The sequence below is a fragment of the Parus major genome, chromosome 1A, assembly GCF_001522545.3.
Source record: "Parus major isolate Abel chromosome 1A, Parus_major1.1, whole genome shotgun sequence".
Taxonomy (NCBI): domain Eukaryota; kingdom Metazoa; phylum Chordata; class Aves; order Passeriformes; family Paridae; genus Parus; species Parus major.
In genome coordinates, this window is record NC_031773.1 from 60,249,542 (window position 1) to 60,321,063 (window position 71,522).

The 71,522-nt window shown below is 45.4% G+C and overlaps 1 protein-coding gene across 1 annotated transcript; it reads left to right on the top strand.

The window, feature by feature from the left end:
• Positions 1-8,420: 8,420 nt before the first annotated feature.
• On the top strand, positions 8,421-34,446 carry KCNA6 (potassium voltage-gated channel subfamily A member 6). The gene is made up of 5 exons (XM_015627014.1): positions 8,421-8,614; positions 9,228-15,455; positions 15,764-15,850; positions 17,328-17,510; positions 31,987-34,446. The coding sequence occupies exons 1-2, from the start codon at positions 8,421-8,423 to the stop codon at positions 10,852-10,854; spliced, it is 1,821 nt and encodes a 606-aa protein (XP_015482500.1). The 3' UTR covers positions 10,855-15,455; positions 15,764-15,850; positions 17,328-17,510; positions 31,987-34,446.
• Positions 34,447-71,522: the final 37,076 nt, after the last annotated feature.

Genomic DNA, 71,522 nt, shown 5'->3' on the forward strand with positions numbered 1-71,522 from the left:
TGGATAGGCTTACATGTAATTGAAGGAATGCTGGAAGTAGATCCATTAAGTGGGTTTTCAGTAGCACTGATGTCCTTCCAACAATACAGGCAGAGGAATGACTCTCAGGTCAGTGTTGCCTCTACACAGAGGTTGGAGTTCCTTTTTCAGAACACGCTCTTGCACTACCTTTACAGAAACATCTGCCAAAGGGGTCCACTGGAGTGTAAAACAGCCTGATTCTTCCAGTGTTCCTGGGGGATGTGCTTAGGAGAGAGCACTGATTGATTGCAGAGAAAGAAATTTGTGCAAGAGCCTGGCTTGGCAAACATTTTTCTTGTGTAACTTCCCTTGTATGTTTATTGGGAGCACACAGGGAGTGTTTTGCTGGGCTGCAATGTCTCCACAGCCTGTGCATCAGGTGCTGCAAAGAGCTCAGCATTTCCAGAATTATTGGAATAATCTCAGCATTTGCAAAATTATTGGTCATTTTGGGCTTACAAAAATAGATGTGATCTTTAAGGCTCCATTCCAATAGCTGGCTCTGATGACAGCTCAGAATGCCTCACAAAATGAAGTGCAGTTAATGCTATTTCTGTCCTGAGCTGATCTATGGGGATTTTTTAAATTATTATTCTTAAATATTAATAGCAATGTTTCCACAAATGATCTGAAGTTCAGAAATCCACATTTCCTGATCATTTAGTCAATCCATTCCTCAAGCTAGGTGCTAGTTATGCTGAAATGGCTGAAAGAGCACTTCTCAGCAGGGTAAAAAACTGCAGGATTGGGTTCACTGTCCTTAGATGAAATGGTTCCCTTGGGAAAAATCCTAGAGAAGCTGCTCCTGAGAACCTACTGGGAAATAAGAAGGGTTCTGTTTGCTTTTTAAAAGTCCGGAATACTTAATTTATTTTTAGATGTCTGGCAGTGAATCTGGCTGCTTTAGGGATGCTTAAGCACTTCCTAAATTCAAGTGAGGTTCCTTGTTTTTCCTCCAACACCAAGATGCCAGCAATAGTTTTGATTCCACAGACCTGTCAGCTTAGTTATATTTGCTTAATTGACAGTCTGATAAAGCCTTGTTTGCAAATATCTTGGTTCCAAGGGTTTGACTGGCCTCACACAGGCAGAGATATGTAACAGGAAAAGGTTAGGAGATGATGTATGTTGTAAAGAAAGCTTTCCCTAAAAATCAGGGGCTACTCAAAGCAGAGTTCTAAAAAGGGTTAGTATGTGATGATGTGTACAAACAGGAACTGAAATTTCTGGGTTTTCAGGGCTGTGGAACTAAAACATGATAGTAGCTTTATGGCTGACATTCAGAAACAGCTTCCACGAGAAATGTAAGGCTCCTCTTCATCTTTTAACAAATAATTTAGGTATTCTCCCACAGGGGATTATTGACTTCAGTGAGAGCAAAATGAGAAAAGAATTCCAGTCTGAAGCAACTGGAGTTTGAAACCTTGCTATGGGAAAGGCATTATGCATTTTTCATAGAGAGCAATAAAATATTAATTCCTTTTAGTGAATTAGATGAGCACTATAAAAAAAAAAAATATTAGAACCGGGGCAAAAGAATTGCATTATTCAACCACATCCTCTTCATTACATTGTTATTAAAGAGACGTTCAATATATTTTGAGAGGAAAAAGCCTTTTATAGTACTGGTTATTACAGCAAAAAGTTAAAATTTTGTCAGTCTTGGGAAAGAGAACTGAGGCTGAGGGAGATGCTCCCACTCCTTTCTTTCTAAAGAAGTGAGCATCAACATTATAATTAAGGAATTTTGTTTGACCCTTGTGCTGGAACAGCATTTTACAGAAGTGTTCATCAGAAAAGCCCTCAGCAGTGTGAGAGCCTGGCTCCACTGACATCCTAGGCTCACAGTGATTCCAAAAGAGGTCAGAGGGATTCCACCAGCTGAGGAAAACTGCTCCCATGCTTGTCCCTCCAACAGTACCTAAGTTACTATAAAAGGCTTCTCCTGAGTCCAACATTGTGTAGTATTTGTTCCTTACAGTCACGGTCCATTGGGTGCTGACATCTTCACAGTAAGCCTTAACCTGGTAATGCTATAAAAAGTTAATTTTATGGATTTCTTGTTAAACTCCAAAGGGTGGTTTAGGAAGATTTGTTTTACAGGCAGACTGTGCCTGTTCAGGGTGGATTTAAAAAAAACCAAAAACAAACAAAAACCAACAAAACAAACAAAACAAAACAAAAAAATCCCGAAAGTGGTGGTGGTGCTGCTGTTTTTCCTCTTCCCAAGAGCTGAGGCCTGGTTTGGCAGCTATTAGGAAACTCTTGGATATAAGTGGATAAGACAGATCTAATAGGAGAGATGTCATGGAAAGAGCGTGATTCACTGCTTTGGGCTGTGCAAAGAGCTCAGATCCCTGGTTTAATCTGGTGTTAGGTGCCAGCTACACGTCCATAGTTTGACACCAGCACTAGGACAGAGCGCTTTTTCCCTTGGCTCCTGGTGATCCTGAAACTTTCTTCCCCTCTTGAGGAGCCTTTCCCGCATGCCTCAGGTTGATCAGATCACAGTGATAATTATATATTGGTGCTGTAGATTATGATCTGCAAGCAGCAGCTGGGGCTTGGAGAAAACCCTTTCCTTGTAAACCCTCTCTCTCAAAGAGGTTTTACAGCAAAGTTCTCCCAGATCTGCTTTCAAGATTAACACAGAAGGCTTTAAAATGCATCTAGTGCTTAAAACTGTGACTCTGCCAAGCTCCAAATCTTGAAAAAGCTTAAAATTGGAGTTCTCATATAAATTTGCAGTATAGCTCTCCTCCATTGCATTTTAACACATTGTTCAGGTTCCACTAAGCTGTAGCACAGGACATAGCCAGGGAAGTGCAGTGGCTTTTGTTTCCTAGATAGTGGACATTTAAGGATGAGACCCCAGTGTATTCCTGATAAAACAAGAGAGGCAACATTGCTGGGAAAACTGAAGAAAAAAACCCCAAAAAGCAGTGAGCGCCTCAGATTTTCTTGTCTTTTTTCTCTACCTTGCCTACCTCACTGAGCAATGGGGTCATTTATGTATTAGCTTTCATTTTTTTTGCCTGTTTACTTATGGAGCCAGTTCCTCTTGCCCTGAAATCTGATTCAGATTGAAAGAATCAGAAATTGTGGTTCTCCAGTGGTTTTCAGAAAGTCCAGGAACAGACAGAGATGATTCTTGCCTGGGTGATTTTCTGTCAGATATTTTTCATCCTTACCTTATCTGTGATTCTTATGCTTTTTATTCAGCTTTTCTGCAATGCCCCACTGCTTTTCAGCAATTTTTGCTCAGGGGAAGAGATGACTTTTGTTACAGAGCTGATCTTACATCTGGTTTTTATTGCTGTCTATTTGAAGACTGACTTCATGTTCCAGTGGCCAAGAAGAGGGGAAGTTTTTATAGCCTTTATAGCCAAGAAGGTGGGAAGTTTGTGTGAATGGATTTAGTCTGATTCTGACTTTCGTACATCAGGTTGAGCTTTAATTTAATTTGGTGTCTATTTGGTTTATATTCGGTAATAATAATCCCAAAATAATAAGTTCAATATTATATTTGAGCAGTCTGGTAAAGCCTTTTCTGCCCTAGCTGGAAGGTTTCTTGTTGATCTTAAGACTGCTTGAATGAGATTTTTTCATGTCGCTCTCTACCTCTGAGCTAATTTTCTTGTTTGTTTTTATTTGGAAAGCCTCTGCTAAAACAAACCAGGAGGGGGAAAAAGGATTTGGATGTCTCTGAAACAAAGTTGGTGGAAAATCTTTTGCTCTGCCTGTCAGAAGTTATACTAATTCTGCTACAAAGCTCTCCTACTTTTTGTGCAGAGCCAGAAAATTTGGCAGGGAGGCTATTCTGACATTATGGTGCTTTCTGCCACCCTTGAAGAAATTTGCTCAACGCATTTTTTAAAATGCATTTCTTCAGAGACTTGTCAGGGCTTTTCCATGGAAATCTCTGAGGATTTATTTGCTCTGGAAAGACCAGATGTTCCTGTACCAGTGGGAGGGACTGTTCTGGCTGGCCAAGACCTGCTGCTCCTGGCAGGGAGGGATGGGATAACAGGTGGCAGGCTGAGAGCTGTGGCTCCAGGGATTTCCATGCCTGCAGGCAGGACACTGGGAAGCCACTGGAATGGGATGAAGGGAGAGGCAGCCTGAGGTGAGAGAAGGAACACAGTGCTACCAGCTGTGTCCTCACAAGTGGGGACATGACCCTATTTTAGCCAGATGACCTCTGGCAGTCTCATCACTTCCATTCCAGGGGTGAACAGAAATCCCTGTGAAGGGCAATTCGAATTTACAGGAAGGCCAAATCCTTTCCCTCCCCTCTGTGGCTGGGACTGTTGGCAGGCAGAAGGGCAGGATGTTCCCAGTGTCTTTCTGGGAAGGGGCATCTGAAAAAACATCCAATGTATTTACATGGGAAATACTAAAGGGATTTAAAAATAAAGGTTTAAAAGTTACTCATCTGTAGATAGGATTTTGGGGGAAAACCCAAGACAAACACAGTATTAAAGGCAATTTAGATTGGCAGAAGTACTTGAAAGCTAAGAAATGTTTGTGTGAAAGTTTCTGCTGCAGCCTGTTTTGTCTTCCTGTCCTCCATTTATCCCAGTATTGTGACAAAATCTTCAGTTATACCATTATATGTTTTTGCCAGTACAAGAGCCTGTCCTCATTCAACACACAGAAAGGACAGTGTTCCAGGAACAGTCCGGGATGATCCAGGGAATGGGACTGTCACCTTCACTTCATGGAAGTGCAATTCTTCTTCCTTCAGTCAGCAATGGCACAAGCACCCTTTTCCAAGGCTGGGACAGAGAGTGCTCAAGGCCTGGCTGCATGGGGCTCTGAGCAGCCTGGGCAAGGGGAAGATGTCCCCTCTGCCAATGGGAGGGGTTTGGAATAGGATGGTCTTTAAGATCCCTTCCAACCCCGGCCATTTTATGATTCTAGGACTGGGATAGATGGTTTCCCATCAGGGAATATTCAGGGTTACTTCTGTTTTGAGAAAACTGGGACTTTTTAATCCAGATGCCCCAACCCTCCTCACCTTGCTGTGGTCTGGTGCTTTGAGATCTGCAGTTACACAAATTGAGAATTGTTTTTGCATTTTTTTCCCTCTTGGAGTGTAAAACAAATAGGAAAGCCAAGGTTTCATTGCCCATATGCAGTGAAATTGCTGCTCTTTCCTATCCTAAGTGAGTCTGGCATTCTTTGAGATGCAGAGCAATGTTGCAAACCCAGGACTTCACTTGGACTAGAATAAAGAGGCTGAAGGCACTCAGGGATCTGACCATAAACATTTGATGCCACAGCAGTTGATTCTCTAATGCCTGGAAGTATGTTAATAAATATCCTTCATGTTTCTCCTGCTTTCCGGTGAGAGAACAAACCAGGAGAGCTCCTGTTTCCGAGTGGTATGCCTAACAGCTCCAGGGCTCAAGCTAATTTTGCTTCCCTCCCCTGTTCAGCACTCTCGTTTATAGATTTATGACTCTGAGTAAGAAGGGAAGTATGAAGTTGGCTGTAATTGGTACTGTGCATAAGTGTAAATTACCATTTCAAATGGGGATGCTCTGCCAGCTATTGCATTTTTTCTTCCCTGTCTATTGCTCTTTTTAGACAGTGGGGATTTGTTTGATATGTGGAATATTTTGGCTCCTGGGAAATGAATCCTACCCCAGGGATTCCAGCCTGTGGGAGGTTCTGTTGTGCCTTCCAGGCTGCACATTAAGGTGTTGCTGGATGATTTTAGAGGTGCACTGATCACCAAAATATACTGCAGGTATGGAAGGTATTCTTCTTGTTTCTTCAATTGATGAGGTGAGTGTTACCAATGTCACATGAGCAAAGAATGTCAAGTTCTGCTGAAGGCCCAGTGGTCAGCCAGCATCTCCAGCACTTACTGGGCAGCCTTCAGCCCCAAAAGGAGTTTCAGAAAAGGGATATGAAAAGTATTTTGCTACTAGGCTGCAAGCAAGTGAAGAAACTGTAGTAGGGTTATAGAAATGAGAAGCTCCATAATTAGGAAAAGTACCTGAATGTGGGAAGCAGAAGATAAGGGTAGCACAGGAGCTGTGGAGGAGGGAATTGGAAAATTCAGGAGATGATAGGGTAACTGGGAAATGCAGGAAGACAAGAAAGTGGTTAAGAAGTTTTGCATGCCCTAGCTTCGAACCTGGATTGCTACTTGGGATACCTTAGTTTTGGAGCAAGAGTCTCTGAGTTTGGCTTTCCTGAGAAAATGCTACACAGACACAACTTTTTGGCAGCTGCAGTGCTGATCACATCAAATCCTGCAAAAGGGAGCTAAAGGAAATCCAAAATTACACAAAATGTTACCCAAAATGCTGAGACACGTTTGGGGGTGCATCCAAGGGAATGGTTGAAACTGAACTCCTGTGCTGCAGATTGACAGTGCCTGCACAGACCAAGCCTGGAAAAACAATGTCCCTCCAGTTTTTGCAGCAGGATGAGATCCCAGAACTGGGTGTCCTGTGCTAGTCAGAATGATTTTCCCCATGAATTCCGAAGGGATTTTTTTGCACCTTGGCATTAATGACCAACACAGCCTGCAGGAGGATGTTGTCATCATAAACTCTTGAACCACAGTGAGGTGCCAGACCTGAGCTTGGAGATGTGATCACAGCCACTGCCTCAAAGAGGAGCTTAGTGGCACCCTGAGGTGGCACTGGCCTCGTGGTGTTGGGTTCAGAGTCAGCACCCAAATATCTCTCTAGGGAGCGTTAGGGTGCAGCAGTGTGGCTTTTGGGAACACTGTTCTTGTCCGCCCCGGCAACTCTGGGTCTCCCTTGCCTCCAGCTCTGCAAACTGTGTGCCATCAGGAGCTCCTGGCCCAGCAGGATCTGCACGAAGGCTGAATTGTGGCAGCTGGCATTGCCTCTTAATATAGAAGTGCGGGGTGTGGCTGCACAGGCACCGTGCTGCAGGCTGCACGCTGAAAAGAGTTGTGCTGCACAACGCAAGGGCTTCTGGCTTTAATACCGAGCCTGAGGTGATCCGTGAGCGCATCAAAGGAAAGACAGAGGCTTCTGAAGGGCTGTCAGGAGCCAGCCCAGGTGGTGCAGAGCAGCCTGAGTGCTTGCTCGGAGCTGGACTGTGGCAGGAGGGTGGGAAGGGATGGGATGCAGGGAGGGAGCACCTCGGTTGTCTGCAGCAGCTTCCCAGGTAACGGGAAGCCCAGAGCTGTGCAGTAGGGAATGCCTGTGTGGGCTGGAAAATGGTCCTGCAAGCCGTGCTGGAGCTGCACGCTGTCTTTGCTCTGTTGACTAAAGCTTGCTCCTTCAAAACCAGCACAGGCTGAGCTCTGTCATGTACATGTGCCCTGTGTGTCTTCTTAGAAACCTTGGGAGCTTTCCCATCCCTCCCAAAAGCTTTTTTGAAAGGACTTCTCAACAGTTAACCCTGCAAATGAATAAATCATAATTATGATTCAAATAATCCCAGGAATGAATCATTCATTGTAATAATTGAAAAGAAATTTCTGCAAGAAGCATTTTACTATTACAAAGGCAAACATCGATTCTTTTTTTTTTTTTTTTAATAATAAGTATATTCTACAGCAAAGTCTTTTTCATCTGGCTGCCATACCCCAATTATGTATAATATGAAACAAAAATATGCTTCCTCGTGTGACAGCCATCTCTCCATAAAGGAAAAAAAATATGCTTTCTTTTGCAACAGCCGTCTTCAATGCTAATGAGTAAGAAGGGAAAGGGGATTAAGTGACATTTAAATCATATTCACCTCCTTCCTGAGAACAGAGCCAAAGAAAGCAGGGACAGTCAGCTGGTCAAAATGTCCAGAGCCTGAACCGGGAATTGCCAACTAGTTAGGAGGGATGGGTAAAAAGGGGAATGTTTTCCTCTAGATCCATGCTGCTAAGAAATGGTGTAGGCTAAGCCATGGCTTGCAGCCAGCAAAGGCATCAGATGCTGCGATGATAAAAGCTTGGTTAATAACATTTAGAACCGACAAAGGGCTTTCAAGGGAAAGACAGACTTTTGCCTGGGAAGGATGGAAGCAGAGTCACCTGTTAACCCCATTTTCGGGTTGTTTCAGGAGAAAGTACAGTGCTGTGAGTTTCTCTGAGCTTTCAAATGCGGAGCGTGACAGGGACAGGGCAAGCCACAGGTTTCTAAAAGCCAAAAGAGGTGGTAGTCTGTTTGCTTGTGAAATGCAGATTCTGATTTTGGGGAGACGTAGTGCTGACTGTGCAGTGGTGGACAAAAAAAAATAAATATATATATATATAAAAAAATAGCAAGCTCACGTGATTGGTATGTGGGAAAAGAGGCAAACTCGATCCGCCCCAAATGAGGAGAGAAACTGCATTTACCTGTGTCTTTCCCCTTCAAACATGTTGCACTGTTTACTGCGACAGGTTGTCTCCATCTGTGGATGGTCCAATGCCACCGTCGTGCTTGCATCATGGCAGTGACATTTATAAATGGAGGTCCGCGAGGCACAGGCATGGACTGACTGGCTCAAGGTCAACTCCAGCCTACGGCGGGGACGGGAACAACACCGAGGTCAGCCCGATCCCACGGCTGAGCTCTGAGCCCTGCCCGGAGCCGGCGGTGTTGGACAGCCCCCAGCAGGGGTTTGCCTGAAGGGACAAGGGCAGGATTCCAGGGCGGAAAGGTGGGCTAAAGAAGGGCGGCGGCGGTGCCGCCCTTCTGACCAGCTGTTGAGAAGCTCCTGACCGGAGAGCTGATCCGCCAGCGCCTTCCCCTCGGGGGTCTTCGCCCAAAAGCCGGCGCCCTTGGGCTGGGGCAGCTGCGTCCTCCGCGGCGGGGGGAGAGGTGGGGCGAGCATCCCCCGTCGGCGGGTGCGCGCGTCCGTCTGGAGCTGAGCGTGTCGGCGCTGCCGCGGCGTGTGTGTCTGTGTCTCTCTGTCTCCGTGCGGGTGCTTGCGTGTGTCTGCGTGTGCCCCTCTCCCCGTGTGTGACACCGTGCGTGTGTGCTCGTACAGCTCCCTCTCCCGCTCTCTCTGTCGCGTGTCTCGGTGTCTGTGCGCCTCTGTCTGTGCGCGGGGAGCGCAGCGCGGAGCCGGGCGCGGCAGCAACGGCAGCAGTAGCGGCAGCAGGAGCAGCGCGGTGCCCCGAGCCCCGCGGCCGGAGGAGGAGCCGCTCCGGGAGCCCCGCGGAGCCGCCGGGCGAGCGCGGCCGCACCGAGGCGCAACAGGCGGATGGCGGCGGGCGGCGGGCGCTGAAGGCGAGCGGGGCGAGGCCGAGGGGCAGCGAAGGGCAGGCGAGGAAGGGCAGCGCCGGGCAGAGCGGGCGGGATGCGGGCGGAGGAGCCGCTGGCGCTGGCGGCCCCGCGGGCGGGCGGCGAGGCGGAGGCGGAGGCGCCGGGCGAGGAGCGGAGCGGCGGCAGCTGCTGCAGCAGCGAGCGCCTGGTGATCAACATCTCGGGGCTGCGCTTCGAGACGCAGCTGCGGACCCTCTCCATCTTCCCCGACACGCTGCTGGGCGACCCCAGCCGCCGGGTGCGCTATTTCGACCCACTCCGCAACGAGTACTTCTTCGACCGCAACCGGCCCAGCTTCGACGCCATCCTCTACTATTACCAGTCCGGGGGGCGGCTGCGCCGGCCGGTCCATGTGCCCCTCGACATCTTCCTGGAGGAGATCCGCTTCTACCAGCTGGGCCAGGAGGCTATCGAGACCTTCCGGGAGGACGAGGGCTTCATCCAAGAGGAGGAGAAGCCCCTGCCCCAGCACCACTTCCAGCGCCAGGTCTGGCTGCTCTTTGAGTACCCCGAGAGCTCCGGGCCGGCCCGGGCCATCGCCATCGTCTCCGTGCTGGTCATCCTCATCTCCATCGTCATCTTCTGCCTGGAGACCCTGCCCGAATTCCGCCAGGAGCCCAAGGCCCCCCAGCCTGGCTTTGGGGAGGTTGTGCCTCTCGGGGATGAGGCGCTGCTCCTGCCGCCGCTGCCACCGCCGAGCGGGACCCCCCCACCCCTGCGTCCCGTCGCCGGCTCCGGCCCGTTTTTCACAGACCCCTTCTTCCTCATCGAGACCCTGTGCATCATCTGGTTCTCCTTCGAGCTCCTTGTGCGCTTCTTTGCCTGCCCCAGCAAGCCCGAGTTCTCCCGCAACATCATGAACATCATCGACATCGTGGCTATCATCCCCTACTTCATCACCCTGGGCACCGAGCTGGCTCAGCAGCAGCAGCAAAAGCAGCAGCCTGGGAGCAGCAGCAACAATGGGGGCCAGCAGCAAGCCATGTCCCTGGCCATCCTCAGAGTCATCCGCCTGGTCAGAGTCTTCAGGATCTTCAAGCTCTCCAGGCACTCCAAGGGGCTGCAGATCTTAGGGAAGACTCTCCAGGCCAGTATGAGGGAGCTGGGCCTCCTCATCTTCTTCCTCTTCATTGGGGTGATTCTCTTCTCCAGTGCTGTCTACTTTGCAGAGACTGATGACCCTGACTCGCTGTTCACCAGCATCCCTGATGCGTTCTGGTGGGCAGTGGTGTCCATGACCACTGTGGGCTATGGGGACATGTATCCCATGACCATTGGTGGCAAGATTGTGGGCTCCTTGTGTGCCATTGCTGGTGTGCTCACCATTGCCCTGCCTGTACCTGTCATCGTGTCCAACTTCAACTACTTCTACCACCGAGAAACTGACCACGAAGAGCAGTGCCAGTACACCCATGTCACCTGTGGCCAGCAACAGTCACCCTTCTCTGAGCCCAAGAAGGGGGACAGTAATCAGTCCCTCAGCAAATCTGAATTCCTGGAAGCAGAAGACCTGGAGTCCATGAAATATTCCAACTTCATTCCTCCTAATAACCAGGGATATAAAGAGAAGAAAATGCTGACAGAGGTGTGATGGGTTTTGTTGTCCTGGGTCCAGACATGGAGCTGCAAGCTGCTTTTACAGTTGTCTTCCTACAAGCAGCTGGATCTATTCAGCATTTACATGCCAGACTGTGAATTGTGATACCGTAAACAGAATGATTGTGATAATGGGCTCTTCTGGCCTGATTTGCTGTTTCTCATTACTGTGTGCAGCCAGAAATGTTCTTGCTTTATTCTGTGGAGTGTTAGCTGTCATCCCCACTCCCTTGTGCATTTCTCTCTCTGCTTTTGATGGCTGCTTTAGTCCATCGTTTGCTCCGAAACCAAGTCTTGTTGCTCCACTAGCAGAGAAGCCCTTACCACTACTTCATCAGAAGCATTCAGCAGCCTAAACAGTTAAAGGGGCTACAAACATCTGGCTCGAGCTGTGCTTTCAGTCCTTGTGCCAGCGCAATGCCCTTGGCTGTGGGATCAGTCACGCCTGCCATGCCATTGCCTTTGAATAATGGAAACGCTGCAGCCAGGATCACAGGGAGCTCTGCAGCTGTAGGGGAAAGCCAGCAAGAAGATGCCTGCCTTTTTTGCAACCCTTGGCATGCTAAAAGATCCTCCTGGTTTGTGTTTTAAAAAAAAAAAAAGGGTGCATAAGTCAAAAATCTCTTTGCTACTTGTGACCATACATCATGCATGCATCAAAAACAAGCTTAAAGCAGTCAACAGGCTGGGTGAGGATTCTCTGGGTGTTTTGAGCTTATCTCAGCCTTATTTATGCCAGTGCCCTAATGTTAATTGGCTTTTATAGTATCAACTCAATCTTCATAGTGGTAAGTGCCTTCTGATGCAAGGCGTGTTTGAGTAAATTCATTTGTTTTCTGCAGAGTTAATCTTCACACAATAGCGTTTAATGAGATGTGCTTTGTGCTTCAGATACCCAGCTCTGTATTCAGGCATGTGAGAGCAGTTGACTCCGCTGCTTTTTTAACTGAGCATTTGTGTTGCTGAGGGAAGTTTGCATGTTGGCGTTTTGTTGATGTGGCAGGAAAATCCTGACCACAGACAGCTCTGCACCTGTGCTGTGTGAGGATTGCGCTGGTTTAGCAAGTCACAGGCATAAAATGCCCCAGGGCGAGTGTGCCAACATTTGAAACTGAGACTGGCAGGGAAACAAACTTCCCTAAGCTGTCTGCACAAAGCCAGCAGCATCCTCCAGACCCTTTGAATAAGGGGAGAAATGGTGAGCCCTGAAGAGATGCTTTTGCTGTATTGCTGGCATAGCCAGTTCCTGGTATTTCGTGGATAGGAGGGACAGCAGTGTTTTTGCACTTGGTTTTATGAGAGCAATTTGTGCCAGACATGCAAAATATGCATAGTTGGGCCCGCACTGCCAGGTTTGCCAAGGGACCAGAGATTTCGGTCTTCAAATACATGTATTGCTTCCCAGATAATTTCATTAGTTTCAGCAGCTATTCCTTACACCTAACTTTAAAAATGTTTTGAGCTCTGCCAGCAGGTGAGAAAGGGAAATAGATGCTTTCAGATTCCACTGGCAGATTTTCCTGCAAGGAAAGTCCTTATTTTAATTCTGAGTGTTTATTCTGCATTCATACATCTGCATGTGTATGAAAGCAAAAGCAGCCATTAATGCCTTGCATCACACTGTATAAAATGCATATTGGAATGTACTACGTATTGCATGGGACATGTGTGATACAGAAATAATGCCAAGGTGCAAAAATACAGAGAATAGATTTTATACATATATTGTGCTTTTCAGCCATAAGACTAAGAATGCTAAATGCATATCATAGAATCATAGAATGACCTGGGTTGGAAGGGATCTTAAAGGTCATCTCTTCCCAAAGAGGGACACCTTCCACTAGACCAGGTTGCTCAGAGCCTCATCCTTTTATGTAGTCAAAACTGGCTATAGAACTGTTTGTGAGGTGGGATCTGTTTGCATCTTCATTACCCTGCCTATTTTCAGTTGTCTTGAGATATGGCTCCATGCCTAGAGTGCTTTTATTGTGCCCTCTCTCCCTCCTGGCCCTGCTCATATGGTAGAAGTTGTTTGTGCAAATCCTAACGACTCCATTTCTCCAGAGTCACGTTGCCTTGTCAATTATGTTTAGTGTGCAGGGATCTCTCTTTGGATCAGCACACAATTATTGTAGTAAAACCTCTGCTCTCTCTCTTTCTGAACTCAGCAGGGAAATGCCACTTGTCTCTGTCTGGGAGAAGCAAGTTTGATATGGTGAGGGCTCCTAGCTCAGAGGGGTTTGCCTGAATAAAGCCTAATTTCTCTTTGCTTCATGGGACTGAGGCAAAGGTTTGTGAAGGTCTGAGACTTTGGGACTAATTCTGCATCCCTTGATGTGTGTAATCAGCTAGTGGGTAAATTGTCTGGGTGAATAAGTGGGACTGAGGGGCATGGTGGCATCTCTGTTGATTTTGTGCAAAACTTGTCCAGTTCTTGGTGTGTCTTAGTCTTGGTGGTGTTCTTAGTTGTGTTTTGAGGTCACCTTAATGAAATCTTTTCTGTGAGGCCAAGAGAGGAACTCTTCTTCAAATTTTGTTTTGCTAGAAACTAGCTAGAAACTAGCAAAAGATGCTGCTATTTAAGAAGGATGTTTCAAGGCTGCTGCCCTCTCCCAGCAGAATGCCCATGTTTGGGAATATTTTATGCCTGAGTCTATCAGCTGATAAAAGTTCCCCCAAAGTAAGATATAAAAAATTCAGGTTGAACCCAAGTTCAGGAGAAGTCATGAGACATGCTGAGCATACGTCAGAAAATTCCTGTGCTCATTTCTCCCCCTGGGCCCAGCCCTGTTGGCCCTGCCGGGCAGGAGCCCTCCCTGCCCAGAACAGATTTTCTGTGCCCAGAACCAGCACAACAGACGGCTGGGCACCGAGACTCCAGCAAGAAAAAAAGATGTGAGGCAGATCACTGATAGCACAATCCCAGCGTGTCTGCCGCAGATCCTCTTGGAAAGAGGTGTCCTGCCCTTGGGTGGGAACCAGAAGTGAGTTTCCAGGTGGAATCCAGCAGTGAGTTTCTAGTGGGTTTTGGAATCTCCCGCCTGCAGATTGCACTGAAGGTGCAAAGGAATTCTGTGGTGAACAAGGCAGCTCTGTGCAGTTTTTGTGAGCCACGTTTGTCAGTTCCGTAAAGAAAGTGCACATGAAAATGTGTAAAGCAGGGGTGGTGTTTGCTCCCTGTGCTTTCTGTGTTGGCTCTAAGAGAAATATAGAACACCAGCAGAAGCATGGAACTGTAACCTCGGGAATCATTTGGGAATGATGCTGAAGAAATCCTTCTCTAAGCACCTCCTGAAAAGCAGTGAAATCCCAGAGTCATCAGTAATGCCACATGTTACAGAACTTGTGGAATTTGACCTTTTTTAAGGAGGCTTCAGTTTGGTTTTTTTTTCACATGACTGAAATGACACAGTGGCACCCGTGCCATTGACTTTACCAGAGGTCTCATGCCACCAAATCACAGAGATGCTTTCAGAAACCTTAATTCAAATTCTCAGCCCTTAGCACTACCCCTGGCTGCTCAAAATGCAAATCTGTTTCCTTCTGAAGGTGAAGCCAAGTAGGCACCTCCAGGGACTTGTTTCCATAACAACCTCCCGGACTGTTTCTCTCTGTGCTGTGACTGTGGCTACAAGCGAAAGCACTCCACGAATATTTTGTGTTCAGATATCAGCACCTTATCTTTACAGATGTTTTCTTTGCTTATTGGAGCTGATCCCATCACCTTATATCATGTACAACTGCCCTGTCCAACTTCAGGTGGGCAGTCTCCAGCCTTTGAAAGCAGGGAGTGCAAACCTGGAGATGGGAAGAGATTTTATTTGTGTGTCCTTGCAGACACAGTGCTGGAGAGTGTGTGAAGGACAATCTGAGCACTCAGCCAGGAAACTGAGGGGCAATCAGCCTGTGAATGTAGAGTCATCTGGGTGCCTGGTGACAAGGAATACAAGAATACAAGCTAAAGCATTACATTAAAGACCCAGAAATTCCTCTTGCAGCAATCTCACTAGAAAATAGTTTTGCAGTGGAAGAGACTATTGCTCCTTCCAGATCCTGTGGCTGGTTTGTGATTGTTGGTTCTCCTGATATTTTTCCCATGGCACTTGCACCAAAGCAGGACAGGGCAAAAAATCATCTCCTTGGAGGTGGGGAAGGAAGGAAAGGAAGAATTTTACTGAGGACACCATTTTTTTTTTATCCACACAAAGGACTGGAAGCATGAAAAGCATGAAGATCTGTTCTGTGGTGTTTTGCTGGTGGATTCCTGCTCTTACCTCCAAGGTGAAACTCCTGTTCTGCTTCTTCTAGGAAAATGTTGGAATTTGGGATTTTTGAGTAATTTTTGATTTGGGCCTTTTTGATCCAGCTTTCATGGATAAAAATTTACTGTACAGCAGCCATGCAGGTGAAGGTGACTGCACTTGGTCTTGTCCCCTGGGTCCTCTCATTCAAAGGTTCCCTATGAGATAAAGAAGAATGAGTGTAAAGAAAATTCAGGGCAGCAAGAAACAGAGTAAGGACTGAAGTGTCTTCCATATGGTGATGGAAAGGAACAAACAGCTCCAGCTCCAGCATCTGCTGCTATAGCAGAAATAGGTAAGGTTTCTTTTTGTTCTGGGAAATTAATGACCAAGTGTTTCTTGAAATTAATGAGGAAGTATTTCCTAATTAAGATTTGCAGCCTAAAGGGAGAATTTGGTTCTAGGTGAAGAAAGAAAGATAATTATAAACTACAGAAATGTAGTATGAGCCAGAACCTCACCATCTGCTAATTCAAGCTGGCAAAACTCCTTTAAGTACAACTACCTTGGATTATATCAGGCTCCAACTTCAATCTTCTGCATCAAATCCAAGCATATATACTGTTTGTTCAACTGCTTTTTTTATTTTGTTCTTTTCTTGAGGTCCTGTTTACATCAGGGAAAGATCTGCAGATTGCAGCAGGAGTCAACCACAGCTTTCCCAAAAGCTCTCATCTGACTCAAGTCCAAGTAAGTCCTACCAAACTCGGCAGAGCTAAGCTTAACTTGACCTTTATATTGGCAAAAATTAAGAGCAGCAGCATTTTATGCATTTATTTCTCAGTGGTGGAAAGATGTGGACAGATTCATGGGGAATTGGAAGATACTGCCCTCCATGGCAGTCCTGTGAGCACAAGATAGCTCTGTTTGTGCTGCTGTAACCAAAAGTACAGTCTTGAGCCCTTCATCGCTGCTCTTTGAAGCTTGCACTGGAGACAGATCCCCCTCTGAAGACATTTGCAGCCGTGTTATCAGCAGGTTCACAGGAGAAAACCTGAATTGCAGGCACCTGCTTTAGGCATAAGGAGGGGAGCAGGTGTTGGCAGGATGAAAAGACTTAATCCCCTGATGAAAGGAACCAGGGGATGCTGGGTGTCCTTAGCTGCCACCAAGGACTGTGGCTGAGGAAACTGCCTGCCAATTTCAAGGAGCTCTTCTTGTCCAGCCTGGAGTCCTACATAATACAAGACCCTACCCAGGGAGATAAATCCAGAAAAACCTTTTTGGGGAAAGCAGACAAGGACTGTGCTAATTAACAGTGCAGCATATGCTATCAGTTCATGTTAATTCCATGTCCTTTTGCCTCTTTGGGTGAGTTTTCCCTTGCTCCAGGGAAGTCTGGGGCTTGTTGGCTGGCACAAGGAATTTGAATATTTGGAAAACTCATAGCTGAGGTCAGTGTGAGTTTTATGGTCCTACAACATTGACTGATCAACCCTCACCACTGGAAATATCCAGGTTGTCTGTAGTGCCAATTAATAAGAGGGGGCCCAAGAAAATAATTGAGCTTCGCTCTGTAAGACTTCTTAGTGAAAGAAAAGATAGGATTTGCAGGACGGAATGTGCTCATTGATTTCTGTGGTAACCATAAATACTGAAGCTGTGTTGACTATTCATTGGAGACAAGAATTAGGGGAAACTTTTGTCCTTACACAAAATATAATCAAAAATTCAGCAAGTCCTTCTTTGGCTTAATTTTCACCAAATTAATATAAAAATGTTTATTCAGAGGTGTAAGATTTTGGAATACCCTTTATCCAAAAGTGACATAAATGACAAGTTTATTGATTTAATTATGAAATCTAGCCATTGCTTGTTTGAAAAAATGTGGGGTCTCTATTCTGCTCTCTACCCAAGATTAGATAAATGTATCCTGAGGATAGTGGATGGTATGACTCCTGATTTAAATGAGTGTGTGAGAAGAATCAGGCCCAAAGAAGAGGGCTGTAAGTGCACATGACTAGGCTCTCTTCAGGGTGTTGTAGGTGCACATTGGTCCATTCACCTAAAAGATTGCATACAACTTACACCAACAAAAAGTTTAGCTTTTAGAGTACATATCAGTTTGTTCTCCTACATTCTCTGGAGGGAAATTAAATGGTATTTTACAAGAAAACTGGAACATTACTTCTTGCTGCTCCTTGATGCATCTGTTGTTTTCAATTAGCTTGATGGCATCCATTTTCAGAAAGCAGATGCTGCCCTCTTTTATACTGGTGCAATTCAGGAATAACTCCACTGACGTCAGTGAAGTGACTCCAAATTTATCCCTGGCGAAAGCAGAATTGGACCACAGTCTCTTTGTCTGCTCTGGAGCTCTGGGGAAGATGTGCCACTGCCACACCATAAGGTAAGGGCAAGTGCCTGTCTGCTGTGCTGTGCTTGGCATTTTTGTGTCCTTGACACCCCCACTCACCTGCCTGGCTGGAGCAGGAGCCAGGCTGGCCTGGGGCGTGCATGGACACCAAATTCCTCATGCTGAATGGAGAACTTGCTGGCTCTGGATTCCTGACCACGCTCCATCTTAGCTTCCCCTTGCCCTGGATATGTTTCTCACAAGGAGAGATTTTTAAGTTGAAGAAATGTAGTTGCAATTCTTAAGTAATAGAAGAACAGAAGGATGGCAGAGTAGATGTGGAGACAACCTCTGTGCCTCCTACATTTCTTTTGCTGTTAGGGCAATGTGAAAATCATTGCAGTCCTGGTAGGTTGGCTCTACATCTGCTGGTTACAAAGTTTCCATTTACAGGGAGTACTAGGTTCAGAAAAAATGGGGCTTTCCTTCTAACTTCTGATCTCAGTCCTGCCTTCCCTGAAACTGCACAGAAAACTTTGTGTAAAATCATCAGTTTGTTGTAATGGAAAATACCACTGGAGATGGGATGGATGAGGGTGAATAGAAGGAATGGTTGTGGAATCATGGAATGGCCAGGGTTAGAAGAGACCTTAAAGACCATCTCATTCCAACCCCCTGCCATGGACGGGGACACCTTGATTGCTCAGAGCCCCATCCGTTCTCATCTTGAATATCTCCAGGGATGGGGCAGCCACAGCTTCTCTGGGAAACCTGTTCCAAGGCCTCAGCAGCCTCACAGGGAAGAATTTCTTCCTGATATCCAATCTAACACTTCTCTCTGTCAGTGTGAAGCCATTGCCCCTTGTCCTGTCACTCCAGACCCTTGTCAAGAGTCTCTCTCCATCTTTCCTGTGGGTTCCCTTCAGGCACTGCAAGGCCACAGTGAGGTCACCCCAAAGCCTTCTCTTCCCCAGGCTGAACAATCCCAATTGTTCCCTCAGCCTTTCCTCCCAGCAGAGCTGCTCCATCCCTCTGATGTCCTTGGTGTCCCTGCTCTGGCCTGGCTGCAGCAGCTCCCTGTCCTTCATTCAGCCTGAGTGCCAGTGCCAGTAACTGAGCCACCAGAATATGGCAGTCATAAAAAATCTACATGCAAGTCTTGGTGAATCTCAGGACAAGCACGTTCAGTAATACCTGGGAAATGTTAACTCTGCAAAGCCTCATCTGGAATGCTGTGTGCATTGTTGGTGACCTAAATTTGGTCAGGCAGGATGCACAGAAGAACAGCAAGAATGATCAGGTAGATGCAAAGTGCTTTGCCAGTGGAAGCTGGAAGAGCCTGACTTTTTTAGGCCAGCAAAAGACTGATAAGACCTGTAGTTAGGAAAGTACTGGGGGCAAAATAACCAAAAGAAAAGAAAAACATGAAAAATTGTAAAATCTTCCCACTTTTCTTGTGTCCTCAGATTGTTTGCCGTACCATATGTTTACCTACAAAACATGAAGTCCTGGTGATTTTATTGTCAAATACTTGAAGTTTGTGGGTAGAAGGGAGAGCTAGGAGAGAAACTGTGAGTCTTGGGAGATTTTTTTCTCAGTGGGACTGTGGAGAAGGAACGTGGGGTAGAATGGTGTGGGAAATTCCATATCCCTCAAGGAGCTGGTCTGGAGGCAGAGAGCAAATTCACACCCTTTAAAAAAACCCACCAAAATCTGTTCACTGCTATTCCCCTCAACCTGAAATGGCTGCTCACCTTGTCCACTCCTTTCTCCCAATCCAGAACTCTCCAGCTCTTTGCTGACCTTCCTCCTTCCTGGAATCTGCGGTCATTCCTCACTCGCATGAGCTCCCTGGAATCACTGGAATGGTGCATTGCATCTAATGGGGAAATCCTTGAACCAGCTCTGCTGCAGCTCAGTTGGATTATCTGATTTGAGCAAGCAGCTCTGGTGGAAGGTGTTTCTGCCCCTCTGGCAGGAGGGTTGGAATGAGGTGATCTTTAAGGTCCTTTTCAACCCAAACCAGTCTGTGATTCTATGCTTTGTTGCAGAAATAAGCAGTGATGCATGGTCTTCAAGAACTACTCACAGAATCATGAAAGTTGGAAAATACCTCCAAGATTATCAAGTCCAGCCCTCAGTGGAATATCACAATGCCCAATAAACCATATAATGAAGTGCTATGTCCACTCATTCTTTGAATAGTTCCAGGTCTGGTGACTCCAGCACTTCCTTGGGCAGTCTATGCTAATGCTTAACTGCACTTTCATTATTTTTTTTTTCCTAATATCCAACCTGAACCTTCCCTGATGTGATTACAGGCCCTTTCCTGTTGTCCTGTGCCTTGTTCCCTTGGAGAAGAGGCTGACCCCGACCTGGCCACACTCTCCTGTCAGGGAGTTGTGGGGAGCAGCATTGTTGGGTAGGAGGTCAGAGCAGTTGATCCCAGTGGCCACTCTGGACTGAAGAGATGAGCAGAATAATTTCCTGTTGCATGCACTGTTCTGACATACACAGAATGAAATTGCACATTTCCTCTCTTACCTCTTTCAAATTATTTCCTCTTATAGAGGTGAAGATCCTCTTAAGCTCAGGAGGCAGAAAACATATTGACTGAGGTGGGAGCTTCATCCATTCAGCCAGCTCTGTGTCACAGAAGTGCCAGGAAGCAGCTGTCCTTAGACTTTGTCCCTGAGCTTTCCTGCTTGTTGATGCTCTTTGTTCACTTCAGTGAGGAAACCATTGTCTTGTCATTTCCATCTCTATTTTGGCCAACCAGTTCTGCTCTTTATCTTTAGCTTTTCTCCTGTGAGTAGAAAGATGGTGAAGGACCTGGAGGTGAAGCCACATGAGAGATGGCTGATGTCACTTGGTCTGTTCAGCTGGAGAAGAGCAGATGGAGGCCTGAGTTCACAGCAGTTCTGCAGCTTTCTCACATGGAGGAGGGACAGGCCCTGATCTCTGCTGTGTGACCAGGGACAGGATCCAGGGAGTGGCAGGAGCTGCGTCAGGGGAGGGTTGGGGTGGATTTTAGGTAAAGTCCTTCACTCAGAGGGTGCTGGGGCACTGAACAGGCTCCCCAGGAATGGTCACAGCCCCAAGGCTGCCAGAGCTCTGGGAGTGTTTAGACAATACTCTCTGGCATAGGGTGGGATTGTTGAGGTGTTTGTGCAGGGCCAGGAACTGGACTCAATGATCCTTTTGATTCTGTGATTCAAAGAAGAAAAAAAGCAAAGCTAAGCAATGGAAATGTTATAAATATCCTTGTACATCACAGAAGCCTGTGAATGTGGACACCAGTTGTGCTCTATCAGTGGTATAGGCAGGATGGTGCACACAAATCTGGTGGCCCTAAGATGTCTTAAGAACCTGTTTTAAGCACTTGGCATCATTTGAGTTATGGCAACAAGACACATTCGAAAGGAGTTGTAAGAAATATAGAATAAGCCAAGGAGTTTGATTTGAACCATGAACATAGTGTTGCAATTTTTTCTGATCTCAGTTTTCTCACAGAATTATAGAATAGCCCAAGGTGGAAGGGACTATTAGCAGTGTGTAGTTCTCAAGCTCTGTATTATTCTCACATTTTAGCATGTCAGAAATAGCACTGTCTGGCACATTCCTTTGAGAGCTGTAGACTAAGGCCTTTCATGCTTGTGACAAAGCAATTGATCTTTGTAGTATGTCCTTGGAAATTTGAAGTTTTGGAGAGTATTCACTGCCACATTAATCTGGTATTTGATAATCTGCTACAGTTTTCAGCAGTGAACTGAATAAATCTTAGATATATTTCCCTCAAGAGGTGCCCCTTCCTCAAAATCAGCAATATTTGTGAGAGAAGTTTCATTTCAGTTCATTTTGGTACTCTTTACAAAAGGCATGTTTGGAAAATTTTGTAATGTGTAAGATCCCTTCCTTAATATTCTAAATATTTTTTTGCCTTTTTTTTTTTTTTTAAGAAAATGCACGTAAACAAAGTAAAATACAAAATTTTACCCTGTTTTTCTTGGGTTTGTTTTTTGTTTGTTTTTTGTTTGGAGTATTTTGTTGTTTTTTTCTAACTTTGATCTGGAATGAAATAGGGGGTTGTGGTGTTGTTTTTTTTTTTTTGTTTTGTAAGGGAGGAGGTTATCCTTGGTTTAGGGGAGTTTATTTTTAATAAATTTTTTTTTAAAGCAGTGTAGTGGTAGGCATTGGTTATTCCTGTTCATTACCAGTGTCAGCTCCAATACTTCCTTGAATTCAGTTAGGTGATATTCAAATGCTCCAGAAGAGATGCAATGATAGCCGAAACCTCATGGATATTACAGCATATATTCCCAGCGACAGAAGTGATGTTCCAGTGCTTTGGCTATTGCTGAGCCAAGCCAGTTGTTCTTTTCTGCAGCTGCAACACCTGCCCGGGTGAGAAAGTGGGGTTTTTTTTATGAGACCAAGCTGCTTTTCCAGTGCTGACTTGTTAGAACATGTCATTCTGAATTATGAACTCCTCCTGTTCCCACTCAGCTGATCAGCTTTTAGGATCTTTTTACTCTGAGATTATGTAATAACAAAAAAAAAAATCAAAACAAAAAAACTACAAAAAACTTGTTACTGAAATCTTCTGGGTGAATTGAGAATGGAAGGAAAAGGTGCTATCTGCAGAGGACTGTAGTTCCCACCTTGCTTATTTTTTTCTTGGCTCTTTGAAAACCAAACCTGTGCAGATCAGTGAGCTGCCACAGCAGCAGCAGCATTTAGCTAAGGGTATTTCAGAGAAGATGAATTGGGAGGTCCTTGCATAGTAACCACTAATCAGCATCCCCATAGAAGATGTCTGAATACGTATTGATCAAGCCAGCTGCAGCTGGGAGGGGTTCTGGAGGCTAATGCAGCTTTCCTTTCCTTCCTCCATCCCCAATCATGGAAACTGTGTAGAAAAACCACCCACAGGTATTTCTGGCCCTGGCATTTCTACTTGTTGTAATTGCATCAAAAGGCTGTGTGGGGTTTTTTGATAGTTAAGAGACTACTTAGGAAGGAGGGTGATTAAATGCTGGGCTTGGAGTGAAGGGGGCAGTTCCCAGAACTGTCACGTAACCTTTGGATGTCCCTCATATCTCAGCTCCTCAGCAATAAGATGGTACAGTATAAAGCCATTGGTTTCCTTCTTTTCCCTAAACCTTTTAGACAGGGAGATCTTTCTGAGTATTCTTCATCTCCTCCCTGACACCTGGATAATATCATGCAGAGCTGGGAACCTCTCCTCCCTCAGGACATGGTGCTGTGCCACTGTCACAGCAGCAGTAACAAACAGATGGGCAGTGAGAATGAAAAAAAAAACACAGGAAAATTCTTGTCCCTGTGCACAGTACTTATGGAATACCCAAATGCTGACAAGTCCTGCTGTTACTTGGCTCTGTGTTGGGCGTGGCTGATCTGATCCATGTTTTCCAGACCCAGGCACAAAACACTCAGAGCAGGCCTCTCATTTGTGACTCTCCCTTCCCTTGCAGGCTGCCTGATAATTAAAAGTGTTAAATAATTAGATAATTAAAATATTTCTATCTGACAAAGTCAAGAGCTGACTTAACTGCAAGGTAAATTGAAAGCTCCTGGAATGCTCGCTCCATGGAGATAAGAGGCTGATATCACTTTCTGCAGGTAGTCCAGAAGAAGGGAATTGAAGCAAGTTCTTCTCTTCTATCTCTGAGTTCCCCTCAGGGATCAAGGTGTTAAAACAGCAGAAGAAAAATAAGCTGGAGGTGGAAGGAGTTCGCCATCTTTTTCAGAGATTTGTGTCAACTCTCCAAGCATGAAGGACTGGTACTGAGCAGTCAAATCTGCACTTTGAATCTGGCAAGATTGGGGTTTTTTTGGTGCAGATTTTCACTGGTATTGTAAGGAACTAATCCTCCTAAGTGATTTGGTAGTTTTTCTTCCTTTATGGTATTTCAGAGGGATGTGAGGATACGTAGAATAGCAATTACAGCTCTTCATGTTTTATATTTAGTCATATATTGATGATTCAGAAGCAAGCATATGTAAAAAGGCCCAGATGAATCCTCTTGTAAATTCCTTCCTGCCCTTCAGTGCATTTAGGTGCATGAATCTTACAAAAACGTTATGTTTTTGGAGAGGGAATCTTGCCATTTCTTTGTGTCTACCATGATGCATGAAATATATTGTTTTTGATGGCTGAAATGTTTTAACAGCTATTCTGATTCAGAGAGTTGGATTCAGGAAAATGGAGTCAAATTCTCAGCTGGTGTTCATGGATCAGCACGTTTTTCTTCTGATGCCAACTAGGCAGTGTGGTACAGGGTGCTTTAGAAGCTTTCTTTTTTTATCGTTTAGGGTTTTTTTTGGGTCTATTTACCATATCATTGGGAAGGAATACTTGTTTATCTTGAAAATTCAATGTTTTGAAGTGTAACTAAGTTTTCCATTTGAATGTATTTTGAGTTCTGACTGTTGGATGTGCCACAGCACCATGCCAGTCTGTGGACAGACTGATGCTCACAGGCACATTCTGGGTTGGGATCTGGGATGGAGCTAAAATTTCATTTTTCCTGTACCTCAATTCCTCTGACTCTGAAAGAGAAATAACATTTTTCTTTCCTCAGGATCCAGCTGGGTGTTTATCAGTGGTAAAGTTCTAGGTACACACATTTGTCTTCAGATAATGCAAATGGCCATTTTTTTCCTGCAGGGAATCACAAGCAGATGATGTGAGGCAGGCCATGGGCAGGGACACTTTCCACTAGACCAGGATTTTCAGAGCCCTGTCCAGCCTGGCCTTGGACACTTCCAGGCATGAGGATTGAACCTAGACATGAAGCTGGGGCAGCTGCTTACTCTGAGATCTTCAAGGAACTTCTCTGATCTGTTCCTGATTTCATATGGTTGTAACTTTTGTAAAGGGTATTGTTATTTTCACAGCTGGAAACAGGATAAATGGGATGTTGACTCTCCTTTACTTGCTTCAGTAATGTTGCTGCTGTTAATATTTTATTTTTTTTTTTTTATGAAGAAATTCCTCCCTCTTAGGGGGTGAGGCCCTGGCACAGGTTTTCCGGAGCAGCTGTGGCTGCCCCATCCCTGGAAGTGTTCCAGGCCAGGCTGGATGGGGCTCTGAGCAACCTGGGATAGTGGAAAGTGTCCCTGCCTGTGGCAGGGTTTCATACCAAATGATCTTTAGGATGCCCCTACATCCCTTCCCATGCTTTCTGTCCATAATTGGAAACCTCCTTCCTGTGTCTTCAGGTGACTATATTGGGAGTATAAATACTTAACTAAGCAGCCAGGCCCTCAGGAGTTACCATAAATTCACAGTTCCAGAACTTTGATAGAAGGTGGCATTTAAAAAAATGATTAAACACACCATGGCCATTGGGAACTTTTCCTAGTGACTTTAGTGGAACAGACTTGGAGCAATATCAAGTCTATTTGAAAATCTTGTATGTTGCTCCGAGCAGCAGCTCAGGGAGTGATGCTGCCCCTCTGCCCAGCCCTGTGAGGCACATCTGGAGAGCTGTGTCCAGCCCTGGGCTCCTCAGCACAGGAGGGACAGGGAGCTCCTGGAGCGGGGCCAGCAGAGGCTGCAGAGATGATTTAGGGCCTGGAGCATCTCTGACAGGGAAAGGCTGAGGGAGCTGGGGCTGTCCAGCCTCAAGAGGAGCCCCAGCTGAGAGGAGCCCTCAGCCCTGGGTGTCCCTGTGAGCAGGGAGGGCTCAGAGCAGGGCCCAGGCTCTGCTCCAGGGGGCTCAGCAATGGCACCAGAGGAATGGGCAGGGACTGATCCCAGGAAGTTCCACCTGGACATGAGGCAGAACTTCTGTCCTGGGCAGTGACTGGGTCTGCTTCACAGGACACATGAACTTGCTGCTTGTATTCCTATTGTATTCCCATTTTGATCACAGAGGACACCTAGAGACCCTTGGGATGAGGGGAGAGGTAAGGATGACTATGGCCACTGCCACAGTCATGGCAGGAATTTCCTTGTCCCTAAGTCCCTTTCCCATATTTCTCAGCAGGAGCTGTCATCCTGGCTTGCCAGGTGGAAGCAGAGCAGGCAGCAGGACCTGTCCCCAGCAGGTTGTTGTCCTTAGCAACTGTTGTCTTTGCCTCTGCTGCAGAGAGATATTCAGAACTTGTGGCTCAGTGTAAAAAGTGGGGGAAGAAGGAAGAGAAAGGTATGTTTGGGGTTTGTTTTGGTGGGATTTTGTGTGCTGGTTCCCTTGGGATATTTCAAAAAGGCATTTAAAACAGCAGTGAACAGAAGAGAGATGGGGCTTTAATGAGGGCTAGCAATGAGGCTAAAGCTGATAAGGAAGGTTGGATTCAAACTGAGTAAAACTCTGGTTGCTTCATCTTCTCAGCCACTTTAAACTTAAATCATTGACCTTTGTGGTCCTTTCCAAAAATTTTAATAAGGACAAGCAGATCTTGTTGAATTTTAATTTAAAGTCATTGACTCTGCAGTTCTCCCAGAATATTGCTCTTGAAGGGATACTCTGTGAGCTAAGGGAAAATCTAAGCCCTGTGTCATAGGCTCCTCCAGCACTGATGAGAAAGCTTTGAAATCTGCACATCCCAAATTTTAACATCTGTGATTTGGCTGCATCTTTGATCAGTGGGTGCTGTACCAGTTGAACAAGAGCTTATGTGCCAGGTGTATCTATGCATGTGAAGGTGTGGTGGACATCAGTGCTGGAAAGCTGTAGGCTCCCCAGACTGCAAGGTTTTTGCTGCATTCTTAAGAAAAATGCAAATGGTGGTGTGGTAAATAGAAAGATTGCAAAGTGAATTTGGTTTTGTACAGCACTTTGAAATGTGTTGGAAGCAATAGCTGGTCATAGAATCAAAGAGTAATTATAGTTGGGAAAGACCCCCAAGATCATCATGTCCAGCTATCTGATCCCCACTTTGTCATGCCACTGAGTGCCACATCCAGTCATTCCCTGGGCACCTCCACCACCTCCCTGAACAGCCTTTTCCAATGCTTGACCAGTCTTTCCATGAAGAAATTCCTCCTGATGTCCAAACTGAGCCTCCCCTGGCACAGCTTGAGGCCGTTTCCTCTTGTCCTGTCCCTTGTTCCCTGGGAGCAGAGCCCTCCCCCAGCTGTCCCCTCCTGTCAGGGAGTTGTGCAGAGCCAGAAGGTTCCCTCTGAGCCTCCTTTTCTCCAGGCCGAGCCCCTTTCCCAGCTCCCTCAGCTGCTCCTCACAAGACTGGCTCTTCAGACACTTCCTTGTTATTCATTAATCTCAGGGTTTACTGAATACAATTTCACAGCAGCATAAAAAAGTATTTTTTTCTGGAGGATTGGTGTGTAGCTACCAATGGACCCTTTTCTGGGGGGAAGCTCACTATGTTTATTCCAGCAAAATGCCCACAGAAAGACAAGGGATCTTTCTGGGCAAAGATGTACACCGGCATGAGAGATTCAGTGGAATTCTACTGAATTCCGACAAGCCTGAAAATTCAAAGGAAATTTGAATTGCAGTGGGAATAAGTCTGAGTGTGGTGAAAATACTGGCTGTTGCTGTCAGGAGGCGGACCCGAGAGCCCGGGAGGTGTTTGAGGGGTGTCGCAGTGCCATCCTGTGGGCCAGGGAGGTATGAGACAAGGGACACCTGCACGGGTGCCAGGTGGCTGCTCCCTCACTCCCCTCCAGCAAGATAAGGGAGAGAAAGAGAAGGGTAAAACCTGGAAAATCCCTGGGTTGGGCTAAAGGCAGTTTTATAAGGAAAGGAAAAGCAGTGCACACAAGCAAAGCAAAACAAGGAATTAATTCCCTGCTTGCCATGGACAGGCAGGTGCTCGGCCATCCCAGGAGACCAGGTCTCCATCACACTTAAGGGTGACATGGGAAGACAAATGCCATCACCCTGAGCGTCCTTCCCTTTCCATCTTCTTCCTCCCACATTATACACTGATGGTGATGCCATAAGGTCTGGAATGTCCCTTTGGTCACTTGGTTACCTGTCCCAGCTGTGTCTCCTGCCATGCACCCCCAGCCCCCTTACCAGCATGGCAGGAGGAAAACTTATTGGGTCTGTGTCAGCACAACCAAACCCATCCCTGTATTATCAAGCCCCTGTTCACTACAGACCCAAAATACAGCCCTGTCAAGGAAATTAACTCTACCCCAGCCAGAACCAGCCCAGCCATGAAGGTTCCGCTCACATAAGCATCACTGTCTGTCTCAGCATTTATTAATCCATTTCCTTTTATGTAGAGAAATCCAATATTTTCTGTGTTTTTTTGCCTCCGAAGTTAGCTCTGAAAGAGCTGCTTTGGTGGCAGCTGAGGACAAGCACTTAATCTTGGGTTGGATATAAGGAATGGATGCATTTTCTGCAGCAAGTCAGTGTAGTCTTTGCACAATGTCATGAAACCAAATAATGTCTTTTTAATGTCAGACTTAAATACAACATGTGCTGGAAAGTCAGGATTCCTCAAGGGAGTCCCAGATGACTCCCAGGGAGAGAAGTGTGAGCTGCATATGGCCAGCGCTGTGTGGGGTTAAACTGGGGGTTTAATTTGAGGAAGGAGGGTGCAGTCTTGGGAATTTCCTTGAGTTTTTTGATTCATTCAGTCATGCTAAAACAACCAATTTCATGTGAGGCTGTACTGGATCTTTCCACTTTCCATGCCAGCTGATTTGTGTCCTTTGCTACAGAGAAACACTGGAAGGAGTTCATCCTCTCATTAGGAAGAGACCTGCTCACTCCACAATCCCACTGCTCTTTTCTGCTTCTCTGCTTTTAGATGGGCACTATAAATACATTGAATCTGATCTGTTTAATCACCTCTCCCTTATCTCTGCACAGTGTGATAGCCTGGCTGCCACAGTGCTCTGTCCTAATGAAAGCGAGTAAAATTTGCGTCAGCAGAGTTACATCTGATTGAAGTAACTTTCCCTACATTTTTGCCATACCTAGGGAGATTCAAAGCCTGAAATTATTCTCAGTTAACTCGTTAGAAGTGGCTTCTGTCTGTAGATCTTCTTACTTGCATGTATAGTCTGAATGGGATTGTGTCTCTCACCACTGAGGGGAATTCCAAGACCTTGCAGCGGGAGTAGGTAACAGGAGGCAGCAGATTTTAAACTGATTTTAAATGTGAATGTTATTACATGTTTTCAATCCATAAATGTGGGAGGTGTCTGAAATGCGGTTGAAAAATTACCCAGGTGAGTTTAGATCCCATTCCAGAGCATAGTCCATTTTTTCATGTCTCTGGTCTCAGAAGTGAAGAAAACTTCACTGAGTAGTGTTGAGTTGTTTATTATGAATTGAGGCATCAGTATCAGGCTTTCAAAATTAAGGACAATAAAGGATAGAGAAATGGGTGCCCAAAACTAATTCCCTGCAACCCTCTACACATAAATGAGATCCACCTTGTAAAAAAAATGACAGCAGTGTAGTAGGTTTTGTTTCTGTGCAAGACCTGCATTCTGCTTTCTGGAACTTTAGACTTCAAGCTGAGCATCCAATGTCATTCACCATGTGGGAAGTTCTTGGTTTAGTTTTGTACTTTAAATAGTATTTAAAAGTAACTGAGCAATAATTGTGTAATGAGTAAGTCATAGGCAAGGAGTACTTTCGTGTTTTGTTTCTCTTACGCTTCACATTTGCCTTCATGCCCCTTCCTTTTAGGTGCTTTATTGCGTTTTTATTTATAGAGTTATAGAGGTAGAAAAATCTTTTTTGGTCCATCTGCCACCCTTCTGTCCAAACCTTTCCTGTTGCTTTCTCTGTGTGAGCGAAAGTAAACATTATTTTGGTGGTGCTTTCCAGCAATGTAATAAATTTGGATCTAGGATGGTTTCATGCCAGTCTCCTTCTGCTGTGCTGCAGTGGCTGAACCCTGGCTTAGTGGACAGATTTAGAATGTGAGGTTTGCTGGCCACAACTGGTTGGGTTTTTTCCCCAATATTTGCAGTATTGAATGATTGATTGTTCTGCTGTAGCTGAATAAAACAGCTCAGTTATACTTTCTAAGCTGTTTGCAGAGATCTGCTTAAGGCTGCAGTGTTTGATCCCTGCTTTGTTTCTAGAACACCAAATTAAAGGTTATCCAGAAAAATTTAGACTTGAGCTTTTCAATTTACAGGTAATTCAATAATTCTTTTCATGACAAACTCAAAAATCTATTTATAAAATTCATTACCTTTTTATCTACTGGGACCATTTATTTTGCACAACCCTTGCTTTGAACAGGGAGGTAACATTACACACCTTAAACATGCAGCACTTCCAGTTCAAGAGGAGTCACATTTGCTGCCAGAGAGTTTTCCTAAATGAATTTACAAACCATAAAGAATCTTCTTGCAGGTCACAAACAAGCTCTAAAAGAGTATATTTTACAATTTCTAAATATTTTTTTGATTTTTAATATACATGGTGGATAAAAGGACATCCTAGACTTAAAATATTGACTATTTAGAGTCTCATCCTCTCCTCTTTCCCAGTGGAACATCTCTACTACCTTTGGGGAAGATCCATGTCATATACATAAGTGTAAAACTAAAACTAGAATCAGACCAAACCACCACTGTGAATGCTCACTCTGCTGGGAAATCCAGGGATTTGTCATAGGTTCAATTAATTCAGCTGCTGCAGACATATCTTTCTGCCTCTGAATTGTTTGATGGGGTCTCTGCCTTATCAAACTCCAAACAATCACTGTGATTCAATTATTGATGCCCTGAATCTCTTGAAAACTGTGAGCTGGCCTCAGCATCTCAATTTGTTCATCCTCTGTAATCCCTGGAGTGAAAACTATCTTCTCAAACATATAAATCCACAGGAAAAAAACTGACATGAAAGAAAAGTTGCTGAGGGAATTTTGCTTTGAAGATCAGCACATATTTAGCCTGGAAAGCAGAGATTGCTTACAATTGTGGTGAACTTAAAACAAGCAAGTTGTACATTTTGTTGTTAGACCTGGGTTTTCTTTCTCTTAGAAAATTTTTTGAAGAGCAGATGCAAATGTGTTGGTGTATGTTTATATTTATGTAAAAGATGCATATTTATATATTTTTTTGCTGCTGACATTTTCTCCTTTCAGAACCTAGGCAGAGTTCCTGATAAATCTTGTTCGCTTTGTAGGCTTCTCCCATCACTGATGTTTCTCCCACTTCTTTCTCCTCCTTTGGGCTTTGGCAATGTGACAAACAACCTTCTGCCCCAAGGCTGTCTTACTGCCACACTTCTTACAGCCTGTTCTTTTTCTTTTTCTGGCTACTTGAGTCATTGCCAAGCAGTAGTGGGAGCTGTGGGAGCTCAGGGACTGGAAAGTGTATTGTTTTCTTGGTGGAATAAGCTGCTTCCAAACCCCAGCACTGAGTGGGAAAGGGAATTGTGGTAGAGAATGCTGTCTAAAAACATAAATGGTGCAAACTCCTTGCAGTTTGCAAGTTTAAAGGCTTGAGCTGCTCAGCATTTTGGCAGGCACAAGCTGAACTTCTTTAAGCTCATTACTTCCCCTGCTCACACAATTAAGTCTGGACCTCAGAGTTTTGTTTAGCACTCAGGAGTCCTGAAATGAAGAATTTAATATCATATCCATGTACCTGTGGCTGGATTCCAGGTGCCCCCTGAAGCTACTCTGTCACTCTCCATCCTCAGCTCCACAGGGGAGAGAAAATATCATTAAAGATCCTCACTCTCTTCCTCTGGTCCAGTGTGAGGTCCCTCCCATGGGAGTCAGTCCTCCAGGAACTTCTCCAGCGTGAGCCTTTCCCATGGGCTGCAGTTCATCATGATCTGCTCCAGTGTGGATCCTTTCCACAGGGTGCAATACTTCATTTATTCCAGTTATTTTTTCTTTCTCCTTCTTTTGTTGTGGGAGTCTGCTGATACTTTTAATAACTTTTTAATAGCCCTTTAGGTTTCATGAGTCACCAGCACAGATGCAGCTGGAATGGACTGCACAGAAGTGTGACAATGGAGAAGACCCTAAAGAAAGAAAAGTTCTTGCAGACCCAACTTTTTTTCTTCTAATGTCTCATAAATTGTTTCAGATCTAATTTTTAAAATATAAAATTAAAAATTTTAATTCCCTTATTTACTTTGATATACTTTCCTGTCCCTGGAACAGAGGGAGGATTCCAGATTCCAAATAAGCCAAATTGTCATTGCAGATCTAAAATTAGATGCCACGAAAATGGCTCTGGGAAGTCCAAAAGTCCCAGTTACAGTAAGAATCAGACCTTGTGTCTCTGTCCTTGAAGAGTACTGCAATGCATCCTAACAAACTTTGCAACCTTCTAATAAGCATATTTCATCTCATGCAGCAAAACAGTTGTATAATTCCCAGGAGCTGCAAGGAAAAATTGGCCCCAAAGCCAATTCTAGTAGACATCAAGGTAGGCAAAGAAATGTAGCCCTTTCCATTTTAGCCAGCTGCAGCTGACCACGGCAGATTTCTAATTCAGCCCCTTCAAACATTCTCATGAAGAAATGAACTCTTAGATTGTTGTGGCTTTACTGTGATCCATGTAAAATAACACTTTTTTTTTTCCTTTTTCCCTTGCTAGGCTGGATTCTGGATGCTGCAAGGCTGTCATATCAGGATGCTGCAAAAGAGATTGTTGCGTCTTCTTCCTGTAAAGTTCTGGAGTTTCTCCTTTATGGAGAAAATTTGGTCAGGAAATTATTTTCCTTGCTCTGTGGTTTTCTTGTTGCTGTTGCTCTTAAAGGGGTCAACACTCTTAGTTCCAGGAAACTGAAACTGAATGTGAACAGGGGCTGGAGGAAGGAAGCAGGGAGAATCCCCTACAAGATTCCAATGCATCTTATTTCTGGGAAAACTAAATAAAACAAGATTCAATTGCTAGTGGCTAAATAGCAGCAATTTATGAGCTGTTCCTCAAAAGCCCCAGACAAGCACCAAGTCCTGTGGGAAGCTGGAGATTGACACAGGACACCTCCAGAAGAGTCCGCTGTTGAAACTTCCTTTAAGCCTTTTTCTCAAGTGAAGCATGCAGACATGGCAAATGCATAAGGTCAGCCCTTAAAAGAGCAAAGAGCTCTCTCTAAGAAAATCAAATGAGTGGCCGAAGTCTGTCTATTTGTCTGACTGTCTTTTTGGCCTTGGACTACTGTGCTTTTCAAAGCTGTGCTTTCATAACTCAGATAAAAAGGTAGATGTTTCCTATAGCTCTACAAGTAATAATCATCCTGTTCATGCAAAATATCTGCTACCTAAGGGATGGGCCTAAACCAGAGGTGTTTCTCAACTACGTACAAAGTATCTGGCTTTAGCATCTGTACAGTCAGTTTTTGTGAACACGTGAGTCCATTGCTTGCTCAAACAAAGTTAGCGACTTATTTTCAGTGGTCGTAGAGAGTTTCACTGAAATAGCACCATTTGTAGTCTATTGTGTGACTTAGGAGGCACAATTGCCAGACAATTCTGCAATTGTAATATAATTGCACATGGTGTTCCCAGAAAATTCTCTGAAGTCTTATCCTATTGCACCGTTGTGATAAAAACCTCTGCTGCTTTTTAAGCTCCATGAGTCCATGCTGTGCCATACTGAAAGTGAGAGAAAACCCAATTAGCTCTGAAAAATGAAGGGCAAAGAGGGGTGCTCTGGCCTGGAATTCCCTCCCTTTTGCAGCAGCAAAGGTCAGCCATGCAGCCAAAATTCCATGACTACATATGGATCCAGCTTGTGTGTGTTGCCAGCTCTCTGCACAGGAGAGTGGGAGGATGGGTAGGAAGAATTGATTCTGGGAGGGGATAGCCTGAGAGGGAGAGTGGAGTTAAACGTGATAGCTGAATATTCAAGAGGTAGTTTGATGGATGCTGGGCATACAACTTCCCTGGAACTCTTTATCAGTAACACCCTCTATATATTCCTGAGTGACTTTTAGCCAGTCTGGCAGTTTTCAGCATCAATGTGTGAGGGAAAAGAGGTAGGAGGCAGCTGATCCCTCTGATTTGGCAGCTCTGGGAGTGCATTACCTCCTTGTGACTGCTGGCTGAGGGTCTGGATCTCTGAGAAGCTTCCTGACTACCTGTGGCTCCCATAGGCTTGTAGGACTGGGCTTAGAGAAGCCCTGAGCTGCCAGATGGAGGCTGCTTCTGGTGCAGCTCTTCTGAGTAGTCACAGCCATGGATGTGAACCTGCAGTCCTTGGGAGACAAAATGCACTCCACAATCCCAAGGGACCTGCTTTGTCCCTCAGTGCAGGCCAGCTGTGGGAATCCTCCAAGTTCCTTTGTGCTGATCTGTGTGTCAAGGCCATGTGGCTGACCATGAGTGACCAGAGCTACCATGGACCCTTCCTGCAGGGGCAATTGTCTTGAGTCAGCGTAGATGCAGGCTACCTTTGCAAAAGTGTGATTATCCTGGGGAAATCCATGGGGCAGAAACCTTGGGCCATACTGTGTCCTCACACTATCAGTAGGGATGATATTGACAGGGGTGCTTTGCTTTTGGTGGGAAACCTTGCTCTGATGCATCATTCCAAGGAAAACAGCTGGAGTTTGCAGGCCAGGTCATGTGGTGAGATAAGTAATTCCAGCTCTCTTATTGGATCTGAGTTATACAGGTCAGGTCCAATGTTTCTGAGAAATTGTAGATGGTGGGTTTTTTTTTTTTTTTGTTTGTTTGTTTGTTTGTTTCATTGAAAACTTGAAGCCTTTCAAATAAAGAACGTGAGGTATAGGGATTTTTTAGCTGGAGTATGTGCTTCAGGATGCTTGCTGCATTCAGGCTTTGAGAACACAAATTCTCTGCGGACAATCTCACACACAGTGGGAGACAAGGTTATTGGGCTTGGAAGTGCACCAGGGAGATGGAACTTGAGTGAGCTTGGAACAGCAATCATTATCATTAGTGGCAGTGCCATAGTATGTGCTTGACTCAAATCCAGCGCTGCACAGGCAAGAACCTGATGAAACCTTGTAACTTGATTTTTGTGGTTGTTCCTGCCAGTGTGATCCACTGTTGTATAGGCTAGACATGAATAAAATCAGTATTTTTTAAAGTGCTGTGTGTGGGTTTTTTGTGTCAAAAAGGCTGGTTGTCCTCTTGGACTTTACTGTGTTCATGTGGAAAGTTTGATGTGGAGTTAATATGGCTCTGCAGCTTTTTTAGGACAGTCCACATCCCCTTGCAGAATTTCACCTTCCTCAGAGGTGGATGCTGCAGTGCTGCACTGAACTCCTGCCACAGGGAAAGATGTGAAGATAATTTGACATGTCCCCCTGCTGGTCCTGAAGGGGCTGGTCCCTCTGTGCTGTGACAGCTCTGCCTGCCATCAGGTTGAAATGATCACCTGGCTGGAGATCAGTGTACTGCTGGTGAGGGATGTGTCTGACTCCATTCCAGCCCCTGCTCAAGGAAAAGTGTTTTGGAAGGTGCTTTTCCGTCTCCCAGATTATGTGTCTGGTTGGATACCAAGACAAAACAAAGCCAGCTTGGGTGCTCCCCAGAGTGCTAGCACCTTCCACAAGACCTGTGGGCACTGCATGAGGCAACACTCAGTGGCAGTCTCCAAATTACTCCTCACTCAGCTTTTGCTTGCTTCTGGACTCAGAAGCCACAAAGGTAAGCCCATGTACACAGCATTTATCCATCTGTATCTGCCTCACAGTCATGCTGAAAGAAGACAAGGAGACAACAGTCAAGGAAAAAGCCTAATTTCCCCACTGGATGCAGGAGTCTGTGTCTTGCTGAAGGGCAATGGTTCCCACACAGATTTGTTTTCTTTTCTTCCCTGCCACTGTGGCAGTGTTGTCACTGGTGCTTGTCTGCTCCCTGTCACTCACCCAAAACCCTCACTGCCTCAGTCCTTGAGCCCAGGACACATTTGCACATTTGTGTTAATCCACATATTTTGTTTCTTTTACAAGTCTTTTGTTTCCCCAGTTGCCACTTTTCAAACCACGTTTTCTTACTTCACCTTGTCTCTTTCCCTTCTTCACCCAGCCCAGATGGTTCTTCACTCCCCCTCTGGAGGGCAGTTGCTGTCCTAAACCACACATCATTAAAGTGAGTGGCACAAGTGCCACAGAGGAGCTGTATTTTGGATCCCATCGTTACAGACCCCATCACTGCAAATCTGCATCAGCAGTGCTCCAAACCTGCAGCAACGTGTGTAGAATTGAGATTGTCAAAACATTTGACAGGTGGATGCATAATGTCCAGGCAATATCACATAAATCATCTTTTCACCCCCAAAAAATTAATCAGATTTTGGTTACAATGATGCAAACCCCTTTATCTCCCTATCACCACCACCTCTCTCCCTTTTGTATTTATTAAGTAAAACTCAAAATTAAAAAAAAAAAATCCTATGTAAATGCCTTTTTTTTTTATCTAGCAGGTAGCAACAATCTGAAGGGAGGAGTGGTCATCTCAAAACTGATCAGAACTGTAAATGGGTGATGGAGATAAATCACAAGCACAGCCCTGACCTCCACTCTTGTAAAGACACATTTCATGGCTTTTTTCTGAAATCTGGGATTTAGGGAGCCCCAGCAAAAGGTGAGGCCATTCCAGGGCTGTGTTTGTGAGCCCCAGGAATCTGTCCTACACTTTCTCAGTCCCTTGTGTGTGTTAAATTCTGTGACCCTCTCCAGTCTGACTTACTGCAGATAAGATAAAGAGGTTTTTTTTAACCAATCAGGCTTAGGGAAGGTTTGGGAGAAGGTTTTTAGAGGGTGAATTTTGAAGGCATAAACTCTGCAATGCTGACCAATTGAGCTGCATCTGCATCAGGACCCACTGAGTATTGAACTGCATTTGTGGCAATACAGGTATAAAATGTCAGGAAGAAGTAGCAGCAGGGAGGAGTATAAATGTATTAATTTTGAGTACAGCATTTGTATTTTCTATCATAATTGGTCTGTTGAAATGATTTTCCCAGAAGTGAGTTAGTGATCCCAGTAGAGAATACAATTTGGAGAGTCATTGAATTAGAAGAAACGAAATCAAATCGAAGAGTAGCATATCTTCTATTAAATAGCTGTGGCAGAAACTGTGTTGCAGACAGATTGAATGCTGACAGATCGTCAAAACTGAGTGATATTCACTCATGACTTTCAAGGGAAATAGCGGAATTACTTATGGCACTTCATTCACTAATCCTCTGCTGTTGACTGAAGTCTGCAGAGTAACAAAGGTGGTGACTTTCTTTTAAACAGTTTCTACAAGTGTATCTATGGTACTGCAGTCTGGTAAATTTAACTTCTGTAGGAGGACAGTTAATTGCATAACAAGGAATTGAATCAATGAATGCCTGATAAATACAAAAAATGGCCTTCATAAAAGTCACCATAATTTCTATTATGGAAGGTTTTGCTTTAGGACACTGATTTATTTGGAGGGATAAACAAGGACAGTGGTAATGGTGAGTCTCTTTGGTTAGGTCAGAAGGTTTTAGAGGGAAATGTCCAGTCATGGGATCAAAAGAGAAGATCCTGGCATGGTTAAAAATGGGGAACAGTGAGCTTCTAGGTTTAGGTGGTCTTCTTGTGGTCTTTCTTCAGACTTGAATATTCATGCAGAAGAGTGGCAGAAACAGGAAACTTATGTCTAGACCCAAATCAGTTCAGCTTCTACAGTAAATGGTATTAACTGGTATTATATAGCTTTGACCCTTTGGAGAGATCTCAATCTGACCTTTCCCAAGCTCTGATGGAGTAAAATAACTGTTTCCCTGTCTTTTATTTGCAGATACTCTAAATATTGTTGCTGGGGATGAGAATAATTGATGCTGACAACCAATTATTTTTTCTTAGTAACCTTAGTAAGCTTTTTCATTAAAACTTGTCCACAGACCCTTAGAGTCTTTAAACATAGCTCGATGGACATTGGCTGCACTGTGTAGAGTTCACCCCTAATTTTCAAATTTATTGCAGGCAGCAGATATCTACTCCTGGAAAAGGACCAATTAGTCACAAGAGTGAGAATCTGAAGCTCATGAATAAGGAAGAGGCAAAGTTCTCACCAGAAAACGTGACAACCCTGTGTCTATTTCTCTTTGTGACCTGGCCAAATTTGTGTGAAGTGTTGAGATTCTTGGTGACACCATCAGGTCTGCACTGCATACTCTTTTTCCAAAGGGGGAAATTATATTCCATACCCCAGACCAATTCAAGCCTGTGTGACTGCTGTGTTTGCCTTTGAGTGGAGCAGACAAACTGTCTGGGTATTGATTTTCTGCACATTAACAGCTGCCCATAGCCCAGGCCATTTCCTAAGTAGCAATCTGCATAGTAATAAGGGAATAATTTCCTTGATTATTATTAGAAAAATTCACCCTTTCCAGTATGTTTTGATACTGTGTTTCAGGAAGTTACTTCCTATCCTAAAATTGTTATATAGGGGTGTGTAGCTGTAGTTTCTTCCAAATCAACCAGATGCTGTTTGCCTCCTGCATCTGCTCACTTTGTGTCTTCTGATTGCTCTGCACACCCAATACAGCCCTGCCATTCCTTTATATTTCCATGTAGGAATCAAACCTGGGCATCACAGAAGGAAGGAAGAAAGCTCCCAGGGCTTTACATCCATACCATGCACTCCTGACCAAGCTGCAGTTCCAGACTGGCGGCAGCACCAGGTATCAGAGGTACAAATACACTGTGCTGGAAAGGGCTGAGTCTCTGATTCCTTTTCCCTGTGCATCCCCAGCAGTGGAGATGGCCATAATAGTATCTGCTGATCCGCTCCTCTTCCAAGTATTCCTGAAGCCAGATGCCTGGAGAAGTTTGCAAGGACAGCTTGCCTTACATTTGCTGCACAATGTTGTTGTTGGGACATCAGAGGAGACCATGGGACTTCGTGGGAAAGTAGTTGCAGTGAGTTGAGCAGCACAGGAGGTGGAACCCTCCCCAAAGGCTGTGCAAGCAGTGCCCTTTATCCATAGCACTGATTTGACCTGTGCTTGGAGAAAAGATTTGACACCATTCTCAGGCATACCAGAGATTTCTGATGAAGTTTTTAGTGAACCTGTCATTCCAAATTCCCCTCTGCTGTAGTGTCCAAATTTTGGGGTCTGGTCTTTGCTGTGAAATGACCTGAGAGAGCCCCAAATCCCTTTGCCCATCCATCCCCCTCTGGGCATCCTCGTGTAATTCTTCCTTTTCCCCTCATGAGTAGCTTTCACATTGCTTTATATCCCTTGAGCTTTCTCCCTCCCAACCGGTCCCTGCCTGTTCCCAGCTGTGGCCTTCCCATGGCACACATGTATTCTGTTCTCTCCATCCTGGTTGGGCTGGGATGAGCACAGCGCTCCAGCAGAGGGCGCGGGATCCATTCAGGAGTAAGTTGTTCCAGTGCCTGATTATCCTTTTCTTTCCCTCTACAGTGCTGTTTCAGGTGTGTGAATACTTGCCCCTACAAACTCTGCCTCCAGGACAATCTCTAGATATTTCTCTCTTTCTTTGCTGATGGGAGTGTGGGGTGTTTGCCTATCAAGGTTATTTCATTATGGGACCTTGTAATCATAGAATCATTGAATAACAGAATAATTCAGGTTGGAAAAGACCTTTAGGATCATCGAGTCCAACCTGTAACCAAACACCACCGTGTCATCTAGCCCGGAGCTGTGAATGCCACATCCAGTCATTTCTTGAACACCTCCAGGTATGGAGACTCCAAATCTCTCTGGGCACCCCCATCTAGTGCCTGACAGCCCTTTCTATGAAGAAATTCCTCCTGATGTCCAACCTGGACCTCCCCTGGCACAGCTTGAGGCTGTTTCCTCTTGTCCTGTCCCTTGTTCCCTGTGAGCAGAGCCCTCCCCCAGCTGTCCCCTCCTGTCAGGGAGTTGTGCAGAGCCAGAAGGTCTCCCTGAGCCTCCTTTTCTCCAGGCTGAGCCTCTCCAGCTCCCTCAGCCCCTCCTGGTGCTCCAAACCCTTCCCCAGCTCCATTCCCTTCTCTGGACATGCTCCAGCCCCTCAATGTCCATCTTGTCCTGAGGTTCCCAAGCTGTCCCAGGATCTGAGGTGTGGCCCCAGCAGTGCCCAGCACAGGGACAGTCACTGCCCTGGCCCTGCTGCCACACCACAGCTGGCACAGCCCAGGTGCCTTTGGCCTCTTGCCCCCCTGGGCTCCTGTCCAGCCTCTGTCCCCAGCACCCCCAGGGCCTTTCCCAGCTTTCCAGCCCCTCTGCCCCAGCCTGGAGCTGCAGGGGTTGGTGTGAGCCAAGGGCAGCACCCAGGACCTGGCCTTGTTGACCCTCAGACCACTGGCCTGGGCCCATGGATTCAGCCTATCCAGATCCCCCTGCAGAGCCTTCCTGACCCCAGCAGATCCACATTCACACCTAGCTGGGTGTCATCTGAGAAATGACTGAGAGAGCACTCAATCCCCTTGTCCAGGTTGTCATTTAAGGAGAACTGGCCCCAACACTGAGCCCTGGGAAAGACCTCTGGATGTACTGGCTACCACATGGATGCAACTCCATTCACCACCATTCCCTGGGCCTGACCATCCAGCCAGTTTTAACAGTGAAGAGTGGATTTTAACTTGCACATTTAGAGGACAGGGAAGGTACAAGACTGACAGTGGGAGAAATGCAAGCTTCATTACAGAGCTGCTCTGCCAGTAGGCTGAGATTCCACTGTTCCTTTTTCTAAGTACAATACATGATCATAGCAATCTTTCCTGGAGCTAAAACTGATGGCAGATGTACTCACCAGATAATGAGTCTCATAAAAAAATTCCTATTGAAATCTCCTGATGAATTCAATAGCAGAGGTGCTGTTCCAATTTAAAGGTTACAGGATGATGCAAAAAGAGTGCTAAAGAAAGATTATCCTTTTCCACTCAGCCTCTGGAACTTGGGTTATTATAGAGCTGACTTTGCCAACACTAAAGTAGATGCTTTTGGATGACTGAAAGCTGTCTGTGGACAAGGAAATGCAAGAATGTTCCCCATGTGTTAAGTGCACAGAACTGCAGAGGGCCAAGAGCTGTGCCACCATGATTTGTCATCAAGCTTCTTGTGGCAGAGCAGTGCCACTTTAAGTTTCCCTGAAAGAAAACTAAAAAAATCCTTTTTTTAAAAGAAATTGGAAGTATTGTATCCCATGGCATCATAGGGATCATCACCTTACTCTTGGTGGTATGTATTAAAATAAAATAAAGTAAAATAATGACAGTACTGTATACTGTCAACTCTTTTTCATTATTAGATATGATGCCATCTTATAGACAGGCCTGTAGCTTAGAGATCTGTCAGCAGATGCTCTTCTGTTTCTTTTACACCAAAGCCTTTACTCCTCTTATCAGTGAAGGATGGGATAACTCCATGGACCAGGTATTTAAGAAAAAGGCTGGATGTGGCACTTGGGCCACGCTTTAGTTGATAAGGTGGTGTTAGGTCATAGGTTGGAGTTGATGATCTCCAAGGTCTTTCCCAACGTAGCTGATTCTGTGATTCTCTAAATCTGTGACCAAAGCCCTGCTCTGACATTGGTGCCAAGGTGGAGCTGCCTCTTTTCCCTGAGGCAGTGGCAACAGCAGCAGATGCCTTTGTTGTGGTGTGTGACAAGTCTTTGGTCCCGTGCTCACACAGCTGTTTGAACACAAACATTCCTGTGAAAAGTCTCAAATAGCAAGAGAGCACAGAGCCTTAGTGTCTTAACATACCTGGTGTCAAAAGGCTCTTTTTTTCTTTTCTTGTGGCTACCACATCTGAAGTTACCCCAAATGTGGGATTATGGAGGGTGCTAAGGAGCACAGCACAGCAGATTCAGGGGAGGGAGGATATTTGCTGGCATGGGACAGGTGGGAGATCTTACAGACATCCAGGTTTTAGTGACTGAAATCCCATTTCGTGCCACTAGAGGATACTCAAACTGTTGCCAGCTTGTAAGAAACAGCTCCTTAGTCTCTGCTTCTCTGGAAATCAATTGATAGGAAAAGGAAATGTCTTTGAGAGGAAAAAAGGGAGTAGATGTTTAGGCACATCTAAATTCTTTCTTTTAAGTTTCAGTGGGAGTTCAGTGTATAGAATCATGTGCACAAAAATTTAAGCAGTGAGTGACAGCAAATGGAGCTGATGAGCTGCCTGTATGTAAAAGCTTCAGCTTTCACTGCATCAGCAAATGTCTGGATCCTGGGAGGTGGAACTGATGGAGCAGCCACATCCTGTTGTTATAGAGGCTGGTATGGGAGAGAGAATGACATATAAAGAGGCTTAAAGAAGGTGCTGTGGGACATGACTAGATTTTGTTCTGGTTGGATAGCTGGGATCTGGTGCAAGCCAGAGATGTGGTCTTGGTTCCAGTTAACATTGTAGAGTCAGAGGGAGCAGAGCAAATGTACAACATTCACTGCAGGACTCACTTCTGAGGTGAATTGCAATGGGGGCCTTACGTGTGGATCCAGGTGTTGTTTAACTCCTCCAGAAAAATCAAACCATTTCAGACAGGGCAGAGTCCAATGTTGTGATGAGCTTCTCAAGGAGCTAACAAGAAACCACTACTATCTGACTCCAAAAGTTAGGCCAAGCAGGGCTTAAAACATTTTCTTACCTTGGCCGAGCTTGGCTGCATCAAGCACACCAGTAGTGCTGCTGCGGAGTCTGACAGTATCACCACAAATCCTCCTATTGGGGTGGATGCAGGGAAAAAACTCCTCTCTGATCTCTAGTAACATTCCCTGTTCAGTGGGGTCTCAGTTCTAGAGGACTGTGATGGGGATGGTTATCCTGTTACAGTCTGATTTGTATCTTCTGGGAATGGTTAAGCTGATGAAGATGCTTAATCTGGCAATTAGAGCAACACAGAGTTCTTTGCTGCTAATCAAAGCATTTGTACTCCTCTTAAGACTCATGGCAGAGCTCTGTCTTGGTAAAGTCACTCTCCAGCATTCCCATCCAACACATGCAGGACTAATATCCAGGATTCATTCTGGGCCTGTCTTTCCAGTCTGTGTCTTCCCTTTAAAGACTGCAGTAGTGAGAATGGGATACATGCCAGGAAAAATGTCTCCAAACAATTTCCTCCAAGGACTGGAGATAACCTTTTTCACATAGGGTGGTCAGGAATGCAGCAAAAGGATCCCAGGCCAAATGGCTGTGCTCTTGAATGGACCCACTGCAGCCAGGCCAGAGCAGGGACACCAAGGGCATCAGAGGGATGGAGCAGCTCTGCTGGGAGAAAAGGCTGAGGGAATTGGAATTGTGCAGCCTGGGGAAGAAAAGGCTTTGGGGTGACCTCATTGTGGCCTTGCAGTGCCTAAAGGAAATGCACAGGAAAGATGGAGAGAGACTCTTGACAAGGGCCTGGAGTGACAGGACACGGGGGAATGGCTTCACACTGACAGAGAGCAGGGTTAGATTGGATGTGAGGAATAAATTCTTCCCTGTGAGGGTGGTGAGGCCCTGGCACAGGTTTCCCAGAGCAGGTGTGGCTGCCCCATCTCTAGAAGTGTTCCAGGCCAGGCTGGATGGGGCTCTGAGCAACCTGGGATAGTGGAAGGTGTTCTTGTCCATGGCAGGGGAATGGAACTGAATAATCTTTAAGATCCCTTCCAACACAGACCATTCTATGATACTGTGATTATAAATCGAAGTGACCTTTCTTGCTAACTGAGGTCAGACAGACACTCTTTTTTCCCCTTGGTCCTGGTGACAAGAATATCCTGACTATCTGTTTTTCAGTGTTGTCGTACCTGCTCACCTGGATATTTTCTATATGCTGCTGGCATGAGGACCTGTTTCTGCTCTTCTGAGGGCTGTATATCAGTGTTGAATAATGCAGCCAGAAGTCTCTAGAGCTCGTGTCCTGCAAGTCATTAAGCTGGACTGACTGGCTCCATGCATAGCAAACAAACTGTTCTTTTTAAAACTCTGGTTTATTGTCTCGGATTGCAATAAATTCTGATGTATAAAACCAGAGTATCTCCAGTTTGCATGGAGACAGCTTGTTTTAAGGTATCTAAAGACACTTTAATTGCTCTCTTGGTTAAATTGTGGTTATTTCTCTTCCCTGTCATCTTGATCTCAACACAGTATATAACATACTTGAACATTTTTTTTCTAGGTCATCGGGGTGTTTTTTCCCCCATAGGAAGTTTCTCCAGCTGGAACTTTGTAATCTTTCAAAATTTCTTCCGTGGTTCCTTCTTCTTTCTCACCTGTTTGATCTCCTCATGTCTTATGAACTGTGCCAAATGCTTCCTTGAGTTCTTCCAAATGCAGACACTCCTTTCATTCTGCTGATGGATTGTGGCAGAGTGAAAGATTTTTTTTTTTTTCCCTTTTGTGGTAGCCCTCCCAGGATAGAAGTGATGATTTTAATACCATTTGTGGATAGGGATGTTGGGAGAAAAAAAATCCTTACTTTATCTCACTGATGTCTGAGGATTGAGATACCTGTGGTGGGAAAGAAGAATGGACAAGTGAATTTTCTTACTAAACTTCTTCTGGCTCTTGAGTTTTCATTCTGTAGAAAGCCACACCAGGCTCATAAATCAGCAAAACTTCATTTCTAGAGGTTTTCCCATTATATTCCTTTGTTTTCCCCATTTTAAGTATACTGAGATTTCTGGGGGAAAATTCAGCTCATACTTCTTATGTCCTGGGTTGTTGGTTTTTTGGGTTTTTTTGGTTTATTTTGTGGTATCTCTACATTTAGCTTGATTTTGAAGCTCCACGAGAGAATATCTAACATGGTATGAAAGGTTAATCTCCCTGGCATCAAAAAGTGCCAGCCCACTGTGCCAGCTGGGAATATCATCCTGGTGTCTGGAAGCTCTGTGGAATGGAGCATTCCTTCATTGTCAGCATCTATGAGTAGGCAGGTAAATGGGGCTGGAGCTTTGTGGGGAAAAACTGCTTGATGCTTGGTGAAGTTTCCTGTTCCTCTGGAGGGTTCTCCCAGGACCAAAGAGAACTGGGACAGGGTTTATGCAGCCTGGGAGGGAGGACTCTGCCATGTCAGTTCTCAGCTGGAGAAACCCAGAGCAGCCTGGATCTGCTGCTTAGAGTGTACCCTGACAATCAAGAGACTGCATGGCACTTCCATGACTCCAGAGGTAACTCCGTTTCCTTGTGGTTTTGCAGGGAAAAAAAAAATTTAAAAAAAAATAAATCAAAACTGGGGCAGTCAAAATTAAGGGAAGGAAACCCTAGATAAGAAAACCTACTTTCTTTTGCAACAGAGAGCACCTGGCAAGAAGGGTCACAGGAACAGGATAATCTGAAAAGGGAAGTTCTGTCACACCTTCAGGATCCACCATTAGGAGACCCTGAGACTCTGGGAATGACACACACACACACAAGGCTTAGCTGAATCCACTCCTTGGTAAATAACCCAGAGCTGGAGAAAGAAGAAGTGCATTGAGGCAACTGGTCAAGCAAACAAAACATCTACACTAAGCAGCTGCTTGTCAAGCAGCTGCCTATAGCACAGACACAACTTTGTTTGGCTGAATTTGTTGCCTACCTTAGAGGAAGATAATTCCTTGGAGGTTCACAGCTATCCTCTAAGGTGACAGAGTGGCATTTCTGGAGTGCCTGACCTGTGGCTGTGCCAGTAGCTTGCCTTTCCATTGAACTCCTGTCAAAATCTCAGGTTAGCCCCTTCCTCCCCTGCCACTCTCTAAGGGAAATCAGGTTATTCCCAACACATGACCATGCCCATTTTAAGTGGCTCCCCATTTTCATTGTTGTTTTCTCCACTAGTGATGCCAGGATTTTAAACCAAGGGATGCCACAGTCCTCACGTGTGTCTGTCCCAGTACATCCCACTGACTGCAGCTGTCTAGCCCTTCCCAAATTGGTTGTTGGCTGGCACCAAGTTGAAGTAGGGCAGCTAACTTGGAGTCCATCTCTGGTTAACTTCCAGCAAGGTTACTGGTGTGCTTTTGGCCACTGGAGGGCTCTGATTTTATTTCATAACTATGAGAGAATAATACTAAAAATTACCAGTGGTGGGCCAAAAGGAGGGTCTAAACTCCTGCAGAAGCCTCATGTCTTATCTTGATATTTGGGCATGAAAATTGAAAATGGGATGTCAAACTTGCTGTATCACGAATGACCAAGAATCTGGGACGCTTGCTTGGAATTATTTGGGTTATTACAATTATTTTCTTAGCCTCCTGAGGTCTGTCTCTGTGCCAGTGCAGCAAAGATGTGCTCACAAAATCTGGTTTTGTGAGAAGGAACACTGGCACTGGAGAACAGAAACAGGGGTGTGTGTGGAGGGAGAAGCAAACTTCTGGGAGATGTTTTTGTCAAGGGCTGGTCAGGGATAGGAAGGAGGGGAAACTCTAGATTGTACTTACTTGAACTTGCTAAAATTCTGCCTTTTCCCTCTTTCCCCCTCATTGTGAGTCCTGCAGTACAGGAAAAACTCAGAGGGGGAGCTTTCATTCATTGCAGAGCACTGCAATGCATTCATTGTGTGTCCTTGAAGGAACCCCACATTTTGCAGCTGACCCTGAGCTTTAGCATGAGGAAAGCTGCTCTTTTTTTTCTTTCCTCAGCTTTAGTCCTATTTTTAGAGCCTGTCGTTTTCTCAGGGGCTTCACAGCCTATTTTTAAAAAGACTTTGCAGGCTGCCAAACCATTGTTATTTTCTCTAGGGTGATGTCAACACAGTGCCTATAGTAAACATGCCTGGCATTTACCATAGGTGATGCTTTAGAACAGATAAACATCAATGTTGAGGGCAAAAATGCTTTTGCAAGCAGAGCCCCACTGTGAAGTGTTTCATTTCCACAGTGCATCCTTTTTGCTTGCCTCATGGCTTTCCCCTTTTCTGAAATACTGTTGGTCTGACCATCAAATTGCTCACTGCTGCATGAACCTGATCTGTACATTATTAGATCATCTAGAGTGACTGTAAATCAGGTTTGGCCCAAGTCTTGCATCATGTTTAATGTTTTTTAAAAGCTTTTTTTTTTTCCTTGTCTTTTATATTGGGAACGAATTTAACAGCCCATCTCTGAAAGAAACATGGGGAAGAGTTTAAAGGGCTTAAAATATGAACAGGAGCAAATATTCGTTATAATCACCATGGTATCATCAATTTTGGTGGAGTTTCTAGAATGAATCCAGCATAATCACAGCTTCTTTTTACCTGTGTGGAGGGAAAAAAAAAAAAAAAAAGAAAAAGGAAAAAAATTCAGGAACAGTTATGTAAAGATGTGGGAGCAGATGTACTGCTGGTGTAAGCTGGCAGTGCTCCACTCATGTCAGTCAAAGTAGTTGATGTGGGGGAACATTTGTCTGCAAGGGAAGCAAGATTTATCACTGAGCTCTGGTGGCTCCATAGAAATCACATAATGGTCTGGCTTGGAAGGGACATCGAGGATCATGTGGATCCACCCCCCTGCCATGGGCCCATCTACTATCCCAGGTTGCCCAAAGCCCCATCCAGCCTGGCCTGGGACACTTCCAGGGATGGGGCAGCCACAACTTCTCTGGGCAACCTGTGCCAAGGTCTCTTCACAGAGGATAATCACACATCACTTCAATGTAGTATTTGCCCAAGTCATGCTCTGACTCCCTCACAAATGTGAGGGATGATGTCTGAATTTAATCTTTCATGGATGCTTTAAGCCATGCTGTAGACAACACTGTCCAAGAGAACAATTCCTGCACTTCAACCTCATGGATTTGCTCCTTGGGCTGTACTAGCTCAGCTGTGCCTATGAACATTGATTTTACAGACCACAGACACGTGTGGAGCACCTCCTTCATCTGCCACTTGTGTGATTGTCATGGGAAGACTGAGAAAAAGTCTCTGTGGGAGGTGGTGAGCCACCTTCAGCGGAATCACAAAGGCATAGAAACTTAAACTCCCTTGTTTTAGTAAAACTTGAGATTGTAAGTACCTGTGCACCTTTGAACCCTGAGTGCTGGTCAAGAAAATATTGCAGTACACAGGAGTGACTCTTTGTGCTGTTCTTGCTCTGAGTCCACTCCCTGAACCCAGTAAACATCCAGAAGCTTCACAAGTTGGTGGAATTTGTTTCAAATATAAATCTTCAAGGGATTTCTCTTCCATGTGTTTGACCAGCTGAATTCTTGTAAACAGCTACCATCCACAGCATCTTGCAGCAAGGAGTACAAGGCCAAGTTGGACAGGGCACTGAGTAACCTGGAATAGCGAAAGGTGTCCCTGCCCATGGCAGGGAATTTGGAAATGGATGATCTTTTAGGTCCCTTCCAACTCTATCAATCTATGATTTATGATTCCTATCCCTCCTGTCCCAGCCTTTCAAGTCCCATCAGATTTTCAGGTTCCTACAAGCCACTCCTTTGGGATAGCAGTGCTCCAAAGTGCTGATACCCAGTTTGCAGTGGAAGTACAGCAGCAACCTGGGGCTGCTGACTGGGCACTCAGCCCTCCAAAACAGAGTCACTGCTTCTTACACAAGCCTGTCCCTTCGTTGCCTCCTCACTCATATCTTCATCTCAAAGGGTTGCTCAAGGCTCTAAATTTCACAGCATCTAGTTCTGGTTCTCAAAAGGCCCATCTCATGTCCACCAGGAGACCTTTGAACTTTTGTGAGCCTAACCTGAGAAGCACATTTGTAATCAAACCAGGTGGGTTTTGCCTAGGTTTGCATTTCATCGCAGGTGCCTCATACTCTTCTTACATTTCATGCCACTGGACAAAGAACAGCCATTTGGAAGCCCCCAGGAAAACTGCCTGGCTTCAAGTTCTGTTGGCTGCAGCCCCAATACTCTGAGAAGGCACCAGTTCTGCTTCATGCTGCTGGCAGCTGAGCTGGTTGGCTGTCTCTGAAGGTACAACTGCCACAGCAGATGGCTGGGACGTTAGCAGGGAATTTTTTCAGAGCTCCTCACAAATGAGGCTGCCTTTCCTCAGAGGGAATGGCAGCCTAGAGCACACTCACATCCCCACCCACATCTGCACGGTGACATCCAGGAGCTCTGTGGTGACCCAGGAGGGAGGAACCAGCCTGTCTGTCACACACCAACTCCTCTGCGCTACTCTAGCCCACAGTCTGTGCCAGCTCAGCGGGGCTGTGGGCTCTGTCTGCACCGCTGAGCAGCGGAGGTGTTCCAGCAAGAGCCGAACCCACTCTGTTCATGGGGGAATGGAGCAGAGCCTAATCTCAGAGACATCCTTTCAAATGCCCTTCATGACCCATGCCCAGTCAGCAGCCCCAGGTTGCTGCTGTACTTCCACTGCAAACTGGGTATCAGCACTTTGGAGCACTGCTATCCCAAAGGAGTGGCGTGTAGGAACCTGAAAATCTGATGGGAGTTGAAAGGCTGGGACAGGAGGGATAGAAATCATAAATCATGCATTGATTGGGTTGGAAGGGACCTAAAAGATCATCCATTTCCAAATCCCCTGCTGTGGGCAGGGACACCTTCTACCAGACCAGGGCCCCATTCAGCCTGGCCTTGGATACTTCCAGGGATGGGGCAGCCACAGCTTCTCTGGGAAACCTAAGCCTCATCATCCTCACAGGGAACAATTTCTTTCTGATATCCAATCTAAACCCACTCTCTGTGAGTGTGAAGTCATTCCTCCTTATCCTGTCACTCCAGGCCCCTGTCAAGAGTCTCTCTCCATCTTTCCTGTGGGTTCCCTTTAGGCACTGCAAGGCCACAGTGAGGTCACTCCTCTTCTCCAGGCTGCACAATCCCAATTCCCTCAGCCTTTTCTCCCAGCAGAGCTGCTCCATCCCTCTGATGCCCTTGGTGTCCCTGCTCTGGCCTGGCTGCAGCAGCTCCCTGTTCTTCCTGGGATCCCAGGGATGGAAACAGCTCTGTAGGGTGGGGGGTGGGGTGGGGTGGGTCATCTCACCTGTGCAGGGCAGAGGGGAAGAATCTCCCCCTCCTCTCCCCTGCTGCCCACACTGAGGGCTCAGCCCAGCACAGGGGGGTTTTGAGTCCCAGCACCCCCAGTTGGGGCAGGGTCAGCTCTCAACCAGCAGCACCCCCAGGTCTTACCTGGCAGAAATTCCCTCTATTTTCCTAGGGAATAATGCGGTGTTAGACACTGGTGTTGCAGTGAAGATGGCTGAAAAGAAGGAAAGCTGCAAACCCTCAAGAAGTTGCCCCTTCAGTGCCAGTTTTTAAGGGTTAGGCATCTCCACCATAAGCTGAAGCAGATGTGAAAGGCCCTTGGTCAGAGGCTGTGATTGCTTGCAAGATACCCACAGGTAACGGGATTTGAACTGCCTGTTCCTTGACTTCTCTCTCTGCCCCTATAGTAGCTGCATTAATTTTTATCTTTAAGTATTCTTGCTATGCAAAAAAATCCCCACTGATGTTACCACCTCTGAGTCATGCCAGCATATTTGTGTGCCGGTATATTTTAGGAGCAAAGCTGCTGGAGTTCAATAAGTATAAAGCAGGACTTGATAAGCAAGGTAATGGTAGTAGCAGGCAATTCAGATAAGGGAAAGGAGGTGTGATGTGCTGTAAGTAAGTACTTGGGATCTTGCGGTATTGATCCCAAATGAGTTTGGCCCAGGCTATCTCTCAGTCCCTGGATTTTCTGCAGGTTAAATTCCTTTCCTCAGGCTTGGAGGATATATCAGTGTTGTCAGCCTGATAGATCACAGAATATACAATTGTGAAACCTCCTGAGCTGGAAGGAACCTACAAGGATCACCGAGGCCGGCCCTTAGTGCTGCACAGCACAGCTCCAAGAAGGTATGCTGTCCTTTGCTTCAGATCTGTTCTTACCCCTACAGGCACTTGGAGACCTTATCTGCTAAGTGACAAGACTCATGTATCACATCTGTCTTCTTCTCTCAGGCTGTTGCACAGCTAATGACCACTGATATGGGATTAAAGCAGTGTTGGATCATCCAGCAGGACCACTGGAAACAAGGTATGGATGCTCCTCATGTTTCTGGTGCACTAGATAGGAGCTGCTCACCACAGCTGCAGGAAGAACAGTGCCTGCTCTGACGTTAAGGCCTGATGGGGCAGACTTATTCTTGTACATTTTGGGCTGCATTTGAATGGACACTGTATGTGCTTTTTCTCTGAGTCTGTGCCACATTTGTTTTAGCAACAGAAGTCCTCAAAGGAATTTGCAGTGTCCCTTCATGGGGTGTATACTCTTGCTGGGTCCTATTCATGTGCCTGTACCACAGTGGGTGTGTAACCAAGATTTGAAGTGTGGGTGGAAATCTGTGAGGCATCCCTTGACCCATAGTGCCCTGGAGTTGCGCTGGACCATGCAAACATGGCTCCCCAACTCCCTAGCTGCTTTATTCCAAATAAATGGTCATCACAGAATCATAGAATGATCTGTGCTGGAAAGGCATTGAAGTTCATCTCGTTACAACCCCCTCCATGGACAGGGACACCTCCTACTAGCCCAGGTTGCTCAGAGCTCCATCCACCCTGGCCTTGATCCCAATGATCAGATCAGTGCCCTGCATTTTCAGTCCTATCCTAGAAACTCACCTGCTCCCCTGAAATACAAGAGATAAGCCTTTAAGCCTTTCATTCAGTCTCTATCCCCGAAATACAGGAGAGAAGCCTTTCATTCAGTCTCCAACGCTGAAATACGAGAGAAGCCCTTCATTCAGTCTCCATCCCTGAAATACAGGAGAGGAGCCTTTCATTCAGTCTCTAACTAAGCTTCTTGCTCAGATCTGTGTGCAGACAAGCCCTGCTTGTCAGGCTGTTGTTTCTGGGTTGCTGCTCTGCAGAGCCCTCACTGCTGTTCCAGGGGAATTGGCTGGCTTCAAGGTGATGGGTTACCTCTTTGCTTCCAGCTGCTAGAAAGCATGGTAAGAAGCTAAAAATACCTTTGAGCCAACACCTAATGTCACTTCTCCTCATGAGCAGCTTCTGCAGTTGCCACGGGGATCTTAAGCAATTGCACAGGGGAGGGGATAAATCTCTTAATTTTTGTGAATAGAGGGGGAGGCACCCAGGAGAAAAATCCTTCTGTGAAAAAGCTGTACAGCCACGTGCTGTGATGCCTGGGTTGAAAAAGCTAAATGTCCACAGATTTAGACCAGCCAATGGTGTGTGAGTGCTATTTTTGGAAAGCACAGTGCAGAATTATGGCACATGCATCACATGTGAATTGGGAAAGTGCAAGCTATTTTTGGAGCTGTTTGCATATGTGCTGAGTCAAGGTTTGCACACAGAGCAAGGCTGCACCTAGCATCTCTTAAATCTGCTTTAGCAGCTTTTAAGATTTTTTTAGCAGATTAAGGTTATCAGCTTTCAAGCAAGCTCTGGAAAAAATCTTTTCTCCCTCTGATTTTTTTAGCATCTCAGCATTGCAGGGAGATTAATTAGAAAAGACAAAAAATTAAGTGCAAAGGAAAGGTGAAAACAATTTAGAGTTGAAGGGGAATGGGTTCTGAACAGGTAAGTAGAGAAAGACCAGAACAACATAAAACAAAAAACAAATGGAAAGACTGGAGAGACTTGTAAAGAAGGTGAGAAATGTACACCTTGTGCTGAAGGAAGCCTATTTACAGGGAGCAACACTTGGGAAAAACAGGAATTAGGGAAAGAAATTGGAGCAGCATTGCATGAATTATAGCAAGCCCTTGTTCTAGTCTGAACACAAACCAATGGGAGATCCCAAGTCAGAGCTGTCACTCTGTTGGTCAGGGTGGTGGTAGCAGCCCAATTAAATGGTGACTGCAGTCCTCTTGAAGTGATAGATGTGGTTCTGTTGAAGCAGTGGTCCTGTAGAAGGGTCAGGTCTTCCTCTGAAGGTCCCATGGCGGTTTTGTAGCTCCAGTCCTCTGGGAATGTAGTGGATAAGGCTGCCCATGGTGTTCCAAGTCTCACATTATATCCAGGGAGGAATGCTTGGTTCCTCCCCCTGGGCAGAGCATCTCCCAATGGGATGATGTAATTTTTGAGTCATGCACTGAGGTTTGATGCCCCATTAACAGAAGATATCCCCTGGAGTTATCAGGGAAGAGTCATGAAGGAGATAAGGAACATTGCCCCACCTGGTTTTAACAGCTTATGAAGTTGGTGGTAAAATACATACTTTTGGTTACATCTTACTTTGTAACCTAGGACAGCCCTGAATTTGAGGACAGGGAGGAAAAGGCCCTAGCTTGCATGGTAAAGGGATGCCAGCTGAGTATAACACACAACTGACTGGCTGGGGTTGGTCTCAGTGGGTAGACTTTGTTCCCAGAGGACACAGGCCTTTGCAGGCTGCCTTCCAGAGCAGTGCTGGCTGCCCTTACAGATTATGGACACCCAGACAGAGCTCCCTCTATGGCCAGAGGTGTTGCCTTAGCAAGGGATCTTTCTTATCAACTGTTTCCAGGAAGCAACAGCCCCAAAGATAGGAGACAATTAGACTGTTGTGGTCATTAGGGGGGACTTGAGGTTCAACCAGGCCAAGTGCTGGGTCCTACACTTTGGCCCCAACAGCTTTCTGAAGTGCTCCAGTCTGGGGCAAAATGTCTGGAAAGAGAAAGGGCCTGGGGGTGCTGGTGACAGTGCCTGAATGTGACCCAACATGTAGGCAAGAATGCCAGTGGTATCCAGCTGGGATCAGCAATGGTGTGGCTAGCAGGATCAGAGCAATGATTGTCCTCCTGTATTGGACATTGGTGAGGCCACACCTCAAATCCAGTTCTGCACCTGTCACTGCAAGATGGATATTAAGGGGCTGGAGCATGTCTAGAGAAGAGAACGGAGCTGGGGAAGGGTCTGGAGCACAAGTCCTATGAGGAGCAGCTGAGGGAGCTGGGAAAGGGGCATGGCGTGGAGACAAGGAGGATCAGGTAGATCTTCTGGCTCTCCACAACTCCTTGACAGGAGGGTGCAGCCAGGTGCTCCCACAGAACAAGGGACAGGATAAGAAGAAACAGCCTCAAGCTGCACTACAGGAGGTTCAGATTGAACATTAGGAAGAATTTCTTTACTGAAAGAGTGACTAAATATCAGAAGAGGCTGTCCAGGGTGTGATGAAGTCCCCATCTCCAGAAGTGTTTATGGATATGGTTTGGTGTTTGGTCACAGGTTGGACTTGATGATCTCAGAGGTCTTTTCTAACCAGAATGATTCCACGATTCTGTGATTCAGGTGTTCTCCTGTGCCACAGCTTGCCTTCTGCTGTTGGGAAGCACCAGCCCAAATCTGCACATTTGGTGGGAGTGGGGCAGATGGGAGGCTCTGTCCACTCAGGTGTGGCACTGGAGAACCTTCTTGGTCTGGTGTGCACAGAAATAGGCTTGCAGGCACGGAGAACACAGTGCTGACAGAGCAGCAGGCCCACCAAGCAGACAGGAAGGGAGCAGGAAGGTACCTGTGAGCTCTGGGAGAACAGGAAAGTGTTTTTCAACTACACAGGATGAGAAGCAGAGCAAGAATAGCCTGCCCACTGGCTTGTTGGTGGACGTTCAGATGAGGTCCAGAACAGAAACATTCTGTATTGTTCACACCAAGAGTGAAGACTTGCAGAGTTTGCAGGGATGTTTTAAAGCCCTTAAAGTCCTGGTGAGGTTGGCTGTAGAGATTGACCCCAGGTGAAAGAGGAAAAGGGAGCAGCAGTACCTGGACACAGATAAACATCCTCTTATGCTGATAATACCATGTCATGCAGCGGGACACAGGGAAGAGGTGGGAGTCATCCTGATCTCTCTAGGGGTGCACTCTTGACTCAATTTATTATTTCTGTTCCTAGAGAAACAGATATCAACATCAGACCTGACATACACCTATAAACAGCGTAAGACACTGCATGAGCACCCCTGGCATGCTGCCTCCTATGTTTGCCCTCCTGAAGGCTTCAATCCTGATAGAATCAGACCTACATGGTCCTTTCTGGGCCCTTATCTGCCTAAGCATGTGTGGTTCTGGAGAGTTTGATAAAATGACACCTGTTGTGTTTTTCCTCTTTCAATCAGAGAAAATAAAAAGTGAAATCACTCCAGTGAAGGGGGAAAAAAAAAAGAAGCTTGAAATACATATGGGGTCTCAAGTCCTGTCTTGAAGGTGAGCCTGAGAAGGGGTTAAAATAAGAATAAAAAATGCAAATGTTGATGTAGTTTCCCAATTTGGAAAGCAAACACAAGCCAAAAAAATGCCAACATAACAGTGCCTACAAAACAAGCCAAATCAGAATTCCCCTCCAGTTTCAAGCTTGAATAATGATCCAAAATCTAAGGAGAGGCAGAGGAAAATTACGCAAGATGCCACTTTTAAGCAGCTCTATTAGAAAACTTTTTTTTTTTTTCTTTGACACCATTTTATTCTGTATATAACAGATAATAGAAAGCATCACTTCTCCAGACCTTAGTTTGGAGTGGTTTCCAGTTAAAACCACTTAGGCTCATCACCTTCCTTTCTGCAACCATAGATCCCCAACCTGAGAGCTGAGCTTGAGTCTAAACATGACATGGACCTGCTGGAAATCTGAGCTCTCACTTCACTCAATACTCAGCTCCTGTCCTGGAATTTTGATGACCCCAACCTGAGATTTGTGCTTGTAATCAAACCTAAGCAGAGATCAGTTTTGCCTAGGTTTTAGTTTCAAGTCAGAAAGGTGACCACCTTCCTACCCATCTACACCTTGACCAGGCAATGCAATGTCTGGCTATCTCTTTGCATATCATCATTAGCTTTTCATGACATATGATTAGCCTCCTTGTCCTGCAATTTGTAACCCACCCATTTGTGCTTCACTGTCATAAAATCAGCTTACTCTGGGTTAGCGGTCCCTGCAGTTGACATAGCCACAGTTGACAGAATCACAGAATATCCAGAGTTGGAAGAGAACCACAAGGATCATCCAACCTAGCTCCTGGCTCTGCACAGACACCCCACCCTGACCTGGGAGTGTTGTTCAAAAGCTCCTGGAGCTCTGGGGCTGTGACCATTCCCTGTGGTTCCTATTCAGTGTCCCAGCACCCTCTAGGTGAATAACCTTTTCCTAACCCTCCCCTGACAGCTCCAGCCATTCCCTCAGGTCCTGTCCGTGGTCACACAGAGCAGAGATCAGGGTCTATCCCTCAGCTTCCCTCATGAAGAAGCTGCAGAACTGCTGTGAGCTCTGGCCTCAGTCTGCTCTTCTCCAGCTGAACACACCACGTTGCCCTCAGCTGCCTCTCGTGTGGTTTCCCCTCCAGTGCCTTCACCATCTTGATGGCCCTCCTTTGGACACTCTATCAGCTTTAGATCTTTCTTATGTTGTGGCACCCAAAACTGCCCTGTCACTTGAGGTGAGGCCACCCCAGCCCAAAGCAGTGCGGGACAATCCCTCCCTGGCCTGACTGGCCATGCTGGCCCTGATGCCCTCAGGACAGGGATGTCCCTCCTGGGTCCAGGCCACTGCTGGCTCATGTCCAACTGGCTATTGACCAGGACTTCCAGGTGCCTTTCTATGGCACTGCTCCCCAACATCTCTTCTCCCAGTCTGTCCATTCACCCAGGCTGTCTCTGCTCTGGGAATGACTCTCTGTCCAAATGGTAACGAGCCTGACAAGGGCTCTCTTCATAGCTGTGTACAAATGATGCCATCATGGATGGATCAGAGTCAACAGCACCGTAATTGCCAACCCACACAGCCTCCTCTGCATACCAGCACTCCAGCACTGTGTGGAAAACAGAATACTTTCCTGACCCACACAAGTCTGCTGTGCCAACAACCCTTATCAGCTGTAAAGAGAATCAGAGACAATATATCAGCAGCTTAATTCACACAGCACTTCTGGTTTGTGGCAGCAGAGTGGCCATTTTCCACTGGAGAAACTGAGCTACAGCAAATCAAAAATTCTTTGCAGAGGTCAGTCCTACACCCAGGAACAGTGACTGCACTGTTGTACAAAATGATGATCCTGTTATTTTGGTGTTTTCTATATTGCTTTTTTCATGTGAAAATCACATGAAAAAAATCTTTGTGTTTGTATTCTCATTGTCTTCAGATTGTCTTAACTGTCTGATCCCTTGAATCTGAAGAAATATGCCACAATCTCAGGGGATTATATAGTCTTCACAAAGAGGTAGCTATCAATAAATTATTACTTAAAGCCCCAGTTATGTTAGCCTGCACAGATCAAGTAAATAAATTGCAGTCTATTCTGTTTCTGGATATCTGAATGTCTCAGATGCTTGGTGGTCTCGGAGAAATAGTCTCATCAATACCTCTAAAACAGATTTCCTTGAATATTCTGAATAAATTACTTCGAATATTCTGCTTCTTTCAACAATATGACCACTAGACTTTCTTTCTTATAAGAGATTAGTTAATTCACAAGGTTTAAAATTGTAACAACTCTCATAAACAAGGGGGCTCTTGGTACAGGATTTTTGCTTTCCAAGCAAACACCACTCTTACTTGCGTCAATGTCAGTGGTAATTGTGTCCCACTAGGCCCCTCTCTCTTGAGAGGACAGAGCAAAATCCTGTAGTCCTTGATACAACCAACTCTTCTAGAGCAACAAGGTCTGAAGTAAATAAGCAGTGAGCTTCCTAGGGTATGCCAGAGATGCTTGGGGAATTACAGCATGGAATGTGTCACTCTCCTGCTTCAGGAGCTGAAAGTCAGTGAAGGGACATACTTGTCAGCCTAAGATGGCATCAGATGTCCATGATTAAGCAACTGCTCTGAGCTATGGAGATCCCAGCCATGGCCAACGGAGCCAAGAGAGAGCTCCTGATTGTCTGAAGCAGAGTTGGCTGGTGATCAGCTGTGTCACTGCCTGGATTTTCTGTATCTACAGACCCAACCCAAACAACCAGCCTGCAATATAGGCATTGCCACAGGCCTGGCTGGCATCTTGAGCTCAGCCTCTCTGCAGCTGAGATGCCAAATGAGGTTGGGTAAATAGAATGGAATCCATGTGTTCACTGGTCAGAGATGGAAGAATGAATAGAAAGAATAATGAGCCATGCAGACAGTTGGAGGAGGATGTTTTGGAACCTCACTAGTAGGCATTCCATGGAGATTGAAAACACTTATTGGTACTTTAGTCAGATGTGTACCTGGAACTTCACATATATCATAATTTCACATCAGTAATAAAGCTATGGCAGATCCCTTCCAAGACTAGGGCGAAAATAGACTGCACTGTGAATTTCTCTTGGCTGAAATAATACATTAACAATAACTAAGCTTTTAGGAGGAGACATGACTCTGTGACGCTGGTCTTAATATTTGCAGTGGAAGTAGCCCCACTGAAACTGATGAAAAACCAGTACTTTTTGAACCTGTCTCAAAACATGCCCTCATCTTCCTTACAGGTGACAGGAATGGTTACCACTTCCACTGTGTGGCACCTGGGCCATTAAACCCTCCATGCTTAAGGGCAGCAGAGTTGTTTTATGGGCATGGATCCAGCAAAGAGTACTTGAAACACATCAGGAGCATTGCTGACTTCATTAAGACTCTGCATGTTTAAATAGCTGCTTGAGAGCCCTGGTGGATGAAGCTTTACATATCTAATAAATAGCCCTGAAGGTCGAGGTTTGCCTCTGAAAGTAACTTTATTTGGTTTAAGGCATCCATCACATTGAAATAATGCTGTCGTTGGGTAGGAGACATGACTATTTTTATGGCTGTGTGTAATATTTTCCACTGTCACCAAAGTGCCTTTCTGAGTGATAAATGTGTAGATTTCCTGCTTCCCTGGGCCTGAAGGAGCAGAGGAGGGATGGTGTGATGCGGCGCTTTCTCCCTGTTTGTACAAGCAGTGCTGGTGGAATGGGGAAAGCACCCGGGCTGGAAACTGGCAGTGCTCAGCCTGCAGATGCCCTCTGGCAGGAGGCACATCAGCAGGCTGATGCAGGACTGGAATTTCTTGTTCACACAGCTCACCATCTGCATGGAATTGGCTCCACCTTCCCATATGTGTGTGGCAATGGGAATGCTGCACCAGTTTAACTCATTGTTAAATGAGTTAAGACTTTGGAGAAACCAAAGTCTTTTCGCTGTTCTGACATCACCTTTCTCTTGCCTGGAAGAACTGCTGTAATCTGGGCCTGCATGATAGAGTGGTAACCCCTTAGTGCTTGAAAGATGATGGGATTAGGCTTTGCATGGAAATGGAGGACTCATCCTATGTTGTAATCTGCTGAAGATTCACTGGGAGAAGTTTCATAGAGTCATAGAATGTCCTGAACTGGAAAGGAACCACAAGAATCATCCAGTCCAACTCCTGGCCCTGCACAGGACAGCTCAAGAATTACCATGTACCTAAGAGCATTGTCCAAACACTTCTTGAGCTCTGTTTGGCTTTGTGCTGTGACCACTGCCTGGGGGAGCTTGTTCAGTGTTCAGCCACCCTCTGGGGGAAGAACCTCTTCCTGAAATCAAACCTAACCCTCCCCTCATGCAGCTCTGTATGCAGCTTTAGGTCTTCCTACTGTTATGGCACCCAAAGCTGCCGCAGCACTTGAGGTGAGGCTGCTACAGCCCAGAGCAGAGCGGGAGAATCTGGTCCCTGGCCTGGCTGGCCATGCTGGACCTCATGCCCCCAAGACAGGGATGTCCCTACTGGCTTCTAGAGCACAGCAGGTGCCAGATTAAACATACCTTGTAACCCTGAGGTTACAAAAGTGACCATTGTAATTGCTTCAGTGATGGTATCTTCCTCAGGTCACATGCTAATGGTGCAGTTTTCCTAGCAAATCCTTTCCTAGCAAAGGATTTCTATGCAATCCTCTGATGGCTACACAAGGAAATTTAGTCCACAGGATGAAAGGTTTGTGGAGCAGTGTCTCCAGGTGAAGCCACACTTTGCCTAGCTACTGTTTTTTCCAAATCAGTAGTGACAGAGGGGACTGTAAAGTGTGAATCCATGGTGCCTCCTCTGTTAGCTGAGCTGGAACTTCTTCATTTTGGTCTCATATCCTTGTTTGCAGGCTGGGAATCATGAAATTTGCCTGCCTGCTCTTAAACCAGTTGAAACAGCTCAGTTGTTTATCCCCCTCAGACAGGGCCAGTTCTAAAACACCAGAACACATCTACTCTGAGGCAAACAGGGTGGCAGCTGAGAGTTCCTTCATCAAAACTCCTCCCACTGCCTTCATCTGTGCGACATAGGAAGGCAGGAGACACAAGTTATTCTACACTCTACATCTAGATGAAACAAACTTTACTTTCTTTCCCTTACAGCCACATTTCAAGACCTGAAACACTGCCATAGCTCCAGTGTTCCCCAGTGTCCTGAAATGCAAGAAAGATGTTTTCTTAAATGGTTTCTACACTTTCTGCTCCTCTGTGACAAATGAAGGTGTCTTTTCTCCTGAAAAAGAAGTGGTTCTTACTCTTCGTACTGGAGAGTGGGTTTATATCAGATTGCTCCCAGAGAAGACTGGTAAAGTCTTTGCGAAAGTGGCCTCACTTTCTGTTTCTGGAGGCTTACATCTCCTTTTAGAAGAAGTGATTTTATGTATCTTGTGCTTAGCTTGACAGTTTGTCAGAGAAAGCAAGGCCCTGGCTCCATGAAGTGCCTCTGTCAGCACCCATCTTGCCAGGGCTGTATTTGCAACCAGCCCATCACAAAGAAATGTCTGATTCTTTCTTGTGAGACTTCTGATGCCACACAGCTCTGAGAGCTCATGTAGATGACTCCCAAGTCTGCATTTAACATACAAAGACCATCAGTAGGAGTAATGTGCAGATAATTTGAGTGAGGGGGATTCTGCTCCTCTGCCCTGCTCTGTTGAGCTCCCCCTGCAGAGCTGCCTCCAGCCCTGGGCCCAGCACAGGAAGGACAGGGAGCTGCTGCAGCCAGGCCAGAGCAGGGACACCAAGGACATCAGAGGGATGGAGCAGCTCTGCTGGGAGGAAAGGCTGAAGGAACAATTGGGATTGTTCAGCCTGGGGAAGAGAAGGCTTTGGGGTGACCTCATTGTGGCCTTGTAGTGCCTGAAGGGAACCCACAGGAAAGACGGAGAGAGACTCTTGACAAGGGCCTGGAGTGACAGGACAAGGGGGAATGGCTTCACACTGACAGAGCAGTGTTAGATTGGATATCAGGAAGAAATTCTTCCCTGTGAGGGTGGTGAGGCCCTGGAAACATGGGTTTCCCAGAGCAGCTGTGGCTGCTCCATCCCTGGAAGTGTTTCACGCCAGGTTGGATGGGGCTCTGAGCAACATGGGATAGTGGAAGATGCCCCTGCCCATGGCCAGGGGTGAAACTGGATGATCTGTAAGATCCCTTCCAGCCCAGACTTTTCTGTGATTTTATGAATTTCTGCAGTGCAGAGTAGCAGTGATACAATACAGTGATACAGTCATGGGGTGCAGTTGGTATTCCTGTGCATGCCAAACCCTTTAGTCCTCCTCAGCTCAGCATCAGCCTGAGGTGTTTATGTAGCAAACGACCTTCTTGGAGTTATGAGAAAATCTTTATCCCTTGTTTCCTTCTCCAGCTGCAAAGTAGATAAAATTACTTATGGCAATAGTTTCTCTACCACTTTTTGGAATATATGTAGACCTCTATGCACTGAGCTTTCTCTCAAGTCATTTCATATTCTAATTCCCACTGAGCACTTACACTCAGACAGAAATGGCCTGAAAAACTGGAGGCAAACCAAAGTACATCATGCTTGCATTGTACCCAAGGGCTCCCATCATTTGAGTTGTTGAACACACACAGGTTTTTGTAGATTTTGGTTTTTCCTTAGTGGCAGAGGGCATGTATTATACTTTATTGAATGTTACTGTTTTAAGAAATACTCAATTTTAAGCCATGGAAATTTTCAGTGGAAAACCTGGATTTAAAGCCCAAGTGAGTTCACATGTTTAACTGCCTTACTCTCAGTGTTTGGAATTTAATCAAAGGAACAATGGAATTTGTTTCATCCTATGGATATGCCTCTGTACCCATCAAATCTCAGCAGATACCCAAACGTGATTCTGAATAAGTCTCCATTCAGTTTTTTAGGGACAAGGATGAGCTCAACCCACTGCCAAAGAAAAAATATTTCCCTTTGAAGGGAGTAAAATGGATAGTTTGCAATATACGTGTGCAAACCTATGGAAAGTCAGGATAAGTCCTGTTAGAAGTGGGAGCAGGTCACAAAATCCTCATGCACGTACAGATTAACAAGCCAGCACAATCTTTGTGCACTTTCCCTCAGCTTAAAAAAAAACTGCTTGAGGTTTCTTACACTGGCAGAGTTTTTTTTACCCATAGTGGGAGTTTGTTTACTTTTACACATTTGTAGAAGGTGTGAAGGAGCTTTTGTGGAAGAGATGCTGGTAGTGAGGTAATTCCAGGCAGAGTGGGGAACGTGACAGTCCTGCCATGCCTGCTGTCAGCCCTGGATTCATGGCTGCACGGCGACTGTGCTTCCCACACCAACAAAAAAGGCCTCCTGTTCCTAATCCTCCTGCTCCCCCACCCCTCAGACTCACTTTTGACTGTCTCCCAGTTTTCCAGGCAGAATAAGAAATGGGAAGCATATGTTGGGATTCCTGCACTTGCTCCCCTGTGCTCATCATTCCTTCCCTCCCAGCCTGAGAAAAAGGGCAGTCCCACATCCTTACTCCTGTCAGAGCCCCCAGAGGCAGAGATTTGGGGTTCATTTTACTTTGGTAGGTGCTGTCTTACTGTCTGCCAAACCTTGCAGTGGAATTTGAAGGATTTGGGGGCTGATACGAGTGATAATATTCCCTGGATAAAGCTGGAGAGCAGCAAGCAATGGGCCCAACTTAGCTGAGGGCATGTTTAGCTGCAGGGGACTGGCCATACTCTGCTTTTGTGGTCTGAGAGTCTGATGGTCTCTGCTTGTAGTGGGAAGGCAGCTTGTGTATGCTATTTACTTCCCCTTCATGCTCTAGCAGACCAGAAAACCTTTGGAAGTGCACCAAGAGAGTGTGTGTGTATTAGAGGACCAACCCAGCTGTGGAACTAAATATTCCACAGGCGGTACCTTGGGTGAAAGGTAAGAGACAAGGTCCTTCACAGCCAGTTCTAAGGCTAATTGGGAGCTAAGATGGGGAGCCTAAGTAAAGCTCTTCTCCCTTCTTGTCTGAATTCTTCCCTGCTTCTGGGTAGTCATGCCTGTACCTCACCAGTCTTGCCAGCCATTCGAGACTGAGCTGATGGATAAAGGGTAAGGAAAATATTTCTTTGTGTCCCCAGGAATGAATGAATGAATGAATGAATGAATGTCAATTCTTGATCCATTTTATTACCACCAATTAACTTGTAACTCAGAGCTTCTGTCAGCTGAATCCAAACACTTTCTGGTACTGCAGATCCATCCCTTACCAACCTGAATTAACATCGTCCTGTTGGAATCTCAGATTTTGGCCTTGGTCAGTGAAATTCAGTAACTCTAGATAATTTTCCTATTTGGTCTTCTGATTTTGCATGGAAATGGTGTTACTGTTTGCCTATTATTCCCTAGAAATTTAGTAGTACTATTATTCTATCCCCATCGCATTAAATTAGCTCCTCTTCTGCTCTGTGGAGAATCATTCTGCCCTAGCCATATTCCCTATTCCATATTCTGCCAAAATACAGAAACTTCCTTTAAAAAAATGCAGCTTTCATTTCTAGTTTGCATTAGCGGTAAGACCACGGAGAGAGGGAAGTGCCAATGGTTGAATTCGTGGCTTAGTTTTGACAGGCATCATCCTGAAAGAAGGTGTACACAGGAACTTGGGCTGGAAATGAATCCATGCAGGTGTCAGAAACCAGTCACTGAGACCAAAGCAGGCTTCTGAATAGTGTGAGGTACAAAGCTTGTTCTCCCAAAAAATGAGACACCTTTTCTCTTTCTCACCCTACTGAGAATCCACTGCCAGAAATGTAATGAATATGCTCTTCCACCTGAGGAGGTCCCATGGATTTATTTTTCCCTAGCAAGAAGAGTCTTTGTGCTCCTCATTCCTAGTCATATGGTTAAATGAATGTGCATGTCTTTTTCTGCTTCACACTAAACTCTGCTTTCTAAACTTTGCTTTGCAAAGGAGTTGTTTTTACATCATCTTTTCACCCCATTGTCCCATGTCTACTGCACAGCAGCCTTTCTTTGACTCTAGTGTGTTTCAAGCAAGTCTTTGATAAGCCAGAATAGCAGCTGTCAAGGGCTTCATGTTTGTCCTTCTGCAGCATGAACCAAAAGCCAGAGAAGCAGCCCAAAGGAGAACATTTGTGCTCAGCACAGAGACAAATAAAACCTCAACAAGCAAATAGAAAAATAAGTGGCAGCACAAGAATTTCATCCAACTTTCACTGCTCTCCAAGGTGGTTACAAACCAATTGGAAAAATACAGCCATTGTCATCCCTGTTGGTGACAGATATCTTGAGCACAAGTAATTTACAAATGTTCCATTATTTGTACTACTTAGGGGCATTTTCTGAATTGATTTTAATTTCTTCTTTTCTCTTTAAATACCTACTGGCAATAATTCACAAATAGCTTTAGATCCAGACAGCAGTAAGAGAAGGTAATTTATCACTTTTTTAAACTAACACCATGCTTGGACTGATGGCACTGAGGAGTACATGGAGAAGTAGTGGCTTTCATTAGGCCAGATGACAAAACTGGAAAACACAGGCAAGCTCTCTGTCACACAGTCCCCTCATCAAACTGAGCGCTCTGTTTATTTTCATGTTCCTCCCATGTAATACCACTGCAAATCTGCAGAAATCAATAGAGTTACATTAGCACAAAATTAGGGAGCCCCATCAGTAAATCATGCTGTGAGTTGTTGTTGATGAGCTCCAAAGCAGAGCTTCATTTCCTGCAAAGGTCAGGGTGATGGATTGTGCAACAAATTTTACCTCCTCTGCTACATGTTTATTGCTAAATGGCCTTTCACAAAGCAGCAAAACAGGACATATCTTACCCTTCCCCACAAGCTGGACGTTTTTTGAATTGACTAAGATAAAAGTGAGGTCCTTCATCCTATTGGATTTGGCAACAAGACTGTGTCTTTTGCATTAAACCTGTGTGTGTCTGGGAGCATCCCTGGGAGCTGGAAGGCCACTGCCTGTGCTAGGAAAGAACTGGCATAAAACTGACCTTTCCTAACTAGTCCTAACTCCAGTCTGCAGGAAGTCATCTCCTATTTAGGAATAGTCTATCAGATCTGGGCTCTTCTTTACCTCCTCTGAGGACAGAGCTGCCCCAGTCACTGACCGGATGGGAAATTTGGGTGCCATTCCTCAATCATGTCCTTTCCCTGCCTCAAAGCAGAGCTATCACTGTCTGCCAAGAGTACCTGATGGATGGGAACACCTTCAGTTTTACATTCCTTGCTAAGTTAAAGAGGATTTCAGCAAGCTGGAAGATGAGGGAGCAGGCATATGAATATTCACAACCCATTTGCTCTAAGAAGAATTTTATGGTTTTGAAGGTATTTAGCTGGTGAAAGCTTCGAAGAGAACCAGTGTTTGCTGAAGTCAGCAGCCAAGGATGCCTGTATTTGAGGGGATGAGCAGCAAAGTTAGATCTGACAGGTTTAAAGTCCACACTGAGGACTATAATGGCCAAGCAAAAATTACCTGGGGTGACTGTATGAACATAAGGATGAAGTTTTGGGATTTCACATAATAAATTCTCTGACCTGGTGTGAACAGCAAGCATAAAAAGGGGTGACAAATTGAAGGAGAGTAAAGGATTGGGAAGAAGGCCCAGAGATACCATGAAATTCAAAAGTTCACCCCACCTGCCACATAATGTCTGCCCTTTCCTCTGCATGTGGACTTTTTGTGGAACAGTGAGCCCAGGCTCCTGGACTCCGGGAGGAGTGCATGCAGGTGATAAGCCAACACCTCTGTGGTGAGGCCTGATAACATAATATTCATGTTGTTTCAGAGTGGGTGTTTTATTTTTACCTCTGAATTTCCCAATCCTTAAGGACTTTATAAGACACAGCTTGGTAGTGTTAGTCTGTGGAAATTGCTCTTGCAATCCTGACCTCAAGCCTTATGACTGTCCCAACCAAATATAAACCCCATTAATTTTTTTGGTTTTTAATTATTTTTTCTCAGCCACAGAAATACTCAGGAGCCCAGACCAGTAGGCCCTGGAATCCAGGCTGAGAGTACAGCAAACTATTCAGACTGCTTCCTTGAGAGGTCACAGGGAAGACAAAAATCTTTAAATTTGCATTTTAAGTATTTGTACAGTGTAAAATAACATTAACTGAAAAACAGAGGCCTGAAAAGCTGAAAAATGGCATAACTGGAGTAATCTGTACTACACAGAGGTTTTAAAACTTTTGCAGTGGAACAGGGGCAAGCCCTGAAGGTTTCCTCTGAGGTAACAGTGCAAGTCAACCAGCCACAGCTGGGACAGTCACCAGGAGTGCTGGAGAGTTGGGAATGAGATCTTGATCTGCCCCCTCCAACATGCCCTATAAGAGCCCCAACTCCAGAGGTATTACTGTGTCTCATTCCTCTCTACTGCACCTGATGCTTTCCATAAATCGTTAAATATTCATTGAGGCAGGGACCTGAACCTCAGTTTCCCACATCCTGTGTGAATGCCTGAACAACAGCACTATCAGATCAATCTCTTGCAAAATGCTCTCCTCTCTCAGCAAGTGTTTAAGTATTTATGCAGGTTAGATATGCTCTAGCAGGGAAAACTGTGAAACAGTTGCCCTGGGCTAGAGAGAACCCTTTGGATGTGGCTTTTCTTAAGTAAAGGAGGAACAGGAGACTCAGGATGAAGTTCCCTCCCTAATCCAGGTGTTGAGAGATAAACCCCTTATTCCACAAGGAATATTTGCAGTTAATATTAATACATTAAGCATTTGTTAAATAAAAGATACTTGTTATTTCCACAAAGAAAATAGACTCGTTAACACCACTTTTTATAAGGGTTATCCTCCTGGACCCAGGATTCTACATCCCCAGAGTTTTCACTGAATGAAAACATTGCCATGAAATGTTTCTTTTTGCCATGATGATATTTTTTAGCAGACATTTTGCTGGAAACTCTTTAACAAACAACAAAAACTAGGGCTTACTGCAGTCTGGCATGCTGGTTAAATGAACAGCAAGCAGCACACACAGACAACCATCTTCTGCATAAGCCTTCTGCAGGGAATATAAATTCCTCTTTTATTGGGGAAGGCACAGGGAGAGGATCCCAGTTTTTATCTGCTGGATTTCATATCTGTGCTGGGAAGAAAAGCAGGGCTTAAGAGCTAAAGCTATGTTTGCAGACAGAGTGACCAAACTCAGACTGGATGTCTCCTGAGAAACAAACCCAGTGGGAGTCAGTCCAATCCTATCAGGGGTTGGGTTAAATTTCCAGCTTTGCCTGTAACAACCTCATTTGCAAAGCTGGATGCTGCCTCCCTGACCCTTTCATAGAGTCATGGAGTGGTTTGGGTTGGAAAGGACCTTAAAAGTCATCTCATTCCACCCCCCTGCCATGGGCAGAGACACCTTCCACTATCCCAGGTTGCTCCCAGTCCCATCCAACCTGACCTTGGACTTCCAGGGATGGGGCAGTCAAAGCTTCTCTGGGCAACCTGAGCCAGGGCCTCACCACCCTCACAGGGAAGAATTTCTTCCTGATATCCAGTCTAAACCTCCTCTCTGTCAGTTTTAAGCCATTCTCTTTTCTTCTGTCACTCCAGGCCCTTGTAAATAGTAAATATCTTCCTGATATCCAATCTAACCCTGTTCTCTGTCATTGTGAAGCCATTCCCACACAGCTGTGCCATTGCCAAAGAGTTTGTAAACTGGCTGTGAGGAAGAAAGGTAAAGGGAGGAAATGAAAAGGAGATATTAGTGAGAGAAGATATTAGTGAAAGACACTCTAGTAACACAGAGGGATGACAGGAAAGAAGAGAAACCCCTTAGCAAAGAAAGTTAAACTCTTTTATAGCTTTTCCCTCAGAAGACAGTGAAAATTCAACCCATGTTATGCAGCAGCACAGGGCATGTTTCAATATTTTGGCCATGTCTCAGATGGATCCACACCTGGACTCCTCACTGCAAATTGAGGAGGCTCTGTTGGTACCGAGCAGACACTGCAAGAAAAATGCAGTATTACCCTTGTGGGTTGATTGCAAAGATTGAGATGCTTGTCTGAGGGCAGGAATGCCCTGTACTCCAGGCTAGAGTCTCAAGTCTTTATAGGAGCAAAACAGAGCCCAGACCCCAAGGTACCAGACATGCTCTTCGAGAGAACTCAGCTCATACAGCACTGTCTTGGGTTTCTTGCTTGGAGATTCAAAACCTTCACAGGGGATGCTTTGCACAGCCTGATGTTTGACATACCTGGAGATGGTGAAGCAGGGGGGGGCACCTGTTGCATACCAGATATTGGTGTGGGAAAGCTTAAAGGTCATGGCAAAGGGGGATTTAGGGCATCCTGAGGGTAACTCTGAGAAGGAGGAAGGAAGGGATGCTGAGAAGGAAACAGAAAGGTCAAGCCAGGAGACAGTAAAGGAGGGTCTGCAGTAGGGTGGGATATGGAGGAAAGTGAATTTGGGTAAAGAAAAACACTGTGAAGTGGAAGGAAAAGGCTGAGGTTGGGAACAGACTGAAAGAGAAGGGAGCAGACAAGAGGCAGCATGCAGAGCTGACATTTGTATGGTTAAGTGAAGAGCCTGGACTCAGAGAAACACCTCAAAGAGAAATCCAGGCTGTGCAAAGGAAAGATGGCAAAGTTGAAGCATATGGGGCAGGGAGGTTGCAGAGAAGGGGTGGATGCTATTGTGTCAGTCATAACATGTTTATTTCCATGAAAATGTAAAAATCTCAAGAGACAGGAGTTCAGTCAGTTCTCTGCTGTAGGAAAATACCTATGAAACCTCCTGCTAAGGTGTTTGGCATATTCACCACCCAGGCATTGGTGCTAGGAGATGAATGCCTTCAGACTGCCTTGTTCACAGGGGAGAGGGTGCTCCAGGGTGGGGACAAAAGGAGTGATTCAGTACAAATAAATTATATCCCTGCTTCCATTTAACCAGTGGAGAATTTGCTCCCCGTGTAGGAGAGTGGCATCCTAGAATAAAACAGCTACAAATCCCCCCTTCCCTGCTGTAACACAATCCATTCCATACTCACTGGGTTATCTGTTACAGCTGCTTGTAAGCGGTGGTCAGTCCTTTTATTGGCATTAACTGCCCTGTGTAAACATGACATGAAAACCAGAGGCAAGAACAAAAGACTTCCTATCCCAGCCTGAATGTGAAACTGCTGCATGTGGTCTTGTTCCCACCGGTACATGTAATAATTTTCTTGTTGATTTTAGTGGCAGCAGACTGCAGGCTTACTAAAAGTAACCTCCAGAAACAGCAGAGAGAACATTTGTTTTATCATCTCCCCCCTGCCCCCCCCGCCCCCCCCCCAACTTGTTGCTCTTCAAGGACAAATACACAAAGTCATTGGGGAAAAATGCTGTGACAGTGCTTCAGAAGTTCAGTCTCCAGAAGGGTGGGTAAAAATTATTTCCTGTGAGTTTCAGGCTACACATTACTTTTAGAGAAAGCTGCAGGAGTAGGTACAGCTCTCCCAGGACCCAAAGGTTGTTTGTTTATAAAATTTGTTTTAACTCTCCTTCAAAGGTGCCTTTGCTCAAAGGCTCTGAAATTTTCCTGCAGGTGGGGCAAACCTGTAACCTCAGCAGGTAGGAAGCACCTGGTTGAGTTTGTCTGCACCATACAACCCCATGATTTCAGGTGAGGGCACCTTGTGGCAGGAGGTTCAGAACCTCTCTTCAAACAGGCTGCAAGGGGTTGAGAGGGCAGCATTTCATTAATTCAGCACTGCAGCTTTCTGCACATTTTTTTAATACACTGCTAATAATCTGCTAACATTTTCAAATTTCACCTTGGAAGTTTTAATGCTGTCAGGCTCTACACCCACTTTTGCCACAAGAAAAAGTCATTATAGCTTTTATGTTGAACTTGCATCCTCAGAAAGCAACAGAGTAGCTCCCCTTTCCCTCAGGAACATTCTGCCCTTCAAAACCCAATTTCTCTGTGACCAGCATGATCAAAGGTTGCAATGATCAAAGGTTGGACTCCATGACCATGGAAGACTTTTCCAACATAATTGATTTTGTTATTCTGTGGCTTATGATATTTTCTGTGTTTTTAATATCTAATAATCCTGTCTGATAGTAGAAATTGTAGATATTTTGGCATCAAAGCAGTTGCAAGGCAGATGGAGTCCTTGTATTCATATGGAAAACTTGACTTGTGCTCCCTCATCATCCATGGCTTTTCATTTGGGAATTTTTTGGGACCCAGAAACACACCTTAGGAGAATCGAGACATTCAGGGCTGGAATGAGTGGAAGGGAAGCATTTCCACATGGCAGGCTGGCTACAGCAAGGCCAAGGTAGTAGCAGAGATACACTAAGTCACATTAGATCTTAATTCTCTATATTTCATACTGCAGTGGAGAGGAATATGGGGGAAGAAGGAGGATTCACCATCCCTCTCCCCTGTAACCCCACTGCAAATCTACCCCTGCGTGATAAATTTGCTCAGAAAAGATAAACTCGTCTTTTCATGAGGCACTGCAGGAAAACAGACTATGATAGAACAAGATTTCTGGTGCATGGGACAGAGCTGCCCTTAGGCAGTGTTAACTTGTCTTACTGACATTTAAATGGCCTAAATCAAGATGACAGAGATGTTAGTGGCATGATGTGAAGAATTGTTCTGTAGAGGAATGCGTTGTTCTTTAGAGCAATTTATATTCAGCACAGAGAATTAAGCATAAGTGGGTTTAACATGAGGCTCACATGTCATAATTTTCCAGCTCTTATTATCTGTGGTGTGACTAATGCAGGATTACTCTTCATCTGTGCTCATGACTAACTTATCCCTGTCCTGTATCCCGCTGCAGAGCATTGTTCCAAATTGCCACTCAGAACTTTGATTGATGCTCCATCTCCCACAGAAACAAAGTGCCCAGGAGTGTGCACAGTCTCTCTTTTCTCATCCTGGGACAGCCTTTGGGCATTTCCCGGAGAGAGAGAGACCACAGATTCCCTTACTGGGGAAATCCAGCTCAGGAGAAGCGCTGCCTGCTGGCCTGCTTTTCTCTACCATTCTCTACCCTGTAAGGGAGAGGATTCTGCCCCTCTGACCTGCTCTGCTGAGCTCCCCCTGCAGAGCTGCCTCCAGCCCTGGGCCCAGCACAGGAAGGACAGGGAGCTGCTGCAGCCAGGCCAGAGCAGGGACACCAAGGACATCAGAGGGATGGAGCAGCTCTGCTGGGAGGAAAGGCTGAGGGAACAATTGGGATTGTTCAGCCTGGGGAAGAGAAGGCTTTGGGGTGACCTCACTGTGGCCCTGCAGTGCCTGAAGGGAACCCACAGGAAAGATGGAGAGAGACTCTTGACAGGGGCCTGGAGTGACAGGACAAGGGGCAATGGCCTCACACTGACAGAGAGGAGGTCTAGACTGGATACTGTGAAGAAATTGTTCCCTGTGAGGGTGGTGAGGCCCTGGCACAGGTTGCCCAGAGAAGCTGTGGCTGCTCCATCCCTGGAAGTGTTCCAGGCCAGGTTGGATGGGGCTCTGAGCAACCTGGGATAGTGGAAGGTGTCCCTGCCCATGGAACTGGCTGATCTTTAAGGTCCTTTCCAACCTATACCATTCTGTAATTCTGTGATCATTGTTGGAAAGCTTTAAAACCATTCAGATGAGTCTCAAGGACAGGCACATTTGCTCATGCATTTTACATTGGGTAAGAAAACAACTGATGAGACTGCAATGAATCTACAGAGTTGGAGTGATTTGCTCAGTTGACCGTTTTCCTTCTGCTCTTAGCATGCCAGAAGATGCTGCAGAAACTGTTACTAGATAGATAGCAAATATGTTATTAAGTATGGTTCTTCACTACTCTAGGACAGAAGTAGTGAATGAGTACTGGACCATTTCCACACAATTTCATGATAAAAAGGATATTTGTACATTAAAATTTTTCTTCAGTGTCAAGAGAATGGACTTAAAGTAAAGCTGGGAAAGATACATTCTGAAGAAATAATAAAATTTTTTTCCACTTACTTCTGGAGCACTTCTGAACAACTCAGGTGATTTTACAGGAAAAAATAGTAACATTTATTCCAACACACAAATTTTGGCAAAAAAGCCTGAATAAATTCCTAGGTAAAACTGGGGAAAAAAAAAAGAAACATTTATTCTAAGAACCAGATTTAGATTTGTGGTTTAGTCATATGTTAATTATGCAGTTTTTTAACCCTCACCATTTCAGCA

What these genes read in the sequence shown, in the direction of transcription:
- KCNA6 (XM_015627014.1), top strand. Translation starts at nt 8,421, where the DNA reads ATGCCACCGTCGTGCTTGCATCATGGCAGTGACATTTATAAATGGAGG. An exon ending in TTGGACAGCCCCCAGCAGGG is followed by an intron (nt 8,615 to 9,227) that starts GTTTGCCTGAAG and finishes CGGGCGCTGAAG; the next exon opens with GCGAGCGGGGCGAGGCCGAG.